Source organism: Lynx canadensis, chromosome A1 (assembly GCF_007474595.2).
Source record: "Lynx canadensis isolate LIC74 chromosome A1, mLynCan4.pri.v2, whole genome shotgun sequence".
Lineage (NCBI taxonomy): Eukaryota > Metazoa > Chordata > Mammalia > Carnivora > Felidae > Lynx > Lynx canadensis.
The window spans coordinates 166,611,140-166,683,228 of record NC_044303.2 but is presented as its reverse complement, the minus strand read 5'-3'; the positions used below and the strand labels follow the sequence as shown (position 1 = coordinate 166,683,228).

The following is a 72,089-nucleotide window of genomic DNA, read 5'->3' as shown; positions in this document are numbered from 1 at the left end:
TCTTCTACATGACGTCACATTTGGAGATTTTTCCTTTACAATAAAAATATGAAACGATTCATTTATAACTAATCAAATTGTTTTCAACTATTCATTTCTTGAACACGACAGAAATTGATATTTGAAAGAGGCAAGAATATGAATGGGGGTGAATTGTGAGGAATACTTCTTTTGTAAACTTTTGTCGCTAGAGATTTTAGGTTTTCTAGTTGTCCTGCCCTAAATTATACCATATCTTAAATAGGACTGTGTTCTGTTTCTTAACTTGTCTTGTTTCTTTATTAACTTCCACACTTAAAAAAAATGACAATATTCATTTATCCATTACCCATGTCTTATTTTAGTTTGAGTAAAAAAAGTTACATCAGCCAATTATTTTTTCCTTAAGGTATTGGGTAATTTTCTTTATGAACATGCCCTACAGCCAATAACTAAATGTTCCTATCTGTAACCTTGAGAAATATTGCAATTCAGTCATAAAAATTTTCTTTTTATATATGGGAAATATAGTTTATTCCAGAGTTATAAAGTCCTAATTTTTTGTATCCTCTTTTGACCTAAATTGTAATAGTCATATTCTATATGTATGATATTAAACTCCAGAATTTTTACTTTGCTCATGCTTAGCTGTTGTATTTTTTCTTTATAGCAAAGAGTTATTTAAGTATCACCATTGTTTTTTCTCCCAAAACTGCAACATAAATAATAGTTCCTAAGTAACTTTGTACTGACCAGTTATGGCTATCAAAGCTTATTATCAAAGCTTAATTAAAAGCAGTATCTCAAAGCTATAATGTATGTGGATGGGAATAGTTATAAATGCCTTTTACAAAAATTACTATGACAAAGTCATCTGTTTATATCAAACTGAATGGTTCATGGCATGGATGGTTATTAAAACCATCAGATCTAAAGACTAATATTTGCTGAATATAGGAAACATATCTTATTCAGATATATTGGTGCATAATCTAACAATCAAAAAAATAAGTCAAATTATGTGACAGTTAAAAAGATGAGAAAAAAATATGATCAAGTGTTCAAATGTTTGTGTTATGAAATATTAATTATATCTACTCTTTGTGAATGACAGGGCTATGTCATTAGGTATCAGTTCTACTGAAAGATATGTCATATCTTAATGCTGCTCAAGTGGCTCAGATTAATTAAAATGCACACACATGCGTGAAAATGAGTAATTCTCCTGTAACAGCAATACAATGTTGACCTAATAATGTGTGGCTGAAATTTTTGCTTCATGTAAGAAAGCAGAAAGAAAACTTCTTTAGGGATTAGTATTTAGGGAGTATTTAGGGAGCGGCATTGTCCAAAGGAAAGCCATAGGATTAAAACTGACTAATGCTTATTAATTCCATGACTTTGGGCAAGTGAGTTCATCTTTAAGAGACTCATCTTCATTTCTCTTTCCCTTATCTGTAAAATGGAAAAATAAAAATTGCCTTTTAGAACTAAACAATGTAAATCAGAAATGCAGAGCACGATAGCTGATATTTTAATATTGTTCAAAATTTGGTAACTGCTTTTACAGTTGCTGTTACTTCCAGTGTAACTGCAAGTACAGAGTTTGCTGTTGGTAGTGTTGGCTGTGACTCTTTTGCACTAAAGAATGATTTCTTTGTAAACTAACAAAATGGCTAAAGCACTTATAAGTTAAAACAGCCAAACATAGTCGGAGGTCCAGCCTTCAGCTCCTCTTTTCAAATGCATTGTAAAAAGTGACACAAAGTTCATGGGATGGTTTTTATAGTTCTTTAAAGATATCTGGATCCTGAAATAAAAGTCAAGCAAAGATCTGTGCTAAAATCAGTTTTATTCTCAGAATCCATGTAGCTTTAAGTTATGTTTCAAATTATGACTAAGAGTACAGAATATGAGTATGAAAGGAATTACTCTGCCTACTCCTCGATTTCACAAAGGAACAAGATTTAGAGTTTAAGTGACTTGAACAAAGTAGCCACTCTTCAGCACCAAAGTTAGATTTAGAACCATTTCCCTCCAACAGGTTGCTTTTCTAAAGTAGCCCAGGAACCACCTAATAATGTGACATTGTTTTTCATCCACCTTGCCAGTTGACTATACATTGGTTCAGACTATTTCTACTTCATCATTCCCTAATTAAAACATAAGACAGCTATAACTACTGCATTGAAAGAGAGAAGTCTACCAGTTTTTGAGGAGGTATTTTCGCTCAATATCCTGATAACACAGTGCCCCATACTTCCCAGAGACACGGCATTCAGATACCAATGACAAGCAAAAAGATCTCTCTCTAAATCAATGGATCTATCAGTGTTTTCTCCATTCCCAAATTTTAAGACTCTCTTGGTTTCACCCTTCCAAAATTCTCAGTTCCAGATAATACTATAATTCATGTTATTCCACCAAATGAAAACCAAGTAAAAGTGTAATTTATGTTTCTATAAGATACCATTTTTTTCCAGTTGGGGTAAGGAGTATGTTGGAGAGCACTTAAATTCTAAATTAGTTATAACCTTAACCAGTCAGTGCACGGATTGCTTATTAACAACAAATAATAACACTGAATTTTTAAAATAGTATTTTATGAATCACAGTTGCACTGTGAAAAATGTAGAACATACATAAATAAAATAATTACCTAAACTCTTAACTCCAAAACTAAACATTACTATTATTTTATGGTATGTGAATTTCTCTAACTTCTTTTAATTGGAATGTGGCTCTTTGTGGATCTTGAGATAAATTTAAATGTGAAAAATTTTGCATAGACAATAGGACTCCTGTAATTTTGATATTTAGTCACATCTTCATGTTATGATTCTCAGTTCATACACTCCCTCCTTGATTTGTTTTAGCTTTTCAAAAATTACATATAGGGATGCCTGGGTGGCTCAGTTGATTAAGCCTCCAACTTCAGTCAGCTGAAGTCATGATCTCACAGTTTGTGGTTCGAGCCCTGCATTGGGCTCTGTGCTGACAGCGCAGGGCCTGGAGCCTGTTTTGAGTTTCATTTCTCCCTCTCTCTCTCTGCCCCTCCCCTGCTTGCACTCTGTCTCTCTTTGTCTCAAAAATGAATAAGCATTAAAATATTTAAAAAAATAAAAATCACATATACATGGTGGATGGAGATATATAAGATAGGTAGGTAGTAGATAGATAGATAGATAGATTTTCTTCAAGTTCCTCTAAATTCTTCCCTTATGTCAACCTCAGAGGTAGGGTTTTCTGGTGTTCTCTTGTCTTGAGGACTTGTAAAATTTCATAGACCAATTATACTTTGTCCAGATTTTTCTATACCCCGTGCTTTGAATAAAAAAAAATCTAAAATTTTCCAAATCTTATAATCCAGATTTTAATTTTTCCTCCTTATTACTACTGGGTCAGAGATCAAGATTTTGTTTCATGCCCCACTAAATTTATTTCTAATTCTTTGATCCTATCAAAATACATAAAATTAAGAGATGTACTGAATAATTTTATTTCTAATATATATGATATTACACTTCAATAAATATCAGAATTTACTAGATTATGCTGTGGTAAGAACTACAGCATTTTGTTTCTTAAAAAACCAAGGGGTAATTCCTTGCTTAAGCTACATATCCATCATCAGTCAACTAGAAGGTCATTATTCATGTACTTATTTTCTTCACTCTGGGATCCAAGCTGACAGAGTGACCATTATTTCCTGGACAGAGGAAAAGAGAAGGAAGTGAAGCATGTGCTGACTTTTTAAGCTTCTGCCTGGAAGGGACACATATCACTTTTGTTTATGTTCAATAAGCCATATCAAGTCATGTCACCCAACTCCAAATGGATAAGAAAGATGAATTCTACCATGTGTCTGAAGAAACGAAAGCCAAAATACCTGTGAATAGCCTCACATGTAGGTAGAGAGTATGACATATATTCTGTAATCTGTTTTTCTCATGATTTAATTAAAATATTTTACCCCAGTGTAACCATTTGTAATTATTTTAACTACCCAGCAGTATTATTTTTATGAATATAAACCATAATTTGGCAGATTTCTCAGTTTTTACCTAAAGGCTCATTTACATACTTATAAATATAAACCATGCTGCTGCTTTCTTTATTTTATACATACAACTGCACAAAATTATTTCCTCAGGCTTTATAGTTCTAGAAAAATTGCTGACACAAGTACTATTGCTCAGATCACTCTTCACATAGAACCAATTCATAGTTCTACTGTCAGCATTGTTAGTTTCTTCATATCTTGTCCAAAAATGAGCATCATTTTGTGTTATCTTTTGTCACTCCAATTTGTAAGGAATGTGACTTCAGTTTTTAATAGACATTTTGTTCATTACTTACAAGGTTTTCATTAGTTTTATTTTAGTAAGTTGGATGTCCTATATGAATTCCCCCAAGTTTAAAAACTAACTTAAACCAGAAATGAAAATAATTTATATATTCTTGACATAAAGGTAGGCATATAATAGCTAAAAGTATTAAGGAATGCAGGCACAGCAAATATATTAATTTTTAAATTAAATAAAATTAATTAACAAGAGTATATTTTTGTTAAATAATAAAAAAGATTATTCTTGGGTAAAATTTACTTAAAAATTACTCTGAAAGTTTACTATTTCATCATTCCCTATAAGTCTAAGCTTATTGAAGAAACCTTCTTATTTAGGTATTACTACCTGAGGATATATTAGGATCGGGAATACTAATGCAGAACAAAATGTTACATTTGTGTTATAACTTTTTTAGAGTTTATTTATTTATTTTGAGAGATAGGGAGAGCAGAGGAAGGGCAGAGAGAGGGAGAGAGAGAATCCCAAGCAGTCTCTGTGCTGCCAGAGCAGATCCCAGCAGAGGACTTGATCTCATGGACCACTAGATTATGACCTGAGCTGAAATCCAAAGTTGGATGGCCAACTGACTAAGTCACCCAGGTGCCTCTGTGTTATTATTTTTATTTATAATTCACTTATAAAGTTTTTTTTATTTTGTGTTTTCAACACTTTTTGATATTTTTAGGTGAATCTTTTTTAAACAACTTAAGAATCAATATTTCTTTTTGCCCTCACTATGGAGACCTTCTCACTCTTAATTTTTAAGTTAAACCATTTCCATTTTTTTGGCATCACTGATATTATCCTCCCATATTATTTTGTATTTTACTCTTACTTTATAGCCTTCTATTTGAGTGAATTTGGGGGAAAATCTGTTCCTTCCCCAACCTTTTTCTTATGGGCAGTTAGGGTATTTACTGTGTATTTCCTGAACTATGTTGAACATATAGTGAACAATATTCCTTTATTGTCCAATTGTTGGAATTGTTATGCAGATAATTATTTGAAACTTTAACTGAAATCCAAACTTTTTAGATTTCTTAGTCATGGAAAGGAAAGAGAATAGAAACAAAAATCACAAAAGAGTCTATAATTCCTATATATCTACAAAAGGGACTTCATTTCATGAGATATGTTTCGAATTATTTTCCATTGCATTTGTAACTTTACCTGAAAATGTCTTATCTGAATGACAGCTGCCTTCAATCTTTGAGACACTTTGTTTTTGATTCAATAAATATTTTTTAGTTTATTGTTTTTAAAGACATTGTGAAAGGTAAAAAGACATCAAAATAATGGTAAATCTGTACAATGAATTTTCTTTTGAGATGCTTGAAAGCATGCAGTGACACCATGAAAATTTCTTGGCTTTATACTTTTTATAAAATTGGCTTTAAAAATTGTTCTATTTCCTGGACTATGTTGAAGTTTAAATAATTTGTAATTATCCTAAATGTTATAAAATAAACATTTATTGAGTCATTTTTATATGCACGTAACATACCAACAAATATTAGTTAGTTGATCAATAACATGCCTGCCCAAAACTCCTTACTCTATCATCAAAGCTAAAATTCACAGACCCTACTTGGAAGGATGTGTATATGTGCATGTATTGGGGTGCAAATTTAGAAGTATTCAGGATTGGAGTTATAATGACTGTTTTCTTAAGCACACATACATATGCTGAAGATAAAACTACCATAATCATCTACAACAATGATCTATATAAAAGACTTTAAACCACAATCATAATGCAGAGCATCATCAGAAGAAAAGCTGCATAGCCAAAGTGCATTTTGAGTAAGGAATCTACATAATTTTATTCTTTTTTTTTTCTAAAAATCTTGGAAAGATAACAGTGTTCTAATACATTTTGAGCCTTGTTGATATCACACTTGCTATTCATAAAATTTGTTGAAGAATGTTTAATTACAAAGCCCAAAAATTATGTGCCATATTTACAAAAAATATTTTAAAAAATTACTTTACATGTATAAATTCATTTTGAAATATGGTGAGCTTAACTATATGAAAATTACTGATTTACTTGCTTTTTATGATCATTATACCAAGCAGTGCTAAGTGATCATGTATCAATGTCATTTGCTATAGACTTAGCTACTTGTGTGGTAGAAACCCAGAGTTTCTTTTTTTCTGTCTCTCCATGTCTAGAAATGTTATCTATGAGAAACATGAGAAACTGCTCAAGATTTACCCAGATGTTTATACAAATTAATGATTTAAAGGAGTAAATAGATAGTAAGTGATGTTGGGTGATATTATTAAGTGGTTTCTCTTTGTTAAAAACTTATTTATAGAGTTTGCAAGAAGTCCAGATAAGGCCAATAGCCTATAGGCCAGCATAATATAAAAATTACAACTAATATAGATACAGATATGTTAGTAAAAGTAATTCAGTGATTTTTGTCACAATTAGATTCTGATATGTAAATATCTATTAAAGGAAAAAAATGAGAGGATTCATAAAATAGGTAATGAATATTATAGATACTTCCTTGTATGTAAAAACAAAAGTTGAACTTAATGTGAAAATAACTAAAGCCATTGTACTGCATTTAACTTGGTGATTTCAGTGAAGGAATATGTCATCAGGTACCCTGAAAAGGTCAGTACTCATAGTACTATTTATGAGAAAGTAAGTGTAGAAATATATTAGAGAGAGACAGTGTTTTCCTGTTTTCCCGAAATAGGAAATGAAGTGGAAACTGAATGAGTCATGAGAGTTTAAGAAAGATGTAGTAAAAATTGATCCATATCATTTCTTTATGGTTTTACAAAGTATATATGAAAGCCTTAGAAGAAATTAATATCAAGTGCATTTGAGCAAATAAAAGGAAATACTTCACACAGCATTGTGGAAATATATTGCCTTTAGAAGGTCATAGAGTCAAAAACTGTAACTGATTAATAGGACCAATGATAATATTTGTATTGGCCAACATGAGGAAGTTGGGGCCAGCTCCATGCTAGCTTCAGGGACTTTTCTCTGAACTTCATCCAAAAGCACTTCTAGCTTGGGGGCCCTGAGTGTGCTTAATTAACTCCGTCTGACCCAGTCATATAGAGTAAAGGCATCAATCTATCAGATTGGCTCACTTTCTTCCAGGGAGTTGTAGGTGAAGGTCTTCTACCTATATTTGGATTAATGAAAACAAATTGTCTCCTCTTCCAACACACACACACACACACACACACACACACACACACACACGCACACACATGCATGCACACCATAGAAGAAAACATGGTGTGGTAAACTCAGCACTTTGATGAGTTCATAATATTTCCTGTCCTGAATCTATGGACATAATGTAGTATAATAGGCAAAATATACAAGTAAGAGTCAGAAAATCTGGAGTAAAAAATGGTGTCTTCTTTTACTGACTGTGTGACTTCAGGCAAACCATAGACAACAGGCTTCTTAGGCTTATTTTTCCCCATGAAAATAAAGGAAACAATCATAATAAAACTCCTAGGGATATAAATCCTAAGTCATTAATAAAAACTTTAAATTACATTTTTGTTGAAAATCTATTCACAATTGGAGAATTCTCTGCAATATATGAGGAGAAAATAAAGCTTATTTTGGACCTTCCTGTATTTTTTTCTTTTTATGAGTTTTCACTTTTTCTAAATACTAATTCTCTTCGCCAGATGCCAGAGTCTGTACCACTTCCTGCCCGACCAGTATATATGCACATTTATTGCACATTATTTTATTTGAGCCCATTCAAGAAAACTACTACCTTAGTTAATAAAATGAAGGTAAGTAAATGAAGGTTAATGATGGGAAAATTACCTACAAAGGAGGATGTTTGACTTGGTCTCATTGTCTCTTTTCCAAGGTTCACTTTCTCCTTACATGTTTTTCACCAAGATAGCTTCAGGATTGCTTGCTCCAGCGATGAATCATTGGTAACTAAATTTTGGGAACTTGATTTTATTTATTTATTTATTTATTTATTTATTTATTTACTTACTTACTTACTTACTTACATACTTACTTTTGGTATAGACGGTTAAAACAGGCAGCAAAAAAACTGAACCCCCTCCCATAATATCAGTGGAGCAGCTGCTCAGTAAGATACATTTTCCCAACCATCCTCCCCTCCCCTTCTCCTGTGATTTCTAGGCATCCAAGTAGAGTGATGTGATAGAAAAATCCTAACACGGAAAAATCCTGGTCTCTAAATCACTATGTAAAGGAATCCTGCCTGCCAACTATAACACTTACATTGAACTGCTTTAAGAATTAGAAATAAGCTTTTATTGTGTTAAACCACTGAAATTGTGGGATTTTTTTTTAAACCTACAAATATTACTCAAGCCAATACCCAGTTATACAGACTAAATAAATTTAGACCATGCACACAGACATTTGTAAGTGCTGGGAATAACAGAAAAAGTGAGTTTGAGATAGACCTTGGTACTCTGAACTCCTGCAATTGCACTTTATTCAAGGTTGCAGACACTGCTTTTGGATCTCATTTGTTTGGTCTGCTTCCATACGTAGGATACTATCTTAGCACCTTTTATTCAGAAGCCAGACATCTTCCCTCTGAAATACAAGTGCAGGAAAGTAAAGTCCAAAGAGGAGGAGAGGAAGGGGTATTTTTTTTAAATCTACCAATGTAAAGAGGCTTACCTTATGCTTGTTTTCATCTTCTAATTATCAGCCACTTCTCAATGTGAGTGAAAGGGGTGATGACACCCCTTTGAAGAATATTCACTTTACTCACAAAGCTATGTTCTAATCCAAGGATGATGATAAAATAATTACTATCTCAACATTTTTAGAAACTACAATATTCAAACTAGAAAAATATTTATAATATATGTTATCAGGAATATAATTGCTTTACAACTCATTTTCCTATTTTCCTTCTGTCTTCTGATCAATAAGACAAAGATCAGAAAGCCACTTTTTTTTTGGTAAAAAGTCAGATAGTAAATATTTTGGACTTTGCTGAACATATAGCCTATGTTATAAATACTCAACCTTTGCACTGGAACATAAACATACCATAGACAATACATAAATGAGTGTGGCTTTGTTCTAATAAAAAACAGGCAGTGGGCTGCATTTGGTCTGCAATCATACTTTACCAATCTCTGATTTAAGAGACTAATTTATTAATTGTTCTATTTTTAGTTCCTTTTCTTTTCCAAACTGATCACAGTTTGATTTCAAATAACTCTCTTATCTGTAAGGAATGTGGTAAATTGGGCTTTGTGGATCCCAATTAAAAACTCAGCTTTTCCTCTATCAAATTCTGATTCAATTAAAAAAATTAAGGTAGGGGCGCCTGGGTGGCGCAGTCGGTTAAGCGTCCGACTTCAGCCAGGTCATGATCTCGCGCTCCGGGAGTTCGAGCCCCGCGTCAGGCTCTGGGCTGATGGCTCAGAGCCTGGAGCCTGTTTCCGATTCTGTGTCTCCCTCTCTCTCTGTCCCTCCCCCGTTCATGCTCTGTCTCTCTGTGTCCCGAAAATAAATAAACGTTGAAAAAAAAAATTAAAAAAAAAAATTAAGGTAGTAGATAGTGACTTAAACATTATTCTGTTGCCAATATATTGATATTTGAATATGTGTCTTGGATATTTCCAAATTGAATTTTTATGAACCCTAGAACTAGATCAATTTGCCTGCTCAGTTAGGGAAGGTAATGGGCCATTACAAGCTTCACTTTGGAGGAAGACCCCTGTATAACAAAATTTGGAGGAGTGGTGCAGAACAGAGTATACTTGCTTGTGTGTAAGCTCAGTCCTAATATTAAGGAAAGAGAAATGGGTGAATACAAATCTCTAGTCTTTTGTTAGTTTGTTTCCTTCTAAGTCTATTATTCTAGTTAAACCGTTTTGGTCTAGTATGTTTTTGTCCAAGGGTGAGAAGGCATGATGGGAGGGTTGGGTGGGGCAGAAGAGTTGAGCCATCACTCAGGATAGTGTGTTCCCACGAATTAAAGAAATTCATCCAGTTGAAAACAAGACACAGACATAAATACCAGCTGTACTGCACAATACAGTTGCCATAAATTACCAAAATCAAAGTTAAAGAGATTCATACGCTGAAGTCTCATGTTTAATGTCACAGGACCTAGCTTGAACCAGACATTTTGCTTCCTCAAATGCTACTTCATGTGTGTTTTTTTTTTTCCTGTATCTTGACCCAATGTACCACATATTGCAGGTGGCATCTTCATATAGTACCAAAAAAAAAAAAATGCTTTTAGACCATGTTACCTGTGTCTAGTTCCCCAAGAAAAGTTTTCTACACCTCATTACATCCCCAGCAGAATTAATTGCTTCCTTCCCTAGTGTTTCATTAAGCTCTGCTGAAAATGCCAGGAGACAACTTTTAATAAAGTATTATGATTAATTATACATATTTGTTTTTCCTTACCTAGTTGACCATGATTAACATGCTGTATTCCTACCATGTGCATCATGGTCAGTCAGGAAAAGCAAATATGTAAAATTATCCATAATACCATACATGGATGAATATTAATATATGCTTATAAATATATAATATAGGACTATAATGTTTATTATAAATATATTATTAAGTGTAATGGTGATAAGTAATTATCTTTAAGGAACAATTAAAAGTATTGAAATTTCAGTGTCATGAAAGTCTGTGTGTGACTGGGGTTTGGGTATTGCAGGAGACATTTAAGAGCTTCCCCGTATCTCTCAAATTATGTCTCCCTGATTACCACTCTATGGATAAAATATAGGTTACAAATTTTGTGTAGTTTTAAAATAGGAGGCTCAATTCAGGAAGATTGTTTAAGAGTAAACTGACAGGATTATATAGGTATGTAAAGGATGAATGGTCATGAATTTTTCTTATATGAGATATTAAACAATGTTTGATCTTTTAAAGAATTTTTAATTAATTAGATAATTCACCAAATTTCTAATTTTTGAAATACTTCTTTTAAACAATATGTAACTTAATGATCTAAGATTTTTTAAAATATTTCACATCACCTACTAATAATAGTTATTTTCTCTTTATTTCAATCTTCATATATGTTTATATATAACTGATGTTTGAACGAAAAAATGTTGCACAAAGAAAAACACAAACTAGGGTTTTGAAGAGTTTTCCATATTTTGTCACTATTGAAAAACTGTTGAGAGAATAATGGCTGTGTGATATTTACCAAGGAAAGTAAATAGTTTTTACTCCACATATAGTATGTACCAGACCCCATGCATGTAATTTCATTGAGTGACATTACAAGTCTTATTTAACAAACAAACACTGGAGGTACTAAATGTCGCAAAGAGGAGATGTGGAAGAAGTCAACTCTATTTTTTAAAAAAAAATAGACATTACAGTGGTAATGTCAATATTATGTTTAAAAACATAAAAGTGATAATTAGATATATACTAAAAAATTGTGTTCAACCAGTAGTTGTTGAGCTCTTTGTCTGTACCAGACTGGACTTTAAGAGTCTAAAACATATACAGTTTAAAATTAGAATAAAAATTCACTCTGACAAAAGTATTCTCTTAGGAATTTAAATCTGTTAGCTTTTGTTATAAACATATTTTTCTTATAAAATTTAAACAAATTTCAGCTCTATTTGTGTATTCCCATTCAGGAAGTTTTACCTGAGAATCAGTCCTGGGGAAAAAAAAATAGATCAGTTTTAAACAGAAGAGATAAGCTGAAAGATCAGATAGCTTTGTTGGATTATACTTCACAGCTTTCCTTTTTGTCTCTTACATCCCATTAATATCTTTATTTTGATTGACTATATTGGATACTTGCAGTGTTTTTCATATCTTTTAAAAAATTATTATGGGGGCGCCTGGGTGGCGCAGTCGGTTAGGCGTCCGACTTCAGCCAGGTCACGATCTCGCGGTCCGTGAGTTCGAGCCCCGCGTCAGACTCTGAGCTGATGGCTCAGAGCCTGGAGCCTGCTTCCGATTCTGTGTCTCCCTCTCTCTCTGCCCCTCCCCCGTTCATGCTCTGTCTCTCTCTGTCCCAAAAATAAATAAACGTTGAAAAAAAAAAATTATTATGATCTTGGGGCCCCTGGGTGGCTTAGTTGGTTAAGTGTCCGAAATCGGCTCAGGTCATGATCTGATGGCTTCTGAGTTCGAGCCCCATATCAGGCTCCATGCTGACTGTATAAGCTGCTTGGGATTCTAGCTGTTTGCTCTCTTTCTGCCCACCGCCCCCCCCCCCCCCCCCGGCTCATGCTTTAGCGATCCTGTTTCAAAAAAAAAATTACTATTTCCTAGTATAAAATCAGGTCTATCAAAATTTCTTGGTATGTAAACATCAAAAAACATAATTTTTGAAAATAAATACTTTTAGGATTGTGAAATCAATATGGAACAGTCTAATAAAACAGTTTCATTCATATTCTAGTTTGTGTAATTAGTAATGCAGATTTTTAGTTCTTTCCCCAAAGCAGGTCACATAATGTCTTTCTCTCATCAAATGTTATCAATACCTTCTATTTTAACCCAGTACTATTTCTGTCAGATTCATTTTAAATAAACATGTAATTTATTTATTGAGAAAATTGTGTACAACTTTTTAATACTCTATATATCTATAGCATATATATATATATATATATATATATATATATATATGTATATACACATGCTTCAGATTACTAGGGACAAATACACAATAAGCAGATCTGAAAAGACACTGAGTGTTATGTAAACTTTGTTAGGCACTTTTGAGGTTTTACTTAATTGTTACTTATTTAGAAAAATCTACAGGGTTCCTGGATGGCTCAGTTTGTTGAGTGTCCAACTTTTGATTTGGGTTCAGGTTATGATCCCAGGGTCATGGGATGGAGTCCCATATTGGTCTCTGTGCTGAGCATGGAGCCTATGTAAGATTCTATCTCCCTCTCCTTCTCTGTCTCTCTCTCTCTACCTTCCTCCCTCTCTCTCCCTCTGTCTCCCTCTGTCTCCCTCTCTGTCCCTCTCTCTCCCTCTGTCTCCCTCTTTCTATCTCTACTTCTTGCTCTCTCTCTCAAAAAAAACAAAAACAAAAAACCACAGCATCTCCTATTGTATGAGATTGAAAAACAGCATTCACAGGTAAAGAGTGGTACTGTGCGCCTAGGTTAAGGTGCAGAATGTGGGTTCTCTCTCTTTCTTTAAAAGGTGTTCTGTATGCTTTTGGCCATATAACATTCCTTTTAAACCTAATCTTATTTTGTTATTGGGCTACCTTGTTAGATAGAGCTGGATTCATTTACCTTCTTTTTATTTACTCTGTCAATCTTATCTACCAAGACATGAAGAACATCTGTGATTCTTAGAAGGCGCTTGCATACCACACCTGAGCATAAACACCTGAGCAAGAACAATTACCTGTTTCAGATTTATAAACAAAACTGTAAGTGCAATGTCAGCCCTCATTTTTAATAATAGTCATTGGAGGATAAAGAGGTAACTCTGAGGACTGTGAAAAATAGGTAATATGGCGATTATATAATCTAAATATGAGTTTTGCACATTAACTTAAATTGTACTGAGATGCTCCACTTAAAGTGTCAGTGGACATCAGGAGGTCAGAGAAAGTTTACAAAACATCTTTAAAAATATATATATATATATTTTAAATTACCCTAGGATTCTAAAGAAGTTGCAGGTACTAAGAAAGGAGGAATGAGAAGGGGTTACTATAATCCCTTCCATGTTCAGAACCCACAAAGCTCTTTAAAAATCATTAGGCTTTGTCTTTAAAAATTGTATGAACTTGTTTTCGGGGTCCTTTAAATGTTAAATTGTGATTTTAAATAGATAGTTTTGTAGATGTGATATGTTTGATAATCCTTTCTGATTAATATCAATATTCTAAAATACCAATGTGAATTCAAAAAAGCCCCAGCTTTTTCATTGAGACATATTATTGAGTAGATAAGTATGATAACATTTTAAAATTATACAACCATATGGATCAAATGAATTGTTTTTCTGAAATATTTTCTTTGAATTATCTTATTCTGGCATAAAGTACTTTTTAATCTAATATTTTTAATCAGTGTATAACTAAAAAACTCTGAAAATAGCTCTTGGGGAATTACTTTTTAAGTCTTTCTTGGTTTTTGGCCTGTGACACATTCAAACAATGATGTCTATGAATAGTGATGTCTGTGTCATTGGATCTTGTGCTAGATATTTGTGTTAGCATGGGGTCTGCCAGCCTGTAGCCTCTTCTAAATGATCTTCACCCAACTCACTCACAGGCCCTAATGGAAAAGGACCCGTGACCACCTCATTGTAACAGTGCTTCTGGAGTGGGAGTGGGCACCTGACCAAAGAACAGCCAGTCAGTATATCAGCCAGCCCATATGATCTGATCTGTCAAAATTGCCTAAGCCAATCAGACATCCTCTCTCAGAAATGTAAATTAAGAAGTTAGGTGTGGCAATTTATGGTGAAAGTTGTTGTAAGTACTTGTAGAAAACTAAAGTTTTGAAAGAATGTAAGCTACAATTATGAAGAGGCAAAAGCTGTGGGTAAACCAAAGCTATAAATTAAACACATGCCCTCACAAAGTGGAGGAAAACAAGGGATTTATAGTGCAAGGGAAAGAAGTATAGGAAGTAGTGGGGGCCTTTTCACATCAGAGTGAAAAGCCTGGAGCTCTGTTCTACTGTTACTGCCCTCCTTGAGGCTGGGATGTTTGGCTTCTTACAATACATCTGAAATTGTGTTCTTCACAAGCACATGAACTTAATTAGATAAATGACAAGGTAGAGTTTTTTTGTTGTTGTTGTTGTTTTTATTCTCAAGTTAGTTAACGTACAGTGTAGTCTTGGCTTCAGCAGTGAAACCCAGTGATTCATCACTTACATATAACACCCAGTGCTCATCCCAATAAGTGCTCTCCTTAATGCCCTTCACTCATTTAACCCATTCCCCAACCCCCGTACCCCCATCAACTCTCAGTTTTTTCTCTGTATTTAAGAATCTATTATGGTTTGCCTCCCTGTCTGATTTTATCTTATTTTTCCTACCCTTCCCCATGATCATCTCATAAATTTCTCAAATTCAATATATGAGTGAAATCATGTGATTGTCTGTCTTACTCTGACTTACTTCACTTAGCATAAAACCCTCCAGCTCCATCCACATTGTTGCTATTCCATTGTGTGTGTGTGTGTGTGTGTGTGTGTGTGTGTGTGTGTGTGTGTGTACACATAGCATCTTCTTTATCCATTCATCAGTCAGTGGGCATTTGGGCTCTTTCCATAATTCGGCTACTGTTGATAGCACTGCAGTAAACATAGGGGTGCATGTGCCCCTTTGAAACAGCACTCCTGTATGCCTTGGATAAATTCCTAGTAGTACAATGGCTGGGTCATAGGGTAATTCTATTTTTAATTTTTTGAGGAACCTCCACACTGTTTTCCAGAGTGGCTGCACCAGTTTGCTTCCCACCAACAGTGCAAAAGGGTTGCCCTTTCTCACATTCTTGGCAACATTTCTTGTTTCCTGAATTGTTAGTTTTAGCCATTTATTTGACCAGGATGAGGTAGTATCTCATTGTGGTTTTGATTTGTATTGCCCTGATGATGAGTGATGTTGAGCATCTTTTCATGTATCTGTTTGCCATCTGGATGTCTTCTTTGAAAAAGTGTCTATTCATGTCTTCTGCCCATTTCTTCACTGGGTTATTTGGTTTTGGGTGTTGAATTTGTAAGCTCTTTATAGATTTTTGATACTAACCCTTTATCCAATATGTACTTTCCAAATATCTTTTCCCATTCTGTTACTTGCTTTTAGTTTTGTTTATTATTTCCTTTGCTGTGCAGAAGCTTTTTATCTCAATGAGGTCCCAATAGTTCATTTTTGCTTTTATTTCCCTTGCCTTCAGAGTCAAGTAAGAAGTTGCTGTGGCCAAGGTCAAAGGGGTTGCTGCCTGTTTTCTCCTGTAGGATTTAAAAACAAAATTAATGTTTTTATTTATTTTTGAAGGACAGAGAGAGACAGAGCATGAGTGGGGGAGGAGCAGAAAGAGAGGGAGACACAGAATTCGAAGCAGGCTCCAGGTTCTAAGCTGTTAGCACAGAGCCCAATGCGGGGCTTGAACCCATAAACTGTAAGATCATGACCTGAGCCGAAGCCAGATGCTCAACCGGCTGAGTCACCCAGGTGCCCCAACTCTCCTGTAGGATTTTAATGGTTCCTTGTCTCATATTTAAGTCTTTCATCCATTTTGAATTTATTTTTGTGTGTGGTGTAAGAAAGTGGTCCAGTTTCATTCTTCTGCATGGTATAGATTTGTTTTGAAGTATAGGATAAACAAAACCAAACCTTTGATTATCTTTAGAAAAATGAAGTAAAATGGCAAAATTCTTTTTTAAGAATTTTATAAGTTTAAGTAAACAGAAATATTAGTATAGCAAAGACAGTAAATTTTGGGGCCAACCACAAATATTCCACTTAATAGCTGTGGGATCTTTAGTGAGTTACTTAACCCTGTTGTATCTGTTTCAACATCTACAAAATGGAGATAAAATTCATACCTATCAAAGAGAATTTTAATATGATGAATGTGTTATTACATCTAAAATTCTTAGAGGAGTACCTGAGGCATATAGATCTCAGTGACTTAATTTTATTTACTATTATGTTATCATAATCACATGCTAAAGTACATGTCATTTGTTCATTTAACCACCAACACTGTCCTCATCCTTTTGTGTCAGAAAATGATGCTCTTGAATAATAATAGCATAGACACTAATAATGAATGTTTGCTTCTATAGGAATTTATTCACATAAAATTAGTTTATATGGTTTATTTGAATGAAAACAGAGCCAAGATACAAATTCGTTGTCTTTATAGTAGAGTTGACCATGGGGATAATGTTTATAACTCTCTTTTAGAGAGGAAGTAACTATTGGCTGTAATTCAAGTCATGAACAGATACACTGAGTAAAGGAACTGCAGAGTATTAACTTACAGCCATTTCATTCAATGGAAGACATGGAGTAAAAGGGAACATTTCTACTTACTGTGAGGCTTTGAACTACTTTGGACATACTTTGCTTTCTTTAGTTAATTATAGTTAGCAAAACCACTGGAAGGAAACCATATTGGTGGTGAATGACAACTGTTGATAAACATCCTCTCTGTTTGTAGCAGAATCAGGAAGGAGGCATCCCTAACCATCTATCGGAGGTTCATCAATTGCGAGACATTTAAATAAATTGCTTGCCACAGTAGCTAATTTTAGGTTAAAACTCTGGAAAATAAATTTATCATAAAGTAAACAGATAAATTATAGCATATTCAATCTTGAGTATATTTTTAAATGGTTATAGCAATGAACATGTTCCGGGAAAGGTTTCCATTTCCGCTGTTGCTTGATTTTTACACTCCTATTGGTTAAATTAATCTTCAAATTATTGATTACCATGTAACATTGTGAATTGGTCTTCTATAGCGTGAATCTAACTAGTATGTTTGTTTTATCATTAATCTTGTTGGTCATTATATCATTTACTGTTCATTATAGCAAGAGATAAATTGCACAAATGCTTAATATTGTTAGTTCAGCTTGGCTGCTTTCTTTAGTGACACTAATTCTACAGAGCAGTTGGGCAAAATCAATGTCTTATGCACCATTTATATTAAATTATGCTTGTTATATGATTGAATCAACACTACATAGAGTTTTCTCAAGTTAATTGATCAACTCCTACAAAACAAATTAATATGATACATCAAACTTATGGAGTTGTCGTCCAGAAAGAATACAATAAACATCAGTGCTGAAAGAAAACCACTATTCCTCTTAGAATACTGAACTCCTCAACCCAAATGAAATGGCTAGCTAAAAGTATTAGCAGAGAGCATGCAAATGTAGATTTAATGGGAGATATTCCTTCTTTTCTGAAAAGAGTTCATGTTTATATGTGAAGTGGTATAAGTGCACTTGTTAAAACATTTCAGTGTTGTTTGCTCCCCCTCCAGTTACCTGACCCTACCCAGTTAACAAAAGACAAAATTTGAAAAATCACTTAGGAGTTTTTTTTTCCTTTACTAGTTCAAATGGCTATAATAGGAGCCATCTCCTTAAAGTTGATCTTAGCAAATATTCTATGAGTGGCTTTCTGTTTTGGCAAATTAACTCAATTTTAATATTGTTATAAAATACATTTCAATTTCATGAGAACACAATGTCAAATTTATCCTACTGTGTTTGAATATTACTAGGTTTTGAAATCATTAACACAAATTCATTAGAGTTCTGTGTGGATTAAAGGTGAGTGTAAGAAAATTAAAATATAAACTATTAAATCAGTTTTTTCAGATAATCTAATTCTTGTGTTTTTTTGTAAACTTGAGATTTGAGAAGTTTGAACCATGGTAAAAAGAAACACATACACACACAAAAACTGCTATATGTATATATATATACACGTGTATATATATATATACGTATATATATATATATATACACGTGTATATATATATACGTATATATATACACGTGTATATATATATACATATAGCATATATATATACGTATATATGTATATATATACGTATATATATACACGTGTATATATATATACATATAGCATATATATATACGTATATATGTATATATATACGTATATATATACACGTATATATATGTATATATATATATACACGTGTGTATATATATATATATACACACACACACACACATATATATATATGTGTGTGTGTATATTTATATATATATAAACTTTTGCCTCATATAGGCAGGTATTATATAAGTAAATGTAAGAAAGAATATGTAATTCCTCTGTGTCTATATGTGAATTAAAGAAAAAGATTAATTTTACATAAAATATTTTACTTTAACTACAATGTTAAGTTTAATCATCTGGATGCGTTTAAAATAACTAGTAAATAAGAGAAGAAGTGAAAATATCTAACATAAATAATCAGTGGCATCCAGCTAACTACCTGGTACTTCACTAAGGAAATGAGTGTAAAACTGGAAGAAAACACATGTTGGTCTACATTAACTTGGTTTTGTAAAGAGGATGGAAGGATGAATACCTTTGAATAATATTCTGTTTATCTATGTTTAAAGATATAGTGGCTTGACACTATATATTAATTTAGAAAAGTTAGAGTATGGGTCTCCCTTTCAGTTCTTTCCTCCACTCAATGGCATGCCATTTCATTTCTCTGTCAAAGTACTTCTTTAGTGTTTAGATGTAATCCTTAGGAAAGGAAGATCTTGATTGTGGTGGCATCACAATTCCAGACACCAAGTGACATTACAGAGCTATAGTGATCAAAACAACATGGTACTGACCAGAACTAGGAACATAGATCAATGGAACAGAATAGAAAGCTCCAAAATAAACCCAAACTTAAAAGATCAGTTCATCTTTGACAAAGCAGTAAAGAATATCCAATCGGAAAAAGACAGTCTCTTCAACACATGGTGTAAGGAAAACTAGTCAACTATATGCAAAAGAAAGAAACTGGACCATTTTCTTTCACCATACACAAAAATAAACTCAAAATAGATTAAAGAAATAAATGTGAGACCTGAAACCATAAAAATCCTAGAAGAGAACATAGGCAGTAATTTCTCTGACATTGGCAGTAGTAACATTTTTCTTGATATGTCTCCTGAGGCAAGGGAAATAAAAACAAGAATAAACTGTTGGGACTACATCAAAATAAAAAGTTTCTGCACAGCAAAGGAAACAATCAACAAAACTAAAAAGCAATATACTGAGTGGGAAAATATATTTGCAAATGACATATTTGATAAAGAGTATCCAAAACATATATAGAACTGATACAACTCAACACTCCCAAATCAAGTAATCCATTTAAAACATGGGCAGAAGACATAAACAGACATTTCTCCAAAGAAGACATCCAGATGACCAACAGACACATGAAAGATGCTCAGGGGCACCTGGTGGCTCAGTCGGTTAAGCATCCAACTCTTGATTTCAGCTCAGGTTATGATCTCATGGTTTGTGAGATGGAGCCCTATGTTGGGCTGCACACTGACAGCACCAAGCCTGACCTCTCTCCGTCTCTCTCTGCCCCTCTCTTTTTCTCTCTCTCTCTCAAAACAAATAAACTCAAAAAATAAAGATGCTCAACATCACTCATCATCAGGCAAATTCAAATCAAAACGACATTGAGAGATCACCTCACACATGTCAGTATGGCTAAAATCCTCAACACAAAAACAACACGTGTTGGCAAGAATGTGGATAAAAAGGTACCCTGGTGTAAAGTTGGTAAGAATGCAAACTGTTGCAGCCACTCTGGAAAATATAATGGATGTTCCTGAAAAAGTTAAAAATAGAATAAATACCCTAAGATCCAATAATTGCACTACTGGGTATTTACCCCCAAAATACAAACACACTGATTCAGAGGAATACATGTACTCTGATGTTTATTGCAGCATTACTTGCCATAGTCAAATTATGGCAGCAGCCTAAGTGTCTATCGATAGATGAATGGTTAAAGAAGGTGTGGAGATATATATAATATATAATATATATATATATATATCATATTATATATTAAAAATATATATAATATATGGAATATTATTCAGTCATAAAAAATGAAATCTTGCCATTTGCAACAATATGGATGGGGCTAGTGTAATGCTAATGAAATAAATCAGAAAAAGAAAAATACCATATGATTTCACTCATATGTGGAATTTATGAAGCAAATCAAATGAGCAAAGGAAAAAAAAAAAAGAGAGAGAGATAGAGAGAGACAAACCAAGAAACAGACTCAGCTATGTAGAAGAAACTGGTTACCAGAGAGGAGGTAGGCAGGGTAGGTGGGTGAAATAGGTGGTGGGGTTTAAAAAATACAATTATCATAATGACCTCTGAATAACGTATGGAATTGTTGGATCATTCTATTGTACACCTGAAAGTAATATAGTATGTATGTTAACAATACTGAAATTTAAAAATGTAAAAAAAAAAGTATTCATATAACAAAAACTGCAATAGGTATAAGAAAAAAAAAAAAGAATTGACCGAAATACCTCTGTAACTGTAAAATTAGTAACTGATAATTGAAGATGTAAATTAGAATGCTGCCAACACTGTAAAGACTGTAATGCTAAATAAATGGTACCTGCATACTATTTTAGTATAAAATATTGATATTCCTATTTATATGGTAATATTTTGGCTTGGAATTTCATAGACTGTTTACTCTTATTCCCCATAAAAGTTTATTGCATAAAGTTGAGATACCATAACATTTTACTTTTATAGTGTCTGTACCCAGTTGTACCTGATTCATAGACATTGTAGGGTGATAGAATAAATTAGATCACTTAGGACCCAAATATGTTTTATTCCTGTAATTTTTTGATTGTTATAAGTTAAGTAAATTTTCTATAAATGGCATTTTCTTTCTTTTAGCATAGTTTCATTCTGAAGCAAGGATTAATTACATGATAGATATCCAGTCTTTGTGTGTGTCTTTACAAAATTAAAATGAGAAAAAAACATGGTCTTTTTTTTTAATGTTTATTATTTTTGAGAGAGAGAGAGAGAGAGGGAGAGAGAGAGTGGCGGAGAGGCAGAGAGAGGGAGACCTAGAATCCAAAGCAGGCTCCAGGCTCTGAGCTGTCAGCACAGATCCTGATGTGGGGCCCAAACCCTTGAACCATGAAATCATGACCTGAGCCAAAGTCATATGCTTAACTGACTAAGCCACCCAGGAGCCCCTTGAATGGCCTTTTTTTTTTTTTCTTAAATTTTTGTCTGGATATTTTATAACACATAGACACAATGATAAGAGATAGCATTTTGTGTATACTGGCATGTGGATTTATTGTAGATTAGTAATTTAGGGTTTTGTTTTAGGATATAAGTTGCAAAATCTGAAAAAATATGGGCTTGAACATTTAATGTATTTTTTTTTTTCCTTGTGCAAAATTTGGTAAAGCATAGCTGGAACTGGTGAGGACTCCATAATACCATCAGGAATCTAGGATCCTTTGAAATTTTAATCACTTATTTCTTACTTGTGAAAAATTGACTCGTAGTTCCAAGAATGTTTCCCACGTCTTGCCATTAAGTCAGTTTTCCTGACTAGAAGAGCAGAGAATAAACATTACACACCATGGTTTCAACCATGCTCCATTCCTTCACTGATTCATTTTAAGGAGATTTCACCAAAGATACAGTCAACAACTTCCCTTTATATCCTATTAACTAGAATTGTGTAATATGAGTACTACAATCTTCAAGGGAAATTGTAAAATGCAGGCTTATTCTCCTTGATGAGATTAGGATGATTTTCGTAGGTGAGAAGGAAAAAAATGGATATTGGTTACGGAAATTTCAGTCTTTGCCTTGGTCTGTGCTACAAATTTACAGAATAACTTTATTATTAATATTACTATATTTGAATCATTTTCAGAGCCTACTCTGTCCAGAAGCTAGGTAACATCTGAGAGATGGCCTCTGCATAGAAGTGTTTTATTTGAGTAAAATCAATATGAATATTAAGGTTAGGCAGCGGATTTTGATTCCTTATTTCCTCTCTTACCCAGATGTGTGAACTTAGGCAAATACCCTGATTGGAATTGCGTCAGTAACTGTATACTGTTGTTGAGTGAGTTAAATAATCTATATAATGAATATGGCATATATTGGTAGTCAATAATTGTTATTTTCCTCCTCTCACCTATCTGATATTCTTTTTCTGAATAGGTCATTAAAATCTTTCCTTCTGTAAATCAATAAAATTTTCAAAAATTCCATGAATGTCAAATCCTTACTACTTCAATGCCGTTATCATTATCATAACAATTTTCATCATTATTAATAAATTAAATTTGAATATAGGGCTCAGAACTGTAAGCATTTCAGTTTGCTCATTTAGGAAGACATTTTAACTGGCAGAATCTTTTGAACTCAAAATTAATTTGCAAGATATTTTATTGCATATTTTTCTTTTCCCTGCGACTACTGCAGTCTTCTTGGTTCCATATTATAGGTAGCTCCTCTTTGTCATTACTGGGTTTGTTTGTTCTTGACATTACTGTTTGGTCCTTTTTGAAATTTACATATCAGATCTCAACCAATACAGCTATTATTGTTAATATGTAGATCTTACGGTAACTTACTTAGGAAGAATATTACTTAAAAAAGTATAAAGAACTAGACATATATGCCTAGTGACTCTTAATTTTAAGCTGCTCATACATTTCTGACTTTTTGATATATTATGTGTTTAAGTTTTCAAATATTTAATACTTTAAAAATAATTTTCTATCATTATATTTAAAATTTAGAGGAACGATTAGAGTTTTTCCAGCTTCTTAACAAAATAACATTAAAATATGAAAGTGTGTTCCATTTTAAACTGAAAAGTAAGACAAATAAATAAAAAGTGGGTGTATCTTTTCATCTCAAAACAAACTAGAAAGGTTTTATAATTTATAATAAATAATGGATATGAATGCATTTTTCCAGTAGAAAAACATTTTATTAAAATTAAATGTAAAAACATCAAAGTATCACTCAGAAAATCAATTATTATAAAATTAAGAGATTATTCAATAAACATAAAAATATTGAACACACAAGACATAAATGCTTGGCTATGTCTTGAATATATCATTTGATGCTCAACCAAGTAGGACAAAGGAGAAAGTATTCTGAAATAATCATGAAATATATATGTTTGTATTTCGGGCTTTTCCCACCCAAGTCTCCCAAGACTCTATGAAGTAATTGTTTCAGCCTCACTTAACTCAAGTCTGCTTCTCTGTGATCCTTCATAAACCCTCTGGTTTAGATGGCTTCATCAGCATACCATGCAAATCTTCATCTTAGAGATTTTTTTTTTTTTTGAGCCCTTCTTACTTTCCCAGCCCAATTTCAAGAACTACCTTAAATACTGTCCTTTAGTGGAAGCCTCCCTGAATGCCTCAGTCTTTGGGTATAACTTCCTCAATCTTCATAGACTTTGCTACCTTATAATATTTATCATCTGGTGTCTGTCCCTTCTCTGCAACTAAATAATAAACTCCTTACAGGCAGAAGTAATTTTGAATCCTCAAAGAATGGCACATGATTTATGCATACTTATTATTCCTGATGACATAAAGAGCAGTTTCAGCAAAAAACAAAACTATGAGCTAACTCTACAAGGGATAAGCAAAACTTCAGAGGATAGATAATATTTAAATGGCTGATGAAAAATAAAAGGAAGAAAAAATCCTGATGTTTGAATCAACATTGCTTCAAAGATGATTCATATAAGGAGGACAGAACATAAATACATTAACTCTAGCCATTCATGAAAACAAAGACTCCTTCAGATTCTTTGAACTCATAACAAATGAAATCAGACTTAGAATCCAAAAGAAGGACCAGGCTCCATATCTGCGTAGTTTAGTTTACTTGAAAGATGCTCTGTGAGATTGTATTTGCTGTAGGCAGATAAGATGATTCCTTTTCACATGGAAGACCAGCATGCTGGAACATTGTTTTGTCACAACATATAAAACAGGAAACTTATTGGCTATGTAAATTCACACTGGTATGTTTTTACCCCAGATGGATTGAATTAGCTGAAAGTAATAAGCAAAACTGCTACATCATCAGAAGCTTTCCGATCTTTTTTATTTAACCATAGCGAGGTGTCCAGCATCTCGGCAAGTGTAGCTGGAATGTTTGTCATATTAAAAAAAAAAGAAAAGAAAGAATGGGGCGCCTGGGTGGCGCATTCGGTTAAGCGTCCGACTTCAGCCAGGTCACAATCTCGCGGTCCGTGAGTTTGAGCCCCGTTTCAGGCTCTGTGCTGACAGCTCAGAGCCTGGAGCCTGTTTCCGATTCTGTGTCTCCCTCTCTCTCTGCCCCTCCCCCATTCGTGCTCTGTCTCTCTCTGTCCCAAAAATAAATAAAAAACGTTGAAAAAAAATTAAAAAAAAAAGAAAGAAAAAAGAAAAGAAAAAGAAAAAAAGGTAATCATTTAATAAAAATGTCCACTCAAATAATTGAAACAGAAAACTATGTATAGAATTCCTGTGTCAAACTCCCTTTATTCTTTTTTCCCTAATATTCAAAAGGGAAATAATAGGTGACAATGGTGTGTTTTTCCTTTAAAAGTTGGAACTTTACTAATTGATAAGCATTTTTGTTCACAAAAATTTGTAAGTTTTTTGAGGTTATTTGTAAGACCATTGGGAGATATTCATGGACTGAGAGCCATATGCAATTGCTTAAGGCTTCTTTGAGAAACCATAAATTCCTCTCTGTTGATGTAATATTTATGACCATAATTTGGTGAAGCAAGGAGAAAATCCAGCCTTTATCTTTCTGGTTTTGCTTCTTTAATTTTGATTTTGAACAATTGATTCAGGCAGTGCCAGGCAACAAGTAAGGTAAGATAGTTTCTTTTTGACTCCCATGATATTCATAGAATTTAGTTTAAGTTATCATAAATACAGATGATTTTCTTTTCATTGGTTTAATATTTTCTTCCCAACATATATCACATCTTATCGTTTAAATGCTTATTTTCTTATGGTGAAATCACATCTGTTATGCTTTTTACCGAAACCTTCTCTTGCCTCTGTAACAGATTAAATAATCTGGAGTATGAAAAATAAGTCTGCTAAAAGAAATCATAGATTTTGTTTTCTTTATCTTAGAGTAAAATGCTACAGGAGGACAGAAGGAAAAACAAGAAAAAGTTGCTTATGTGTTCTCTAAAATCAGAATATTTCCATTAATTATTACCTAGAATACATATGAACCCCAAAACAAATTTCTTATCATAGTAATAGTTATTCTTTGTTATTTTTTAATCTTTTATTTTACTTTTGAGAGAGAGAGAACGAGAGCAAGTGGGGGAGGAACAGAGAGAGAGGGAGACACAGAATCCAAAGTAGGCTCCCGGATCTGAGCTGTCATCACAGAGCCGGACATGGGGCTCGAACTCATGAACTTCAAGATCATGATCTGAGCCGAAGTCGGACACTTAACCAACTGAGTCACCCAGGTGCCCCAATTCTTGTTATTTTTGTACTTGGCAAATAGTGATCAAAATACAAAATATGTCTGTTTGCAATTTAAAAATTTTTTTAACGTTTATTCATTTTTGAGAGACAGAGACAGAGCATGAGCAGGGAAGGGACAGAGAGAGAGGGGGACACAGAATCAGAGGCAGGCTCCAGGCTCTGAGCTGTCAGCACAGAGCCCAATGCGGGGCTCGAACCCAAGAACTGTGAGATCATGACCTGAACTGAAGTTCCGACGCTCAACTGACTGAGTCACCCAGGTGCCCCTATTTGCAATATTTAAAAAACTTTCCATAATGTTTTTTTTTCATAAGCTACTTAATATTTTAACAGCATACATACTAATAATGAGCATACAGTCAAGTATGAGTATCAACACAGTCATTAAATGGACTAAGTAGTAAACAATCATATTTTGATGCCCACTTTTTCAAAGCTACTTTCCATTCTTTGTTTATTTCCCTTAACTATTTTATCACATTAGCAGCCATCAGACTTAAGTTCTTTGACTTTATTCTTCTTTCTTTCTATGTAGAGTGGGAAACAAGGGAAGCTAAGTCTGAATCACTGAAATTTTATCACATTGGTCTGCATCTTATTTTCTGATGTGGTCACACAGAAGAAAACCAGTCTTTGTACAAAAGTGCTTCAAGCTTTTAAATACCTGTGAATATTCCTTTTGATTTTGAATGTTTAAAGTATTAATTCAAATCTCTGGGGGTATGACTTCCTCTTTAATCCTCACCTAGATTTTGTAGACCTTTACAATATAAAACTTACATATTTTATTCATTCTAAAACAATATATTCTATTTTTTATTTCAAAACATATGACCTTTAATTTTTTGGTTTTGCATTTTCTGTTGGAAACCAAAATTGCTGAAAAGGCACTTAAAATCTGTATTTTACATAAATAATACATTTATATTGTTGTTTATTTCATCTGTGTTCTTAAATGTTTTTAACATGTGTCAGAGATTTTTATTGAATTTATTTTAACAATTACACTTCTAATTTCCAAAGTCTATTTCTTCTTTAAATAGACTTTTCTTCTAGCATCCTTTCCATCTTCTCAAAATTACACTGAGGTTATGTATCACAGTGTTTTTAAAGTTCTCTTCTTAAAGGTCTCTTGTTTCATCAACCATCAGGGCTTTTTTCTTATTTGCAATCTTTCTCCTTCATTAATATGTGTTTCCCTAAAGTGTGGTGATTCTTGTTGGACCATTAAGAATATGGGATCTTGCCAGAGTAGTTAAGAATGAAGAATTATATTGATTTTTCTAGGTGGCTTGTGTGGATTTCCTCAGCTGTTTTTTTTTCAAATTGGTGTGTTTCCCATTAGGATTCCCTCAGGAATGGGAAGCCAACTAGTTGTTCTTATGGAGTGGGGAAAGACTGAACATGTGGACTGTTACATTGCTAACAGAAAGGAAGTCAAGTCACACAACAATTTCAGAAATTAAGTTGATATGGAAAAAGATTTACATTATGGTGTTTATTTTGTAGAAGTGAGGCTCTGAAGATAACCTAGAAATCCATCACTGGAAATAGTTTATAAAACATGGTTAATGAATGCTGCGGGTTGCCCTAAAGCAGTAGAAGTATAACCGATAAATATTAAGATAGAAATTTAAGATAGAGGGCACCTGGTGGCTCAATCAGTTAAATGACTCTTGGTTTCAACTCAGGTCAGGTTCTCATGGTTGTGAGATCGAGCCCTGTGTCGGGTTCTGTGCTGAGTATGGAGCCTGCTTGGGATTCTCTCTCTCCCTCTCTCTCTGCCCCTTCCCCATTCACACATGCTCTCTCTCCCTCCCCCCTCTCAAAATAAATAAACTTTAAAAATCTTAAAAAAAAGAAATTTAAGTTAGACCTCAAACCTTCTAATTTTAATAAAGACTGAATGAGAGGTGGTGAATGAATGCAGTCAGTATGTCCTTTTGGACCATAAATCACTCAAACCTTTATTCTATCCTGTTTTTTTTGTGCATGGTTCAGATTGCTTGCTAAGTAATCCAAATTATATAATCCTGAAACCCACACTTCACATTTCATTTTCCTGATTTTCTGCCAGATAAAGCTGACAAAATATTGCCTCATCTGAGCATGTGTATGTATGTAGGCAACAGGAATAAGCCATAGGTTTTGAAATGTTTCACAGAGAAGCACCCTCTCTTAGGCGTGGAAGTAATCTCCCAAAATGAACACTGGTTGCCTAAGTATACTTTATATGGCCATTTAGTTTAATTTCTCACACCTTTAGGGACACTAGATGGTGATTGTTAGTAAAAGCTTATCATTCAGCTAGTTGTCATGCACTACTTATATTAACCCAGACGCTCCTTTACAGAACAGTAGCTTATCCATTCTCCACCATCTTTCAGAAGAGAGTTTTAGTGACTTCTAACATTTCTGTAAAACAAATATTTACTAGTGAGTAGTTTAAGTGGCTGGAGTAAAAAGACATGAGAAACACAATTTACCACTCCTTCTTTTCCTGTATTGTCAACTTAGAATAAAGCACAATTAGATTTCTGCTATTTATTTAATTATTATTCCAGAATCAGTGGCTTTACAAGTACCCAAGAGAATCATTTATTTTGGATACGTATTATTTTTATATTTCCCTTAAATGACAATCATCTATCTTGCTTTCTCTCCTTCTATGTTGTATTTTAGCAGATTGGAAGATGATATACATCACTTAGAAAAATGTACTTCTAGAAGTTTCCTTATGCATCAGTGATTTTAAAATTGGCAAGGGCTGCTGGGGGCCCCTGGCCATTTCTTATTTGTACTCTCTCACACACTTGTGGAAAAAGAAACCTATAACCTTAAATAAAATAAACACTAGGTTCAACTTTTATGTGTTTTCCCCTCTTCTCAGATTATCAGAGACATGTTTTTATTAACAAAACTAACAACAAAAAATTCAAAATACTCTATGGAATTGGTGCCACTTCCTCATTTTCTCCTGTTAATTAATTTATTAAAGAAACATTTCCATGTGATAAAGTGTATGCTCATGCATACCATTTGTTAGTCTGAGCTTGAGTAACTGCTTCTCAATACTTGCTTTCCCTCTTCTCAATTTAGGTAGCAAAAGTCCTCATCAAAGTGTGCCTGGGGTTAAGATACAGTAATTTCACTTTGAATGATACCTTTTGTTCTAGCAGCTGAGCTCCATTTACTCCTTTGCCTGCCAAAGACAGCATTTTTGTACCCTATCCATGACATACTTTTCTCTTTTTTCTTCTTCACTAACCTTTTTTCTTTTGTATGGGCTAAATTGACCCCACATTCTAAGCTTAATGAGTATGTACAGGTTGGCAGGCAAGAAAGAGTCATTTATCTAGAGGGCTGAGCCAGCTGCAAGGAACAGAGCTTTTGTTTCATCTTGAGGAAATAAAACAAAAATACTAATATTATACTAATCTTCATGTTCACATGGGGAAACATTTTAGGAATCTTTGGAAAATATGGAATAGATTAGGGACACCACTGAAACTACCAGCACACTGCAGTGGTTGACACCTAGTATGAAGTAGGATCCAAAAGAAATGAAGGCAGCTTTTTGGAATCTGTATCAAATAGAATCTATTAAAGAAATCGGCCATTATGTAAAGATTTAGTTTGGATATATTCTTCTTCAGGAGCTGTGCTTTAAAAATTAAATTTGAAAAGATCCTATAAGAATAGCTATATAATGGTTAAAAATAAGTATTAGAACTAAGGAAATCTTATTGGAACAGTCTGTTTAACTACCATAGCGACTTTTGTTTCTTTCAAAATGATGTTTTATGATAAGTTTTTCTCCCCCCCCCCTTTTTTTTTTTTTTTTGAGAGAGAGTGTACATGTGCGAATGGAGTACGGGCAGAGAGAAAGGGAGAGAAAGAATCTTAAGCAGGCTCCACACCCAGCATGGAGCGCAACATAGGACTTGATCTCGCAACTGTGAGATGATGACCTAAGCTGAAATGAAGAGTCGAATGATGAACTGACTGAGCCACCCAGGTGCCCCTGATAAGTTTTCCTGATTATAATTTAAGAGGAAATCTTTCTATTTTAGATATAAAATAAAGACAAATCAACAGAGATTTAAACCTAAGGGAATGAAAGTAATTAGTGTGACTAATTTAGGAAAAATACATTATCAGAAATAGAAACCAACTTACACAAATTATAGTTGACTCTTTCATTATTTTCCATCTATTTCATATAAAAATGATGTAAGGCTCTTACCTATACCAAGGAAGTAGCTAGTTAGCCATATATACTAAACTTCTTCAAACTAAACATGTTATTTATAACACCAATTCAAATATAGTTACCCCAAACCTCTTTCCTACCCATAATATTTACATCGTGTTCAAATGACTACCTAACCATTTATTGAAATATGGAAAAAAATGTTCATTTTTAAGGACTTGTGAGAACCTGGAAAATTATATTTGAACATGTTTTCCATCCTATTCTTGACTTTTGTGCTTTAAGTGTAAGTTAAACTGAACATATAGGAAAGTTTTAAAGACCAATTGGTAAATCTAAGTATTCCTCTGCACCACTATTGTCCTCCATGATGCTTTCCTAAATTTGTGGTTAGCTCTCAGTTCTGTTTCCTATGGTGTTTTGGTTCAGAGAAATCAGATTGAATTCATCTCACTCATGTCTCTAAGCATTTAAAACCCACACTTTAATTGGTATCCTCATGGAGTGGCATTTAATATACACATAGTATGACCCAAATGATTGTAATACATACACTATGATTACTTTTGTCAGTGACTAAGACATTAGTCATCAGTACAATACATTGATTTATTGCATATGTCAATATTAAAAGCAATTATTTTTATCATCTTAAAATTGTATTTAAGCTAGATATGAGAAATATAGCATTTCCTCCTCTGCTTAGTTCCAGTTTGGCTAAGCATTCATGGCACTTTTTCAGAATCCTCCTTTAACATAATGTTCCCTGCAGCCAATATTAATTGTCCAAACGTGTGTTGAAATAAAAATCACTTAACATTACTGCTATAAATATGGTGATCATTGGGATTCAAGGAAATGGATATATTTTGTTTAATGTAATATTAAAAAGTCTAAGCTATTATCCATGACTATGTTTTCCAGCTTCCTCTGCATCCCCACTCTTCCACAGAGCAGTTGCTCCCACAGTAAACTCATTAAAACTCTGCCACTGCCTTTGGTGCAATAGAAACATAACTGGATAGGTAATAAAGAAAATTAGCTTTTTAGAACAAATTCTGCTTTCTAGGCCTCAGCTTCTTCATAGGTAATCTATACTTAACACTTAATAGTCAATGAGTTCCTGTTTAGTCCTACAGTGTGACAATTCACTGAAAGGTAATGGTTTTGGGAGGCATTAATAATTAGGCTTCAAAGTTTCTTACTTCTGAGGTCTTAATACTCTGCTATACTTTTTATGGTTTTATAGTATACTTTTTATGGTTTTATAGTATGGTTTTTATAGTATAGTATAAAAGCAATTGTGTAGTTATTTAAAACCTCTTATTTATCACGATGAAGCCACTGCTAATATGATGATCAGTTTGTGGTTGAATAGAGTTACTTTTATTCCTACACAACTCTCATGAAGGAAATTATGCTGTGGGTAAAAAATGTAAAACTACACTTTTATTAAAGTATTTTTAATAATTCTTTAGAATATATATTCATGTCAAAATGACTCTATCTATACTTAGGCCAAATATGGCAGTGCATTAAAATCATAAAACTGATAAATTCAAGGCCCGAACACCTCTTTTTCATTTTTGTTTCTTCCTTTTTGTCTAAGAAAATAAGCTTTGTTTTTGAATTCTAAAGGTAGAAGGAAGTGGGAAGGACTGTCATTTCATTTTGACTAAATATTTCCTGTTATTTCAAGTTCTTCATGGGAAAATATATATGATATGCTATCAAAGAAAAAGTAAAGCGTAAAAATCACACCTGTATAAACAAATGCATAGAAAAAAGTCAAAAAGAAAATAAATCAAATGTAACAGTAGCTTTTGGTGGAATTAATATAGATGATACGTTTTTTTTTCTTTTTTCTGTAAATCTTTAATTTGTCTCAACTAATATTTTAATGATTTTTCCCAATAAATACAAATTATTAAAATGTTATAAATAATGTACTAACTGTAGTAATAGATAAATTTAAGTGAGCTCTATTATAAAGTTTAACGGTTACTAAATGAAAGAAAAATGAGCAAGGGAAAAGTTTCTGGGTTCCTTGTGTTCACACAACAAGTGCCCTTCTGTCTTGGCACCAGCATATACAGGATTCTAGTTAATTAACCTTCTCCATCACACCATGTATGTAGCACTTTCTTTAATGCCAGATTCAGATGGTTTATATCTATACTGTTTTCTATGATTCTTTCTGCCCATCCCTTCCCTAACCCTTATCAGGGGTATTACTCTCTTCCTCTGCACCTCTGCTGCACTCACTCATTTCTCTTATAATTGGTAGCACTTCTGCCTTGTGGCATATTTTTCGTTTGCTTATCTTCTTACTTCAAAAGCTTTAAAGATTCTTCCAGTTATTGGCCAAGTTTGATTTTTTTTTCATATCTCTGATTTGTTTAATGCTAATTGGTATCTTACTTGTTATTTTTTTAATTTTATTTTTACTTTTACTATTTTTTTAAATATTTCATGTTTTAATTTAAATTATAGTTCATTAACATATAGTATAATATTGGTTTCAGGAGTAGAATTCAGTGAGTCAACACTTACGTGTAACACCCAGTGCTTATCACAAGTGCCTTCCTTAATACCCATCACCCATTTAGCCCATCCTCCTGCCCACCTCCCTCCAGCAACCCTCAGTTTGTTCTCTATAGTTAAGAGTCTCTTATGGTTTGGCCCCCCTCTCTCTTTAGTTTTTTCCTTTCCCCAATGTTCATCTGTTCTGTTTTATAAATTCCACAGATGAGTGAAAATATATGCTATTTGTCTTTCTTTGACTGACTTATTTTGCTTAGCATAATACATTCTAGCACCATCATGTCATTGCACATGGCAAGATTTCATTCTTTTTTGATAGCTGAATAATATTACAGTGTTGTGTGTGTGTGTGTGTGTGTGTGTGTGCGCGCGCGCGCGTATGTACCCACATCTTCTTTATCCATTTATCAGTTGATGGACATTTGAGTTTTTTCATAATTTAGCTATTGTTGATAATGCTGCATTGAACATTGAGGTGCACATGCCCCTTAGAATCAGTATTTTTGTATCCTTTGGATAAATACCTAATAATGCAATTGCTGAGTTGTAAGGTAGTTCTATTCTTAACATCTGGAGGAACCTCCATACTGTTTTCCATAGTGGCTGCACCAGTTTGCATTTCCACAGTGTAAGAGGGTTTCCCTTTCTCCACGTCCTCGACAACATCTGTGTTATTCATTTTAGCCATTCTGACAGGTGTGAAGTGGTATCTCATTGTGGTTTTGATTTGCATTTCCCTGATAGTGAGTGATATTGAGCCTCTTACATGTGTCTGTTAGCCATTTGTATGTCTTCTTTGGAAAAAATATCTATTCCCGTCTTCTGTCCATTTCTTAATTGGATTTTTTGTTTCTTGGATGTTTGATAAGTTCTTTATAGGTTTGGATACTAACCCTTTATCACATATGTCATTTGCAAATATCTTCTCCTATTTCCTAGGCTATTTTGTTTTCTTGATTGTTTCCTTTGCTGTGCAGAAACTTTTTACCTTGATGAAGTCCTAATAGTTCATTTTTGCTTTTGGATATATTACCAAATTTTGGATGATTCTCACTTTATATGAAGGTTCACCTATTCTTCCTCACAATATTAGAGAATGAAGAAACCAGAAAAATTGTAAATTTAAGGTTTTTTTAAACTAAATTCACCTTTTTCTTCATAAGTAATGGAAATTCTAACCACACCCCTTATCTTTTACTGTGTTAGCCATTTTTTTTTGAATGACATATGTGTTAGTCATCCTGCTTACGTTGCATAGTTCTTTTACTAAAAGGTCTAGATAGTCATTTTAAATGTTGATAAAGTAACAGCAATATAAATGCTAATGAATCTTTCCTTCAAAAAATACCAATAAATATTAGGAATGAATGAAAAAGTTGGGCACAATACAAAGGGGACTTACCTGGTTGGTAACTCTTCATTTATGCAAGCTATGAAAGTAAGGAGATGTTATTACCATGGTCTGTTTTGCTCAGATCAGTGATGAAACATCTGCAGGGAATATTAAAATTCTCATGACACAATCACACAACATGTTTAATTTTAGAAAAGGCAGCATTTTCAAACACTTTTACAGCTTCCTTAGAAACTGTAGCATCGAAATCAAATACCACTTAGTCAAATATATCTCAGTTATTCAAATATGTGATGCCATATTTTATAACTAATGATGCTCAATGATGAGAGCATTAGGAAAACCTACAAGGTCATAAAAAAGTCATTATTTCTTGATCTTGGATTGTATTTTTTTAATATCCTGATTAGAATACTTTAGTGTTTGGGAGCAATATATAGTACTAAAATCAGTGCGTTAATACTAGTTCTTTAAACTTTATGATAATATAAACATTATTTCTTAAACTAATATTTTAAAATTCCATATTTTACTATTTATCTTTATTTTCAGTTGAAATTTCCATAAACTGACACTAAAATGTTTACACTATTTTTTTTTCCTTTTTTTAAGCAACTTATATCTGTAACATTATTTGAATTTCAGCTTCTTTGCACTTAAAAAAAATGTTTATCCCAATCCTTAATTTCATCAGTATTTTTTCAAATATTTACTCAGTAAAACATGGTTTTTACAATCAGTGTAATCTTATGAACATATTTTTTAAGGATAAAATGTGTAGTAGCAATGAAAAGTTACAAAATATAAGAGAATGTCAAGGCCTCAAAACAATATTATAGAAAAACTATTATTCCTAGTTAGACTTTCTAATTGTCTATATTTTTTAGGAAAATGAATTTAGTTAGTTTTCTTTACAATTTACTTATGTAAATTCACCAATCCAGGGTTTAGACACACAACAACCACATTAATCATGATACAGAACAGAACTATGCCAAAACGTACCCTGTGCCTCTTTACAGTCAATCACCTTCCCCAACTACTAGCTTCTGGAAAACAGTGTTATACTCTATAATTTTGACGTACCTAGAATTTCATATAAACAGAATCAAAAACTATGTATTATTGAAGCTCATTTCCTTCCCGTGGCATAACGATTTGGGGATTCTTTTAGCTTGCTACCTGTGTTTGTAGTATTTTTTATGCAAAGCAGTTTTCTATGTTATGGACTTACCATATTTGTTTTTATTATTCTCCTATGATGGGCATTTGGGTTGTTTCCAAATGAGTTATTAGCAGTAAAGCTGCTATGAATTTTTGAATACAAGTATTTTTATGGACAAATATTTTAATTTACCTTGGGTAAAGGAATTGGATTGCTGAATTTAAGGGAGTGGTGTATTAAAATTTATAAGAAACTGCCAAAATGTCTTTTTCATGTATTATTTTTCATTTCCACTATCAATTGAGACATTTAGTATTGCCAGTTTTTTTGAATTTTACACTGCTATTGTGTAATTTACCATGATTGAATTTTTATTTCCTAATGACTGGTGACATTGACCATCTGTATATGTGCATATTTTTCATTGTACCTATTTTTCTAGAGTTATCTTTCAGTCATTTGTCCATGTTTTTCATCAGGGTGATTGTCATCTTATTATTAGACTGTAAAAACTCTTTATATATTCTGTACCCATGTTATTTATCAGATTTATGTTTGGCAAATACTTTTTCCTAATCAGTGGCTTGATTTTTAGTTTCTTAAAGTATAATATAAATTGTAAAATTATTGTCAGTTAAAAATTCAATTTATCATTTAATTTTTTTATAGTTCATGCTACTTTTTCTCATGTAGGAGATCTATTGTTAGGGGTGCCTGGGTGGCTCAGTTCGTTAAGCATCTGATGCTGGATTTTGGCTCAGGTCATGCTCTCACTGTTCCTGAATTTGAGCCCCACATCAGGCTCCATTCATTAATAGTGTGGAGCCTGCTTGGGATTCTCTCTCTCTTCCTCTCTCTCTGCCCCTCCCTCACTAGCTCTCTCAAAATAAATAAATAAACTTTAAAGAAGAAAAAGGGTTACTTGGGTGGCTTAGTCGGTTAAGCGTCCAACTTCGGCTCAGGTCATGATCTCGGGGTTTATGGGTTTGAGTCCCACGTTGGGCCCTGTGCTGACAGCTCAGAGCCTGGAGCCTGCCTAATATTCTGTGTCCCTCTCTCTCTTTCTGCCCTTCCCCCACTCATGCACGTGCTCTCTCTCTCTCTCTCTCTCTCTCTCTCTCTCAAAAACAAATAAATATTAAAAAAAATTAAATCTGTTTTTAAACCAAGATATATAAGATTGTTTCATTTTTTTTTCCTTCTAAAAGCTTTATAGATTTGGCTGTAACACCTAACTCTAGGATCTTACATTTAGAATTAGTTTTTGTACATAGTGTGTGGTGAGGTCAGTTTTTTGCTGAAATTGTTACATACATAAATTTGCATTTGGATATTCAGTTGTTACAGTGTCATTTGTTGAAAAGGTCATTCTTTCCCAAAATGTATTATTTAGATTGGCGTCTTTTTAAAAACCAGCTGTCTATATATCAGTCTTTCCAGAATCTGTTATGTTTCAATAATATTTTTACCTATCCTATTGCAATACCATACTTTCTTGATCACTATAGCTTTAAAGTAATTCTCATTTATTTGTTTATATTTATTTATTGAGAAGGAGAGGGGGAGAGAGAATGGGAGAGCATGAGTGGGGGAGGGACAGAGAGAGAAGAGTAGAGAAAGAATCCCAAACAGGCTCTGCACTGTCAGCACAGAGCCCAATGCTGGGCTCAAACTCACAAACCTCAAGACCATGACCTGAGCTGAAATCAAGAGTCGGACACTTAACTGCCTGAGCCACCTAGGCACCTGTAAAGTAATTCTTAAAATCAACATTTTAGTTGATTCCACCCTTAGCTATTGTGAATAATGCTATTATGAACATGGATGTAAAAAGATCTATTAAGTCAAGTGCTTTCAATTCTTTGGGCTATATATGTAAAAGTAGAATTGGTGGGCTACATTGTATTTAAATTTTAATTAATAGGTTCATAGTGTTGAATCATTTCACATTTTTACCAACAATGCCCAAAGGTTCCAGTGTCTCTACATCCTCTACATCCAACACTTATTTTTTTGTTGGTGTTGTTTTTCTTATAGTAGTCATCCTGATGGGTGTAAAGTGATATCTCATTATAGCTTTAATGTACTTCCCTAATGATTAGAGATGAGCATCCTCTCATGAATTTATTGGTTATGTGAATATCTTCTTTAGAGAAATGTCTATTCAAGTCCTTTGTGCATTTTCAAATAGAGTTGTTTGTTTTTGTTGTTGTGCTATGGGAATTCTTTATATATTTTGGATGTTAACTTCTTATCACATAAATGATTTTCAAATATTTGCTTCCATTGTTTAGGTTGTCTTTTTACTTTGTTGATTGTTTGGATGCACCTAAGTTTTAAATTTTGAGTCAAAATTTTAATTTTAATAGATTAAAATTTAATCTGTTTTTCCTTTGCTGCCTGTACTTTTGGTGTCATAGTTAGGAAATCATTGCCAAATATGATGTCATGAAAATTTCCCCCTATGTTTTCTTATAAGAAGGTTATAGTTTTAGCTCTAACATATTATTATTTGATCAATTTTGAGTTAATTTTATATGTGGTATATAACATTAAGGAACTCATTCTTTTGCATGTGAATATCGTTTCCTTGATAGTATTTGTTGAAAACACTGTCCTTGAATGATCTTAGTATCAAGATCTTATTGAAATTCATTTAACTACATACGTGTTTATTTCTGGGCTCTTAGTTTAATCTATTGGTCTATATGTCTGTCTATGCCTGTACTACACTGTGGTTTATATAGTAGCCTTATCGTAAATTTTGAAATCAGGAAGTGTGAAACCTTTATCTTTGTTCTTTTGTAAGATTGCTTTGGCTATCTGAGGTGGCTTAAGATTCCATTTGAATTTTAGAATACCTTTTTCTACTTCTGCAAAAGAATACCATTGGGAGTTTGATAGGCATTGAATTGAATCTGTATGTTGCTTTGGATAGTATTTACATCTTGATAATATTATGTCTTCCAAACCATGATCATGAGCTGTTCTTCCGTTTCTTCATGGCTTCTTTAAATTTTTTCAACATTTTGTAGATTTTACTGTAAAAAATCATTTACAGCCATAATTACATTTATTCTTCACTATTTTTTGATGATATTGTATGTAAATGGAATTGTCCTGATTTACTTAGATTGTTCAGGGTGTTGATGCAAAGTAATGCAACTGATTTTTGCATGTTGATTTTGTATCCTGCAACTTTGTTGAAGTTGTTTATTTTAACAAGTTTTGTTTCACTTTGCTGTGTTTTGTTTCCAGTGTGGAATCTTTAGGCTTTCCTATATATAAGATAATGTCATCTGCAAACAGAGTTAATTTTATTTCTTCCTTTCCAATTTGAATACCTCTTTTTTCTTTTTCTTGCCTAATTTCTCTGGTTATGATTCCAATATTATGTTGAATAGAAGTAGTGAAGGTGGACATCCCTGTTTTGTTCCCAGTCTTAGAGGAAAAGATTTCAGTTCTTCACCATTAAGTATGGTGTCAGCTGTGTGGACACTTGATTTTTAACCTTAACAAATCATTTCCTTTCTCTTGGTTTTTAAATGATTTGGAATTATTTATTTTTGACTTGTATATCCCTTTCAAATTATTTTTATTATTCTTTAATATTTATTTCTTTCAGGAGTATAAAATATATGTCAATATGTACTATTATTATACAGGAAAAGGAATTTTGAGATTTTTAAATTATGTTAAAAAACATATAACTATACCCTGCTCTGTAACTGACAATATTATTCACTAAAGCCTGGTAAACGTCTAAAATCCAGTGGCATATAGTGGATGAATTTGTTCTTGAAGAGATATTTTGAAACTGTCATCATAGTGTTAAATCCCTAAACATATTTTCATCAAATCATAACCTTCAGTTTAGTTATATTTCTGTTCTCTTTGTTTTGCTTACTGAAAAATAATAATAATAAAAATAATGTATTAACTTGAGGATGTCTTTAACATCACAGCAAGTGATTAAAAGCACAGAGTTATTGGCCATCATGTCTTCAAAGTCTGTATGTCCACATAAATTACATTCTTTTTCTGTCTTTTAGTAAATGGTTACTTTTATCCCTTCATTTTCCTTATTTGGACTATGGATTGATATATTTTAGTTTAATGTAAGTATTAGAATGTGTCATGTTCTAAATTTTGAAATGAGACATTAAAAATATACTACATAGAAACTCAGTTCTTAAAGATTTGAACTAAACTTACAAGTTTTAAATCTAATGCTATTTTAATTTGGCTCAGAAGAAAAGCAAACCTGTAAGCTGCCAAAGATTTACATATTTAATTTAATTGCTTTATATTACAGTGATAAAACCAGTTTCTGAAGGCATAATGGGGAGGCCCAAGGAAAAGATTAAAATTTAATGGAAAATTAAGCCATGAATTGGTAGCCACGATTGATATAAACCCAGAGACTTAAGCTTATGTATTCGGGACTCTCAAGACAGAAAAGCATAGTGATGGAGCATCCAATTAGGTAGTTTTGGAGTTCAGTCATTGTTGTATCCTTAAGTTTTAAATGCGAGTAATGATGAACTCTTGGGTGTCTTCTTTTAGTGTGACTTAAACTTGTACCTTTATTGCCATATTTTAAAATGTTGATTTTGGAGCAGTCTCCAAAAATATTCAGGGATAGTGATCTCATCTGATAGCCCTTATTTGATATTCCCTAGGGGAGATTTAGATAAATGCAAACCTGTATCATATCTTAAAAATGAACATTTGGGGGCGCCTGGGTGGCTCAGTCGGCTAAGCGTCCGACTTCAGCTCAGGTCACGATCTCGCGGCCAGTGAGTTCGAGCCCCGCATCGGGCTCTGTGCTGACAGCTCAGAGCCTGGAGCCTGTTTCGGATTCTGTGTCTCCGTCTCTCTCTGACCCACCCCGTTCATGCTCTATCTCTCTCTGTCTCAAAAATAAATAAACGTTAAAAAAATTTTTTAAAAAAATGAACATTTGCTAGTATACAGAAATAATTGTAAAATTAGTGTTTCTAGTTTTCTGGACTTTATTGAGGATTAGATAAAAAATTAAAAATAGATAAAATATAGGCTTCTACTATAGTAAAAGAATAGATAGTAAGAACTATAGTTTAATGATAAACCCTCTTAAGTATTGGAATGAACAAGATTTCCTGAAATAACGTGTGTTTAGTTAGAGCAGAAGTTCTGGGGAATAGCTTCTGTAATCATTTTCTATTCCTGAGGGCATATATTTTGCTTTTAGCTTTTCTTTTTTTTTAATGAACAAGGAACACTTTACATATCATGTTTCTGAAGGCAATGTAGAATTAGAAATTTACTATATGGCATATTTTAGAATTCCTTGATTAATTTTAATGACATTGTATCTACATGTTAGTGGTCTGGGAGAATACCAAAAACCATTACAGTCAAGAAGGTGGTGTTAGATCCTGTGTATGAGTTAAAATTGTTTTAATTAAAAAATGTTTATTTAGAATAGAAAACAAACCTCAATTACAACTTCATGTGTTTGTGTAAACCTTTATTTTTTTAACCAAAATGAGTAGTATGTTTGTGAAAAGTTAAAATTGACATTAACAGAAAACCAATATATTTTTCTCATGCAATTGATGCCAACAAGTAAATTAGGATTACTTTAAAATTGAAAGTTTACTTTAAAATTGAAATTCAGGGGGCACCTGGGTGGCTCAGTCATTTGAGTACACATTGAGCGTTAGACTCCTGACTTCCTCTTAGGTCATGATCCCAGGGTCATGGGATCGAGACACATGACAGACTCACTCCACGCTGACCATGGAGGCTGCTTAAGATTCTCTCTCTCTTTGCCTCTCTCCCTTTCTTCCTCTCTCTCTGTCTCAAATAAAATAAAATAAAATTGAATTTGAAATTCAGTTAATTAAGAGTCTATTTTTCCCTTAGAAATAAGCAAAGCAGTATTTCCTGGTACTTCTCAATGTGTAAATTTATTACATTTTCCTGGTACTTACCTTATGAATGTAAATTTATTACATTTTCCTATCTTTCTTTCTTCCTTTCTCCCAGCTTTTCTTCTTTCCTCCCTTCCTCACGTTCTTTCTTCCACCCTTCTTCCCTCTCTTCCACTCTTCCTCCTTTTCTTTCTTTCTTCTTCCTTCCGTCCATTTTTTATTTTTTACGTTAGAAAAAGATAACAGTTACATATTGAATTAGGTTATGGAAAACTATATTATCATATATAAGTCAGACATTTCTCTATAATGCTTCCAATTTTATACTCAAACTTCAAAGTATAAAATAAAATATTTCTATATAGTAATACTGTATATTATATTAATGTGATAAATATCAAATATGTAATTAATTTGATAGAACTAAGATTTATTTATTTATGGAAACTTTTGACTGAATTTCCTTTGTAATATAGACCTTGAGTTTTTTATATTACCAAAAACTCTATGATGTAGTTAAATCATCTTGTGATTTAGAGGTTAAAAAACAGTAAGACAAAAGACTGAAAAGCCATGTGACAGATAAAAGTACTGAAACTTGAATCCATATTTGATTACTATTTTCCATTATACCTATAGGCATCAACATGGTACACTGCTATGTTTTCTGAAGTATGTCTCAGATGTGGGAGATAGTTTTTATATAGTTGCCTTATCTGGAGTTATCTAAAAATATGACCCAAAACAAAGGTCTAAGTTACAGTGTTGTTTGGGGGTGAGGGGAGGTGCAAATTCAAGATGGAGAAGAGAAAGAGTACTAAGACAAGAAGGAATGTCAGCTAATGCAGTCATATTATCACAGTACTGGCTACCACTTTAAGGAAGCTGGGAGGAGATAGTCTTTAGTCTTTAGTCTTTACATCTTTAGTAAGATGGTACATTTACAATCTGTGGGCACACATCAAGGATAGCCATGCCATAGAGTAGTCCATGGAAAAAAGATAGGAAAGAGAATTCATCTTCTGGGCTCCTTTTGCCTCCCAGATCCCATTGATTAATGTTTGCTTCATGGGGAATTAATCCCCCTGAAGTAATATTACAAGTGGAATCACTTGACCCATTTTAGAGAGTTCTAAGAAAAGGAAGATTTCATGCCCTGTTGTTATTGTTTCATACGATTCCAGAAGAAATGATAGAAGCCAGAGACTCTGGTTCTATGACTGTTCGGTCTGGCTGTGCGATAGGCATAGTGACTGTTTAGCCTCAGACAATGAAACCTAAGGCATGGATGAGTAAATCAGAGGAGGCACACGGGTTGTGGTTCCATACACTGTAAGTGCAGGAGTCATTTTAGCCTCATGTCTTTTGCACCTGGAAGATTTTGTGCAAGCTTCCTACACTTGTGTCCTGGCTTGTTACCTCCCAAGATCCATTACTAAAGCTTTGTGTTCTCCCCTAAAAGTAAAAACCCCAACTACTCTACTTCCTCTAAAGCTTTGGATCCCATTCCTTCTTTGGAAGTGAACTTTTGAGCAACCCATGCTCCTGCCGTTAGAGCTTCTCACTTCTTACCATTCCCTCAGCATTCCCTCCTTCACACTTTTAGACTGATGCCCAATCTTCAGCTCCTTATAGTTTTCTCAGTTTTCCCATTCCTTGCCCTTCTCCTCAGATTGAGTTGATCTCTCCACTCATTTTTAACTCTGCCAGAACCTCATTGGCTTTCGCAAATCATTCCTTAAACAAGCCCCTACCCATGTCTCACAAGGCAACCAGTCTTCTCTCCTAGGACCACACGGTTCTTCCCACAGCCCTGCTCCTGATTCTTGTGTCAAGCTTTGTAATACCAGCCCTACAGGCATGTAGGGCTCCCCCTTTCCACTAATCTGTTGGTTTTAGTCCATCTTTTCAATTCCCTACTGCATTGCTTTTTACTTCTGTCTAGTTCTCCTTCTTCTACATTTGTTTATGGAGTGATTGAGGAAAATTTCTTTTCAAAATTTTCCAAATCTTACTACCTGGACTCTTAATCTCTAAAATAAATGAAAAGACAACCTTTTGACTCTCATGTGGTATATGTTGCATCTCTCTGATGAATATGAAATAGAGGAAGCTAGAGAAGGGAGGACTTGGCTGTTCTCTCTTTACTTCATGATTGTGCTCTCTTCTCTCTTACATTACATGAGCTGCAGGTATAGTTCTGGAGTCCAGGAGTCAGATGGGAGGATTTTCCACAGAGTTAGTTCATTGAGAGTTATGGATAAGACATCTATCCATGGATTGACAGTGCTTTCCAGGAAAGGCTATCGTGACTCTGTATCTAACAATTGTAGACACAGGAGAACTTTAAGAAGCTCAGTACCATGGTGAAATCTCTGTACGTTTAATACGTAACAAATAAATAATTTAGGGTAGCATTGGTAAAGTGGAAATACAGAGCTTTGAATGAGACAAACAAGGTTCAGATGGAAATTGTGTGAAAGGTTCAAATAGAACGAGCAGTGGGGCATAAATTGATTTGGTTATTTAATTTCACTGAAATTTGGTTTCCTCATATTCCAAAAAGGATAAATATAACACTTGGGGGATAGTGAGGATATTAGAAGAGATGGCATAATATTAAGCACCTAAAAAACAGGCATTCATTACATATTAGCTCCTTTCTTCCCATCCTTCTTTCTACCTAAACACACACTGCAAAAAAATGTGTGTAATGTGTAGGTATCATGCAGAAAATACTAACTTTGTCAGTGCAAGACAAGTTTTGAGAGTATTTAATTGTGAGGTTTAGTAGAAAAGCTTAAAGGCAAACTTCTTAGCTTGTGTGTGTGTGTGTGTGTGTGTGTGTGTGTGTGTGTGTATAAACAAATCACCTCTGAGGAGAATATATTGTGAGAAAGGGGCATTATGGAAGCTTCTGAAAAAGAGTGGATGGATGCCTCAGAAGACTGTCTGAAAGCAGACATCTTCAGGCTCTCCAGGAAGCAGAGCCCTATATTATGATTCATAATGGCTATTTGGACAAATACAGGAACTTCGGCTAAATATTTGAGTGGTACACTTAGGGAGTTTGTACCAGGACTGCTGCCCACACCCACAGCACCTAATTTTGCATTAGAATAGGGACTCTTTCCTCAATGATGCAGTCAAGCACAATGGCTAATGACTTGGTGAGTGAAAGTAGGTCTCTGTCCTCTGGGACCCAACCCTTCTACCAAATACAGAGTTGCCTAGCACCCCTACCTCCCCCCTCCCCCGGAAACATCCCCAGGCTCATATTTTCCAGAGAATTAGAAGTGCCACTTTCAGCAGCCATGTGGACTTCAACAATGATTCCACAAGACTGACCATTATAGATTGGAGACTCCGAACCTTTTTCCTAATTATTGATAATTGCATAACTACCTCTTCTCCCAGATCCTTGAGGACATTCCCAAGTACTAAAACAAAATGTTGTATCAACACAGTGGAGCAGTTGCCTGGATTCAGATTTATTTTCATTTAAAGAAAATGATGTATTACAAAATTTTTTGCACATCTGAGTTTCTAGGGTTTGATTCATAAGGTTTCTAGGTGAGTTTTAACATTTTGTATACTTAATTTGCCTCTTATATTCTATCACATGTATATATTGAAAGAGTTTTGAAAGAATTGATACGAGTATATGTTACATGATTACTTTTCATATTGTTGAACCCATGAATTCTTACACAAAGAAGGAAAAAACATTTTATGAAAGAGGATATCCTATATAGAAATGAATTCATTAATACAGAGTTCATAATGTAAACTTTTATGAAATGTTCAGATGACTTGACGGTTGTCCTTGGTTTCAAAATCCAGTTTTTAATTTATAATTCCATAATGGCTTCACAAAATTAAAATATTTAATTTGGTTCACTTGAGTGATAATTAGCCATATAAAACAAAGTCTGTAAATAGTATTAAATATATATAATAACCTCAATCTCTGAACTATCAAATTGTAAAGCCCCCTTTTGTACACAGACTTTCCATTACACACCACCAGATTTTTTTCTCAAATCTCTAAAAATAAGTAGAACGTGAAATATAAGACAAAAATATTCAAAACTTTCAGTTATCTGCATATAATCTTACATTCTTAGGAAAGAAAGACTTAAGACTCTCTTAATAAAAGGAATGTAATTATCCTCCTTAGCAAAACGATTTGCTACTTATTCTATTTAAATATAGCTTATTCAAAATGGGAACTAGAAACATATTATAAAATAGATTTGTAATATGGTAAATCTGTGTGTGATTCCTGGGTTAGTTGCTTGCCACTGTTTGATCCCAGGCAATTTACTTAACATGTCTAATTATCAGTTACGTCTTCAGTAATAGGAGGACATTTTCTACATCATATTCTGGTATATGCACAAAACAATATGTTGGTCATAATACACCTAACATAGGAGGCAAAATGGCACTTAGAATTCATTATTTTCTTGGTATTATACCAAAAAATATCGATTTATAGCCAACTAATTGATAAAAGATAAAAAATTTAGTCTTTTTATTTTTATTTATTTATTTTAATCTTAATTTATTTTTTAGAGAAAGACAGAGTGTGAGCAGGGGAGGAGCCGAGGGAGAGGGGGGGTACAGAATCTGAAGCTGGGTCCAGGCTCTGAGCTGTCAGCACAGAGCCTGACGCGGGGCTCGAACTCACAGACCGCGAGATCATGACCTGAGCCGAAGTCGGACACTTAACCACCTGAGCCACCCAGGCGCCCCTAAAATTCAGTCTTTTAAGAAAAATTTTATTTATTTTTGAGAGAGAGAGAGAGAGAGAGAGAGAGAGAACGAGCACACACATAAGTGGGGGAGGGGCAGAGAAAGAGAGGGATTGAGGATCCGAAGCAGGCTCTGCACTGACAACAGCGAGCCAATGTGGGACCCAAACTCATGAACCATGAGGTCATGTCCTGAGTCAAGGTCAGATGCTCAACCAAATGAGCCACCCAGGCACACCCAAAATTAGTCTTACCTATTTATGAAGTTGAAATTAGATGTCAAACACAATTTGTAAATCCATTTCAATTTCATGTTGCTTCTGCAAATGGCAGGAGTTTTTACTCCTTTTTATTCTGACACCACCAATCCACCAGCTTTAGAAATCTTAGGGGTTATGTGCATTGCAGTTGTTAGTGTTCTTCATGGTAACCACAAGGAAAGACCCTGATGAGAATGGAACACATCCAAAGATAAGCAGCCTAACCATAGCAGAGAAAGAAATAGTGCTGATGCCTTAGCTTTACCACCTACAATAAATGTATTTGAAAGCAGAAAAAAAAATGTATTCAATACAGTTGTACGAATCAACCAACTTTCTTTTTTTGCTGAGAAAAATTACAAATTCCGATTCTCTAATCAGTTATGCTAAGATTATAAGATGTACTAAGTAAATACATTTATTTTCTTGTACATTTATTTTCTTTACACGCACCCAATTTTCTTCTTTGATTTGAAATTTTTTACATGTCATTAGAAAAATGATAATATCATCTAAAGTATGGCAGTTAATATTTTGTAGGAGGGGAGGTGTTACATGGTATTGACTCAAGATCTACAACATAATTTTATATTTGTAATTCCTTCATTGACAATATACTGGGCTATGGAGAAAAATATTACAGATGAAACTTTAAAAGAATTTTGAAGATTTTATTTATTAGTTTTCTTTTTTTTAATTCAAGTATAGTTGTTGGCACACAATGTTACATTAGTTTCGGGTGTACAACATAGTGATTTGACAACTCTGTAAGTTACACTATGCTCACCACAAGTATAGCTACCATCTGTCACCCTACAATGTTATTATAATATTATCGACTATACTCCCATGCTGTACCTTTTATGGGTAAAGGAGAGTTGGATATACACACTTCCAGTGATGGAATGAAAAAATCAGGAGGATAAAAGGTACAGCATAGAGTTTTGAATATATTTAAATAATTTTATCAAAACTAATTTCAACAGCAATTACTGCATAGTAATTAATATTTACACATTTTTTTGAATTTTTTCTTTTTTTAAAGTTTATTTATTTTTGCAGAGAGAGAGAGAGCGCGAGTGAGCATGAGTGGGGGAGGGGAAGAGAGAGAGGGAGACACAGAATCTGAAATAGCTCCAGGCTCTGAGCTGTCAGCACAGAACCCGACATGGGGCTTGAACTCACGAACTGTGAGATCATGACCTGAGCCGAAGTCGGATGCTCAACCAACTGAGCCACCCAGGGGCCCCAAGTATTTATACATTTTTATGTTTTTTGTCTCTTCAAAAGAGCTTAATATTTGTGTTTACCCTTAGCAACTGGTCTATTCTTAATGTATTCCTAAAATATAATTTAATTGAAATTATTAAAAATAATGTAGAGCATTTGTCAGTGTTTGAATTTTTTAATTTTTTTCTGTATTACCTTGAATGAATAAAAAATGAAACAAAATATGGCATATATGTACAGCAACTTTGTCATTAAGCTAAATAAGACAAAACTAGCTTTTCCCTGTTTAGGTTACTATTGAAACTACAGCAGACCAAATATTTCACAGTGATGTTTTTCACTTAGCTCATTTACACAGGCATATTAGGCCTAATTAGTATTTTTTGGTCATAAGTTATTCTTAATAACCTGAGGACTATTGCATTAGTGTTACAATTTATAGGTCTATAAGAAAAGCAAGTTCGAGAAGGGACAATCTCCTAATTTGCATGTGCTAATTAGATAGATATTAATTCTAATTTTAAAATCAGTAATTTAATATTTTTGGTAAACTAGGACAAGATAGTAATTCTAATTAGTTATACCAAATTGTTACTAAATGGAACAGATTTAATAGTCCCTTTGAATCCGTTAAGAAAAGTTTGGTTGCAATAAATATCTCTGTGTATTGTTTTGACCTCTGCTTCAACTACACAATCCCAATTTGTTTTAAATGTTTTCCCAGGTATAGGACTCTATGATTAATATCTCTTGCTGTGTTATCTCTGCTGCTAATGAAAAACATTGGGTGTTCCTTCACTTCACAGAATGCAAACGCAGATGAAAAAATTTCACAGGTGAACTCCTTATGAACACTTCTAATTGCTTAGGAACAGTGTTTGAAAATCTCGAGTAATTTGCCATTATTATAATGAATAGCATAAACTGTAATTTTTCATAGTAATTAACTTGTGTCAGCACCATTATTTTTCATTAATTATAAATGAGAAAGAATGAAAGAACACCCGCAGGAACAGATGTGCGAAATTGTCTCTTAGGTTCTGTTTTAGATTTTGTTTTATGTTTTTCCTTTTTTTTTCCCCTACTCAATATACTGTTTTGGGTATACTATGGAGCATGAGGAAAATGCACATGGTGATACCTGCTTGGGGCAGAAAGGGACAAAAGGCATTTAATTAGATTGTTGCCTATGAAGTCCATCCAGTGTTTTAATAAAAGTTGTTACTGATGTGTCAGATAAAACTCCTGAAACAAACAAACAAAACTACTACTTTATTTTTAGTAAATACAGCTAAGATAATTTGAGAAAATGTATTTTGACTATCTTTCTTTAGTGACTACTATAAAAGCCACTCTCCAGTTTTGCCAGATTTTAAGCCTATGGTGTATTAATTGAAGTCAAATTTAAAAAAGCAAAGGAGGAAAGGAAAGGAAGGGAGGGAGGGAGGAGAAAGGAAAGAAGGAGGAAGAGAGGGTGCACTTTATGGTGATATTTGTGTGGTTGGTTGTATTTGTGTGTGTGTGTGTGTGTGTGTGTGCGTGCGCGTGCACATGTGATTTTACATACAGGTTTCATGTGGTTTCTAGAGGCCAGAATTCAAGTATATGTTGGGAATTTTTGTATCAAATCTGTTTTTAACCTCTTATGTAATAATTAATTTAAAATTATTGTATTCTAAATTTGCTGTAACCTCATAGTACATTAGGGTGGTAACCTGACTAGCAGAAATCTAGAGATATCATCTTCCTCTTGGCTTTTTATAAGTTTTGATCAGAATCATTCTTTTCTCACAATCATTCTTATCACATGATGTCAAAAAAAGGGTGAATTGTCAGTTTTGTCAAAGGTGAGTTCTTCTGGAAATCGCTTTTTATTTTATCATAATCTTTCTCAGCATTGATACACTTATTTTTCCCTAGCTTATTGAATTCCTCTAGATCCTTACTATAACTCAGATACTTTCCTACCCACCAAACCCAATTAAAATTTTCCTGCCTTATATCATGGTTTTGATTTACATCTATATATTTATGCTTTTAAAAAGTCTGTTTATATATACCTATTATTTGGATTTATTTAAGCGATTTTACCTCTGTTGGAAAGAATTACTTATGGTCAGTGTCACTGTACCACAAGTAACAATCGAACACCAAGGTGTCATTTGTACCTTGTTCTTTGAAACAACTTAATTTTCTATAGAATGGTATTGTTACCAATTTGCTTTAAGCTTGTGACAGAAAACAGACTAGGGTATTTTTTAAATTGTGACATTTCTATAAATATATTGGTCTTTGCTACTCAGCATGCCAATATGAAGTGGTGAATATATGCTACTTTTTTGGTAAGTAAATAAAAATGTATCTTCCTTCTGACAGCATGGTAATGGGAGTTAGAAGCATATAAACACATACACAGACACATGTATATACATATGGGTTTTTTAGCTATAATTTCTATAGCCACAATTTCTTTTTTGTTAAATTCTGATCAAATGTTTATCTTAACTGAGAGAAAATCCCTGTAAACGTTATTTTACAATAAATATGTTTACTTCCATTTGAGCATATCCCTCTGTTGTGCTTCTTATCTCATGCTACTCAGTGTCTTTACTAGCCTCCTTGCTGTGCCCTGGCCCAGGATATTTGCTCTTGTCATTCTCTTTACCCGGATTGTTCCTTCCACGAATATCTGCAGCACTTACTATCTCATATTCTTCAAATCTTTGCTGAGATGACACATCTTGGGTGATCTCCTATTTAACCTTGTAAACATTTTATTATTGCAACTTTCCCCCCTCTACTATGTAATTTTTTTTTCCTCCATAACATTTAATGCTTTTCAGTGCAATACAATATATAATATGTTGTCCGTGTCTCTTAACTAAAAGGTCTCTTTCTTGAATATAAAGGGCTTTTGTGTTGCTTATTTTGTTCCCTAAAATATTCTAAACACCTAGAGTACACCTAGCATTTAGTAGGCTTTCAACAAATATATGTTGAATAAATTTATCCAAAAACATCTTATTGAGTCACTCATTGTGCCTCTTGATGCCATTGATTACACCTTTGCCTTCAACCTCACATTATCTTTCAGTTTTCAGAAGATATAGAGAAATGCTAAATATGTAATTTTTCATGATGTATTTTTTATGCAGCTAGCTTAAATGAAAAGACATATAACTGAAAAGTTCGTACATTGGGTGCCTTGAAAAATATTTTGTTAACTTGTATGTGAACATGCTTCGTATTATTTTGGAACACATTTCAAGATGATACTGTAACCACTTTTTTACAACCCGGGATTTTGTTCTGACAGAGGCGAAGAATGGAACCAATAAACAAGGTTAAGAGCAGCACAGGCACCACATTTATTAGGGCAAAAATGAAACAAAAGAAAAAAAAAACTCCCACTACCCGGGAGGGGCTCCTTAAGGAGGAGGTCACTAAGGTGTCTGAGAAGGAGGCTTATATGGATTACAGTGGTGGGACCTTTTGAGGGGGCGTTACTGTGCAGCTGCTGAATCAGGATATGGTTCAGGGTAGTTTGTTCCGGGGAGTGGGTATTTTAGAAGGCCTAGTACTTTCTGCTCCATTGTTGTTAACAAGAGGTCATTTATGCCTGTCTACCGAAGGTCAGTCTGTCTCCTGTCTCAATACCAGCAATAATAAAGTGCAATTCAGTTTTCAAATTACAAATTTAGTTTAAACATCTTTCTTTTATGAGAAATAATATGATAACTTCTTCAGATCCTCAGACATGTGAATCAGTTCGGAACCAGTGTGCGATCATCTCACAGAGCCTGAGGTGTTCACAGTCCTAAAGTCTAGAGTTATTTAAATAAGTGATCATAAGCGTAATTTAGTGATGGAATGAAGGTTAAGTTTCACTGTACATGCTTCCGGCTTCTTTATAGATCCTTCTTAAAGGAATCAGGAAAACTATTCATTGAAGAACTCAGACTGTGAAATAACTCAGGTCTAACTAAAGAAGGGGAAAAGCTGTTTTTGGCTTAGGGCTGTCATTCAGACATCTCGTTATCCATATCTGTAGTTTGTATGTTTTTATTGTTATCTGGTCTTTCTTTTGTTTTTTGGTTATACAAATTACTTAAGATGTCCATGCATTTCTTATTGGTTTTATTTCTGGTAATTTCGTAATTAACTACTAAGAGAGCTCCAGGAATCAGACCGTTCCCAATGATCCTGTTTCCCCATGCCTGCCCCTCACCTCCATTTCCTGTTATATACTTTGTCTTGTAATTAACCAGTACCTCCTGTGCTCAGCCTCAGTGGGCATTTCTTCCCCCTGCTGATGTAAGGAAACCACATTCAATTCTTGTCCTCTCCTGGCCTTCCAAGCCTCAAGCAAATTACCAATTTGGCATAGTTTATTTAGATTTTGCCACTTCCCTGACTATAGTGGATCTCAGGGAAAGAAAGAGAGGAAAGTGCTGTAGGAGTACCTGTCAGGAGACTTGAAGAGGAATGGATAGGTGGAAAACTCATAATGACCTAATTCAGCCCCTTGTCTCCCAAAATCTTTGCATTCTATTCTTTTAGACCAAGAGATCTCTCCTATTGGATGGCACTTAACTAGGATTACCTACAGTCCTGTTCTTTTTTGTATTATCCAACCTTCAAATCTATTAGAACTTAAGGCAGCTGCCTGAATGTCTGCAGAGTGCTCCAGTGTCAATACAGTCAGTTTGGATCAAGCTTTTGGTTGATTATACATTCTTGGGCGCTTTCAAAAGTCTGTTTCTTCAAATATTCTCCAGGCTTTTGAAATGCTAGGTAGCCAACTTTGACCTTTTTTTTTCTGGTATACTCTTTCTGTTCCCTAAACTTTCTGCATTTCCCCCAACCTTCCACCATCAGTAATGGCTGAACTTAAATTTTGCCTCCTACCTAAGAACAAAGAGTAAAGATTCAGGGTGGGGGGTGAACTTTCTTTTATGAAAAAAGAGTGGCTTCTGCAAGAAGAGAAATGCAATGGGTAGTGTTTCAAGTAAGTTTAGTTATTCTTATGCCATAGTCCTCCAAAGTTCCTAATGTTATTATTACAATTATTAGAGTCCAGTAATTTTCCCGGTAGAGATAGGATGAAGTTGTATATCAAATATGTAGGCCACTTTGGCAACAAGCTATATCTATGTCTGTGTCTGTGTCTATATCTGAATGTTTATATTCCCAATTCTATCAGCACCACCATAAAATAATTTATTTCAGTATGGTTATGTCTTGGGGCAATGTCTAGGTTATGTCTCAGGGATTTGAATTTGTCACCTTAACTTATCCAGGGTTTGGTGCACTAAATTATCCAACCTAATGGATGGTGTCAGTGTTATCAGCCCCAAATGACAGCGTTTGTGTTAAATTGGTGGAGGAACAAGTATCTAGTCGCTGTGAGTTTTACTATCAATTTGCTTACATGATTTCATGACTTATTTTACCATTATATACCTATGACGAAAGACTTCCCATTCCATGTCTTTTATTGTCTCTTTCTAATTTTTTAAAAATGTTTTTATTTATTTTTGAGACAGAGAGAGACAGAGCATGAGCAGGGAAGGGGCAGAGAGAGAGGGAGACACAGAATCTGAAGCAGGCTCAGGTTCAGCTCAGAGCCAGATGTGGGCTCAAACTCACGGACTGTGAGATCATGACCTGAGCTGAAGTTGGATGCTTAACCGACTGAGCCACCCAGGTACCCCTTTTTATTGTTTCTTAATAACCAATTCTGAATACTGCACTTTTATTAAGTAAATCTTGTCAAAACCCAGTCTGGTACCAACTTTGATGCTGATTAGGATTCTTTGATTGTGATCAATAAAATCTGACTCACAATTTACCAAATAATTTAAAAATTAAAAAAAAAAACTATCATGTTATGTATGGACAGTATACTGGGTAGTGCCCAGAACCAAGAAAATGAGAAAAAAAAATTTGATTCAGACATAAAATAAACCACAGTAACTCTGGGTATCTTAGAAATAGAGACTTTTTGGCAGTGTTTAATGTGCCATCTTCTGACTGACACAGCTTCAAAATTGTTGGGATACTGCATTTCCAAACAAGATTCCAACTGCGTAGATGAGAGCAAGGTTATAATACTACTAAATTTGCTGTTAATTGATTTGGCAGGAATTAACCAAATAAGATAATATGGGCCCCAAAACACTGGAAGCATTTTATACATCTTATCTCATTTAATATTCAAAATAACCTTAAGAGGCAAGTATCACTAATATCTTTATGTGACAGAAGAGTAAATTGGCCCAGGTCACAGAACTAGGAAGTAGTGAACAAAGATTCACACAAAAAGGGTCTCATTTGGCTTTGGGTTCCACCAGTCTTCTGTGTGACAAATTCACAGACCAGAACTGTACTTATGATTTTACAACTTTTATTTTTCTGCAGTAAAATAATTTTTCTCATTATTTAGGTTGAATCTTTCTTTTACAAAATTATAGATCTTTTCTTGTACCTACAAGAGTGTCAATTCTGCAAGCACAACACTTTGAAAATTATGATAATTAAAGCAACAGATCCAAATTATAGGAACTCATTCAAAGCAAAGAAGTAAGTCTTTTACTTATCCGTTTCAAAGTTAGTGGTTTTATTGTGGGTCCTTTGATTATGATTTTCTAGTTTTTCACATTGAGTCTTGAAGGTGTTTCTTAAATGCTTAATTTTTGCCATTTATTAAAAAATTTTGTGACCTAAATTGTAAGAAACATATGAATTCCCCAAAGATATTTAGTTGGAAATAAAATTTCTCACATTGTAGGACAAGTCTTTCACATGGATCTGCTGAAAAAATTGTGTATTAAACAAATCCTTTGTATTTATTTATTTATGCTCTGACAAAGAGTAGGAAAAGTCTCCACAATTATACAATTTCTGCTAATTTTTTTTCATTATATATTTTGGCACTGTGCTTCTTACTATGTTTTTATATTCTTCGACATGTCTTGTGTGCTATTCAGATAACACTTATTAGTCACTCACAGACATTTTTCACAAAAAAATCTTACTTTTCAGTTGCTATTTCTGTTCAATCCAGTTTCTTTATTTTGGATTTTCCTGATAAAACTTTCTAAAATTGGAATTTAATTTTTCATTGTGTGTGTGTGTGTCTGTTTGTGTATGTATAAAATACTGAACTTGAAAGTGTAAAGCCTTGGAATATAATACAGAATTTCAAATCATTTGGTCATACTAGACGAGTTGATATGGATGCTCATACTTAATTGATTTCCTGCTTTGTATTTCTGAACCTTGATTTCTATGGGTTTATTTTACTTTATTTTAATACAGATTTCATTTGCTTTTATTAATTTATTTTTGTAGTATTAATTATTGGGAAGTATACATCCTTTAAAAATTCTTATCATTCTAAAAATCATTTTTAAATTAATTATAAAAGTCAATAATAAAATATTTTACCATGTACCACCAACATACATCATTCCTATAAAGTGTGAAGATTAATTTATATCCTTCTATATTCTTCTATATTATTCTGATTTGTGTAATATGCATTTAAGATTCTTCCATTTCTTTTCAGGGCTTAATAGTTCATTTCTTTTTAGCACTTGATAATATTCCATTGTCAGATATACCATAGTTTATCCATTCACCTACTGAGGGCATCTTCATTGTTTCTAACTTTTGACAGTTGTGAATAAAACTGCTATAAATATCTGTGTACAAGTTTTGTGTGAACATAAATTTTCAACCCCTTTGGGTAAATACCAGGGAGGGTGGTCACTGAATCTTATGGTGAGAAGTGTTTAGTTTTGTAAGAAACCACCAAACTGTCTACCAAAGTGACTGTGCCATTTTGCATTCCCACCAGCACGAATGAGAGTTCTATTGTTCTACATTCTTGCCAGCATTTGGTGTCCACAGTGTTTTGTATATTGACCATTCTAATAGATGTGGTCTAATAGACCATTCTAATAGACCATTTTGTTTTAATTCGCATTTTACTGAGGACATATGATGTGAAACATCTTTTCATATGTTTATTTGCCATCTGTATATCTTCTTTGGTGACATATCTTCCAATATACTTGTCTTATTTTTGGATCAAGTGTTGTCTTTTTTTCTTCACCTTTTATGTGCAGAGTAAATATAATTTATTTTTAGAAGTAATGAGTCATTAACATATACTTACTTCAAGAAGTAATTAAAAGTAAATTGATAGGAGTTGACTGTAAGGCTCAGAGATTCCTTTTTTTGAGACATAATTGACATATAATTTTGCATGTGCTTAAGGTGTAAAATCTGTTGATTTGATACCATTATATATTGTGATATGATTACCACTATAGTATTAGCTAAAACCTCTATTGGGTCACATAGTACCATTTCTTTATTGCAATGAGAACATTTAAGATCTAGTCTCAGGGAGACATCATCAAGATGGTGACATAGTTTATTCCTGACTTTACTGTCTCACGCATGAACAACTAACAACTATTTAAAAACAAAGCACCACTGAGAAAATGCTAGGGCATGAAGCTGAGGCTGAAGCAATCCCCCATACCACAAAGACAAAGACAGACTGCATTAGGTGAATAAGAGAAGTAGCTACATATTGACTGCATTGCCGCTCCCACTGCCAGCAGGGTACCACAGGAGAGGTCTTCCTCCAGTGAGAAATGAAAACCTAGGGGGGGACAGTCAGCCCACCCAGCATTGTGGGTCACTTTGTGGGAGTCCCTATTATGATTTCACACCATGGGGATCTCACACCATAGGACTCAACCACTCAGAATCTGATTATGACAGAAAAGGGAAGAGGTGCTAGCCACAACCTGGATCTTGACAGACCAAACTCACACCTGCAGTGGCCAAGTAGTAACCTCAAACAGAGGTTTTGCTTATCTATAGAACCAAGTCAGAGGCTCATAACAACCAAAGAACTTGGTGAATTACAGATCCTCAAACAAGGAGCTTTGTTGGCCCTAGAGCTCAGTTTGCCCACACGCAGGCAAGGAGCTAAATAACAGTCCTGCCCACTGTGGAGAGTGTCTTCCAGCCCCATCTGACCAGAAGGACTGGCAGCAAATCCTGGAAACAGTGTGACCCAGCAATGCTTGAGCTAAAAGTTGGGAGACCAGTGTTGAATCACCCCCAGAACAAAGCCAGTACGGAGTGTGGAGTATTCTCCTGATTTTCACAATCAGGGCAATTAATTCATAGCCAAGACTGAGGGTAGCTTCCAGCCTGTCCCAGTTAGAGACCCTGTTTGGGAAATTGAGAGTAGTCTGAAGCACCCCTCCCACCAAGGCAAGTTTGCTGAGATATAGCCCCACCTGCATTGGAGAGTGTCTTCAAGCCCCCGTGTGATCAGGAAGGCTGGCAACAACTTCTGGAAGCTGTGCTGCCCAGTGGTGCTTGAACCGAGAGGAAGGCAGAGCATAGTTTGAGGCACAAAGACAGTGGTCCTGGTGGTCAGGGGACTTGGGGTGCAGATAGCTTGAATGAATACAGCAAAGAGCTTTGCTGGCTTTAGAACTGCTTCTTGCTCTGTACTTGGGCACGAATCTAATTTGTAGCCCTAATCATCACTGAATACAGCTTTCAGCCTGTCTGAGCAGAGAACCTAACCAGAGTACATGGGAAGCTGCATAGCCCATTTAGTAGCCCTGTGTACACTGGCACTTAAACGGAGGGTATAGCTCATCAGCAGAGCCAAACTGGGGGCATCAGCTGACCAGGGAATTCACTGCTCACTCTGGACTGATTTGGATCCTCAAAAACTGGGCTGTACAGGTTACTGTACCTGTACAGCTACCCTGCCAGGGCAGGTAAGCTAATTCATATCCCCCATGTCCAACTGAATATAATGCTGAGTCCTCACCATCTAGTAAGTCTGACTAGAGAATCCACGCAACCAGGAGCCCATCCTATAGGCTTCATTGGGGTAAGAACCAAGCCAGAAGGCTTATCCAAATGTTCTCAGCCGGTGGCACAACTCCCATCCCTATCCTCAGAGGTTGAACAGTTATCCCACACAAAGTTGATAATAGCAGGCCACACCTGCCCAAAGAGATCAGCAGTGGACCCCACCTGGAAACCCCAACTGAGCTGACTGGTGAAAAACTGTCTCTGCCAAACCAAACCTGTAAAGTCTAGAAGAGAAGCCTAAATGACTCAAAGGCACAGATATCAACACAAAGAATCAAAGATTACAGTTTGATATCAGGTAAATATGATCCTGCCAAAGGAATCAAATAAATCTCTAATAACTGAACCTAAGGCAATGAAAATCTATGAACTGTCAAAGAATTCAGAATAACCCCCTTAAGGAAGTCTAGTTAACTTCAAGAAAATACAGACAATTAAACAAAATTAGGAAAACAGTGCAAGAACAAAGCAAACAGTTTGACAAAGAATAACCACCACCACCAATGATAACAACAACAGAAATCCTAGAGTTGAAAAATTCTAGAGTTGGAGAATTCAATAGAAACTTTCAAAAGTCTATTGGACCATGAAGAAGAAAAAAATCAGTGACCTAGAGGATAGAACATAGAAAATTACCCAGTCAGAGGAGCAAAAAGAAAAGAAAAAAGAAAAAACAAAGAATGAAAAAGACTAAACAAAACCTGTAAGAATTGTGGTACACAATGAAAAGGAATAATATTACATTACTGTGGGAATTCCAGACAGAAAAGAAAAAGAGAAATGGGTAGAAGTATATTTAAAGTAAATGATGGCTGAAAACTTCTGAAACCTGGGAAGAAATGGATATCCATATCCTTAAGGCTGAAAGGACCCAAATTGGTTGAGTATGAATAGGGCTATCCTGAGATATATTATAATTAAATTATCAAGATTTAAAGACAAAGAAAGAATGACTTTTAAGAGCATCAAAAGAAAAGGTATATCCAAGAGAAATTCCCTAATACTTTTGGCAGATTTTGAGACAAATTTTTCAGGCCAGGAGAGAATGGGATCACATATTCAAAGTGTTGGCTCTATTTGCAGATGAAATGATTTATATACAGAATAAGACAGATAACTGTTAGATCTAATCAATAAATTCAGTAAAATTGCAGTATACAAAATTAACATACAAACATCAGTAACATTTCTATACAATAACAGAACAGTTTCTGAGAAAGTAATTGATCACATTTATAATTAAAATAAAATACTAGAAATAAATTTAACTACAAGATGAAGAACCATTACTCTGAAAATTATAAGGCTCTGGTGAAAGAAATTGAAGAAGATACAAATAAACAACGGTACACTGTGCTCATGGATTGGAAGAATTAATATGATTAAAATGTCAGTAATACATGAAGCTCTCTATAGATTTAGTGCAATGCCTAACAAGATCCCAATGGAATTTTTTTACAGAAGTAGAAAAATAATCCTAAAATATATATGAAACCACAAAACACCCCCCAAAACCAAGGAAATTTTAAAAAAGAACTAAACTAGAGGCATCACAATTCCTGATTTCAAGCTATATTATAAAGCTATAGTCATCAAAAAAGTATGGTATTGGCATAAAAACAGACAATCCAATGGAACAGAACTGAGAGACCAGAAATAAACCGAAGCATATATGGTCAAGTACTATTTGACAAGCGAGCCAAGAATACTTCATGGAGAAAAGACAGTCTCTACAATAAGTGGTGCTGGCATAATTGGATAGTCACATATTTTTAAAAAATAAAACTGGACTCAGACCTTACAACACTTACAAAAATTAATGCAAAAGGGACTACAGACTTGAATGTAAGTCCATAAACCATGAAAAACCTAGAAGAAATCATGGGAATAAAGCTCCTTGATCTAGGTATTACTAATGATTATTTGGATTTTCCACCTAAAGCACATGCAGTAAACCGAAAATAAGCTAGTGCGGGATCACATCAAATGAAATGGCTTCAGCACGAGAAAAGAAGCAATCAACAAAGTGAAAAGACAACCTACATAATAGGAAAAAATTGCCAACAATATACCTCATAAGTGGTTAATACCCAAAATATATAAAGAACACGTACAACTCAATCAGAAAAACAAAACAAAAAACCCAATTTAAAAAACCAGCAAAGGACCTAAATAGACATTTCTTCAAAGAAGATATACAAAATGTCAACAGGTACATGAACAGAAGCTCAAAATCACTAACTATTAGGGGAATGCAAATTGAACCCAGCAAGAAATATCACTTCATGCCTCTTAGAATGGACATGATCAAAAAGACAAGAGATAATAAATGCTGCCATGGATGAATAGAAAGGAGAACCTTTGTCCCACCAACAGAGTGGGACTGTAGATTTATGCAGTCACTATGGAAAACAGTATGGAGGACCGTGAAAAAAATAAAAATAGAACTACCGTATGATCTAGGAATTTCATTTCTAGGAAGATATCTGAGGAAAATGAAAACCCTAACTTGATATCTGCACTCCGTGTTCATATCAGTGTTATTTACAATAGCCAAGACATGGAAACAACCTAAGTGTCCATCATTGGATGAATGGATTAATAACTTTGTGGTTTATATACACAATGCAATGTTATTGAGCCATAAAAAATGAGGAAATCTTACCATTTGCAACAACATGGATAGACCTTTAAGGAATTATGCTAAGTGAAATAGGTCACACAGAGAAGAGAAATACCATATGACTTCATTTATATTGAAAGATAAAAACAAAAACAAAAACACCGCAGCAAAACAGATCAGACTTGCGGTTACCAGTGGGGATGGGGTAATTGGAGGGAGGTGGTCAGAAAGTGTAAACTCCCAGTTATGTGATAAATAAGTCCTAGGGATATAATTAATACACAACATTAGTATAGCTAACACTGCTATACAATATACAAGAAAAATTTTAAGAGTAAATCTTAAGAGTTCTCATGCCAAAATGAATTTTTTTTTCTTTATGTCTCTTTTTTTATTGTATCTGTAGAAGGTGGATGCTATTGAATCTATCACGGTAATCATTTTACAATGTAAGTAAATCAAGTGCTCATGCTCTATGCCTTATACTTACACGGTGATGTATGTCAATTATTTTTCAGTAAAACTTGGGGGAAGGGGTTAGTCTCTTAAAAACTTTGAAGTATATAATACAGTTATTATTGACTGTAATAATAATTCTGTGCCTTAGAGCTCCAGAAATTATTCGTCTTTTAGTTATAAGTTTGTATCCTTTAATAGCATCTTCCCAATTCCTCCAGCTTCAGCCTTTGGTAACTACCATTCTACTCTCAGTTTCTAGGAGTTTAGCTTTTTTAGATGCCACATACTAGTGATAAGATACAGATTTGTCTTTCTTTCTCTGTCCTAACTTAGTGTAATGTCTTCAAGTACTATCCATATTTCACAAGTGGCAGAATTTCCTTCTTTCTCATGACTGAATAATATTGTATCTAAAACACGTCTTTATTCATTCATCCACTGGCAGCACATGTTGTTAATGCTGCAATAAACATGAGAGTGCAGATATCTTTCTCATGTCCTGTTTTCATTTTCTTTGAATATATACCTGGAAGTGGGATTGCTGGATCATATGGTACCAGTAGTTTTTAATTAATTAATTAATTACCTTTTTTTTGGTAATTTTTGAGGGAACTCCATACTGTTCTTCATAATAATGAGCCAATATACATTCCCACTAGCAATAAACAAGGATTACTTTATCTCCATATCCTCAACAATGCTTGTTAACTCGAAGCATCAATCTAAGGAACCTAAGTCCCCTTGCTTTTAGCCAGTCCCTTTGGCACCCCTACATCCAGAGAACACTAACTCCCTCCTTTGTCATTGGGAAAAATCTAACCTTTTAAAGGAACAAAAGATTTCCTCTGATGACATCCTCGTCCCGATGCAACAACCTATTAAGAATGCCCTTATGGTGTTTATAGACACCTCAGGGAAAACTCACAAGGCTTCTTGTCTTTGGAAAACTGGGAACATATATTATACACTGGACTGGCTCTAGCCAACATTCATAACTGCAAGCCATATTATTAGCTATAGAAACATTTTCCCAGCCCTTAAACATTGTCTCCGAAATGTCAAGGAGCAAAGACTACCCACTTTAGATTTCCCTACCAGTGTTCCAGGTAAAAATTAACCATGGGGAACAAATCGTCTTAGGTTGGACCCAAACGTAAGTTTGTTGGTTTGAAATAGACCTGTTTATCAAAGGTCAAATAAGCTCATGTTATGATTTAAAGAAATTGTTAGCTTTGTCTCATAGTTTTCATGGGTAATTGTTAAGATATCTTCCAAAGACTTTAGTAGCCTAAAAAGTTTTACTTGCGTGATAAATTGGGATTGAATTTATTGGGCATCTAGGCCTTTTCTAAATAGGATGGGATGCTAAAGCATTGCTTACTAAACAAGGCTTATCTGTTTTTGGCTTCTCATTTCAGAGAAACTAAGGATACTAGGGTCTGATGGTAAACATGCTTTGTGCTTTATAAGTTTCTGAGGTTTTTTAAAACAAATTTCCCAATATTTAAATTGTAAATGAAGTCTTTTTGACCAATTAGGCTTCTTTGGTATGTTAAGTTACTCTGGAAGAACTGTCAAACAAATAACAAGCCTTAGGTTACATTTGAGTAAATGGTATAACTATTCCTGAGATTATATGCAATTTCTAGTTTTAATATTTTTTGGTATAAGGTCATCACTTGATATTCTGATCATTGAAGTGTTTTGTGCCACAGAAATAACTGAATTTCCTTGTCAATTGCATTAAATCTTTTAATCATGTCCATTTTTGAATCTTTTTGTCATAGTTTTGTGACTCTTGTTGGAAGACTTCTTCACCAGTATAACTTCCAGTAGATAGATGATTCTTTCAACTCAAGGAGTCTCCATTTCCCCTGAACTCTGTCTTTCCCTTTTGTAACTCCTCTATACCTACCCCAGCTGAGCAGTATTGACCCATAGGTAAGAACATTTCTATGCCCCTATTCAGCAGGAAGAAATTACAGAAGAGAAGAACATCCACCCTCAGCAACCTTAAAGACTTTAAGGGTCAGAATTGTTCAGGGGGGGATGATGTGGGAAACAAAGTCAAGGCAAGGGAATGGCAGATAAAATTAAATTTCCGTGTAATCCAGAATGCCAAGCAATTGTCGAAAAAGCACATAATAAACCTTAAAATATGTTCAAAAAAACAAAAAATGGGGAATTACCCATGACTGTCTACATTACAACCTCAACTTCTCCCCAGTTGTGCTATGATCACTCTTACATTTTCAAATCTTGACCCTCAAGGACTAACTGCAGCTGAGCTACATTCTTCTTAATTAGATAAACCCTCTTATCCTATGGTGCTGGTTCAAACTTCTCACCTGGGGTCGAGGATATGCTTGTGTTCTTTCAGATTCCAGACCTCTGAGGATTCCCTCTCAGTTGGTGAAGCCATGACATGTCATGGTAGAGACCCCCAGAATATCTTCCAGTCAACCAGGACTTCCAGAGAATGACTCTGAATGAGTGAACACTGCTCCCATTTTTCAAGATGGAAGGAGCTCCATCATTGATTCCTCATCCTGAAGCCGCTCCACAAACCCAAGTCCCTGCCCCTAATATAACATGGGGAATCCTTAAACGCCTATCTAACCAGTCTGACATCCTCTTACAACACAATGGTATTGCATATGCCCCTGATCTTCATCTCATGGCCATGATCTCTATCACTGGTATTCATTAACCAGGCAAAGGTTAATGATTAATAGGCTTTTTAATCATGGGGATCCTAGTCACGAATCACCCTCCAAACCACCCAACAGCAAAAAAAAAAAAAAATGGATCAGAAGCTTGTCATGATGGTCCTCGCATGTAAACTTAAGAAGGCGAAGAAAAACAAAAAAGGGGGAACTGTGGGGAAATAGGTTCTACTTACATAAATGGGTTAGAAAAAAGCTTAGGGTGGAAAGCCACCACCATGGGGTGAACACACCTGAGGTTAGCTAGCAAGACATTGTAATGCGATCACGAGTAACTTGTTATATCATCTGGAGGAAATTACTTTCCATATGATGCCAATATGTTATCACAAACTCCACTTGCTTCCCAGATGCTTTGCTTCTTGAACACACAAGTTAATGATTATGATCTGATAGTTTTCTTCACGTTCATCACAGGTATAAGATCTTGTTTTCTTCACACTCTCCTTATGGGTATTATCTTGTGAGCTCAGTAAATACGAACCTCCTGTTCAGGTCCCTTGTGTCCTCCTGAACATTAGCCTCTCTTGTATTCAGTTCTGCATCTGCTCTCTTGTTGGACAAGAGAGAACTCCAGACTCATGGTCAGTGACAATTGAACATCTTTTTTTTTTTAATTTTTTTTTTTTAACATTTATTTATTTTTGGGACAGAGAGAGACAGAGCATGAACGGGGTAGGGTCAGAGAGAGGGAGACACAGAATCGGAAACAGGCTCCAGGCTCTGAGCCATCAGCCCAGAGCCTGACGCGGGGCTCGAACTCCCAGACCGCGAGATGGTGACCTGGCTGAAGTCGGACGCTTAACCGACTGAGCCACCCAGGCGCCCCCAATTGAACATCTTTTAATATACCTTTTGGCCTTTTTGATGTCCTATTTGAAAAAAAAAAGTCTGTTCCTGTTCAGTTCCTCTGCCCATTTTTTAAATCAGACTGTTAGCTGTTGAGTTGAATGAGTTCTTTAATATTTTGGGTATTACCCCCCTATCCAATATATTTGCAAAAATTTTCACCTGTTTGTTACATTGCCTTTTCATTTCTTGAGGTTTTCTTTTGCTGTGCATAAGTTTTTAGTTTGATTTAGTCTCGTTCACTTGTGCTTTTGTTGCTTATGCTTTTTGTGTCATATCTGAAAAATCATTACTAAAGTTCGTGTCTTCGAACATCTTCCCCATGTTTTTTTGCTTTTTTGTTTTTTGTTTTTTTCTAGAAGTTTTATGCTATCAGGAATTATGTTTAAGTTTTTAATCCATTTCAGGTTAATTTTAGTGAATGGTGTAAGATAGGCATCCAATTTCATTTTTCTGTGTGTGGTTATCCATTTTTTTCAGGTTTTTTATTGTTGTTGAAGAGTCTCCTTTTCATATTGAATATTGTTGACTCCCTTTTCAGATATGAGTTGACCATATATACCAGAGTTTATTTCTGGGCTTTCTCTTCTAATTCCATTGGTCTTGGTGTGCATTTTTTTAAAAAGAATTAATGTTTACTTCTTTTTGAGAATGAGAGAGAGAGAGAGAGAGAGAGAGTGGGAGGGAGGGAGGGAGGGAGAGGCAGAGAGGCAGAGAAAGAGGGAGATACAGATTCTAAAGCAGACTCCAGGCTCTGAGCTGTCAGGACAGAGCCCACTGCAGGGCTTGAACTTATAAACTGTGAGATCATGACCTGAGTCAAAGTTGGACACTTAACTGACTGAGCCACCTAAGCGCCCCTCTTGATGTACATTTTAAGCTGGTACCATACTGTTTTAATTACTATAGCTTTGTAACATAGTTTAAAATCAGGCAGCGTGATGTCTCCAGCTTTGTTTTTTAGTAGGATTTTTTGGATATTCAGGGTCTTATGAGGTTCCATACAAATTTTAGGATTTCTTTTCTATTTCTGTGAAAAATGCTATTGAAAGTTTGTTAGAGATTACATTGAACCTATAGATAGCTTTGGATAGAACATTTTAATATACTTTGGAACATTGATATTTTAGTGTACTTTGGGACATAATAGCTTTGGAATATTTTAATAATATTAATTATTCTACTAATGACCATAGTATATCTTTCCCACTTCTTTCTGTTGTCTTCAATTTCTGTCATTAAATTCTGGTAGTTTTTGGTGTAAAGATTTTTCACATTCCTTGGTTAAATGTATTCCTATTTTTTTTGTTTTGTTTTGTTTTTGATGCTATGGTGAGTGAATAGTTTATTTCTTTTTCTGAGAAGTCATTGTTAATGTATAGAAATTCTGCATATTCATTTGATACCCTGCAGTTTTACTGAATTCATTGATAACTTCTAACAGTTTTTGGTTGAGTCTTTATGATTTTATATATTCAGTTCACCAACTTATGATGGTTAGACTTACAATTTCTTTCAACTTTATAGTGGTCTGGAAGCAATACACATTCAGTAGAAACCATTGTTCACATTTTGAATTTTCATCTTTTTCGAAGCTAGCAATATGCAGTACAGTACTCTCTCATGATGCTCTGCAGTGACAGTGAGATGCAACTCCCAGTCAGCCTTTGCAATCTGGAAGGTAAACAACCAGCGCACTTACAACTGTTATATGCCTATACAACTATTCTCTTTTTCATTTTCAGTGCAATATTCAATGAATTACCTGAAATATTTAACACTTTGCTATATAAAATAGGCTTTACCTTAGATATGTTGTCATCCATAGACTAATATAAGTTTTCTGAGCACATTTAAGGTCAGCTAGGCTAGTCTACATTATTTAGTAGGTTAGATGTATTAAATGTCTTTTTGACTTAACATTTTCAACTTACAATCAGTTCCTCAGTATGTAACCCCGTAATAAGTCAAGAAATATCTGTATAAAATCATATAATCTGCAAATAACAACAATTTTACTTCCTCTTTCAAATCTGAGTATCTTTTATTTATAAATTTATCTTGTCTTATTGAACTAGCTAGTGCTTCCAATGCTATGTTGATTAAGGTGCTAACAATGGGCACTCTATTGTATTATTTCTGACCTTAGAAAAATAGCTTTCAATCTTTCATCATTGAGTATAATGTTAGCTTTGAGTTTGTGGCATATAGCTTTTATTGTGTTGAGATATACTTCTTTTATACACAATTTGGTGAAGATTTTTATCATGAAAGCATGTTGTATTTTGTCAAATGTTTTCTTTGCATTTATTAGGATGACCATATGATTTTTTCTTTTATTCTCTTAATGTAGAGTATCACATTAATGTGTGTTCAATGATTCTAACATCTCAGAAATGAACCCCATTTGGTCATGGTGTATGATCCTTTCATTGAATTGTTTGCTAATATTTTGTTGAGAATCTTTGCATCTATATCCATCAAGGGTATTGATTTATATATAGTTTTATTTTCTCGTAATGTAGTGTTACCTGACTTTGTTATCAAGGTAATTATGGCCACATAAGATATATTTGGAAGTGTTACCCCCTCCTCAATTTTTTGGAACAGTTTGTGAGGGGTTGGACTTAGTTATTTTTTAAATGTCTGATGGGATTCACCAGTGAAACCACCTTCTGGGTTTTTGTGTGTTCAGAGATTTTTGATTACTGATTCAGTCTCTACTCATTATTGAACTGTTCAGATTTTCTATTCCTTCATGATTAAGTCCTTGTAGTTGTGTGTTTCTAGGATATATCTTCTAGGTTATTTAATTTTTGGCATATAATTGCTAACAGTAGTCTCTTATGATCCTATGTATTTCTGTGGCACCAGCTATAATGCCCCCTATTTCATTTCTTTTTTTATTCATTTGAGTCTTCTCTCTTTTATTCTTGGTCTAGCTAAAGGTTTGTCATTATTTTCTTTTTATCTTTTCAAATCACCAGTTCTTAGTTTCATTGATCTTTGCTATTGTTTTTCTCATCTGTATTTTGTTTTTACTTCTGCTCTGATCTTTATTATTTCTTTTCTTCTATTAATTTCTGGCTTAGTTTGTCCCTTTTTTGTAGCTCATGGAGGTGAAAAGTGAGGTTCTTTGAGTTCTGTCTTGTTTCTTAATGCAGGCATTTATTGTTATAAACTTCCCTCTTAGAACTACTTTTGCATTGTTTCATAATGTTTTGATATTGTGTTCATTTCAAGATATTTCTTGATATTCTTCTAATATCTTCTTTGACCCATTGGTTGTTCAGAAGCATGTTTTTGAATGTACACATATTTGTGAACTTTGCAGTTTTCTCTTTCTTATTGATTTCTAGTTTTATACCATAATGATTAGAAAAGATACATGGGAATTTGAATCTTCCTAGATCTTCTAAATCTTCTTAAATCTTAGAACTTCGTAAAACTTGTAAGATTTGTTTTGTGGCATATCATATGATCTGTGTTGGAGAATGTTTTGTTTGCATTTGAGAATAATGTGTATTCTGCTTATGTTGAATGGAACATTCTATAAATTTCTATTATGTCCATTTAGCCTTGTGTTTGATTCAAGGTCAGTGTTTCTGTGCTGATTTTCTATCTGAATGATCTATCCATTGAGGAAAATGGGTTATTGAAGTTTTCTACTACATTTATATTATCTATTTATCCCTCTTCAGATCTGTTAATATTTGCTTAATATATATAGGTATCTCAATGTTAGGTGTATATATTTTTGATTTTCATCATCTCTTTTTGATTAACTGACTCCTTTATCATTATATAATAATCTTTTTTGTCTCTCATTTTCATTTTTGGCATAAAGTCTACTTTGTCTGGTATAATTATCAGTATTCACATTTTCTTCTGTTTCCTTTTTTTTAAAACAATTTTTTAACGTTTATTTATTTTTGAGAGAGAGTGAGCATGTGAGTGGGGGAGGGGCAGAGAGAGAGGGAGAGAGAGAAACGCAAGCAGACTGTGTGCTATCAACACAGAGCCAAACATAGGGCAAGATCTTGACTTGAGCTGAAACCAAGGGTTGGTTGTTCAATTGACTAAGCCATCTATGCATCTCATCATTTGCTTTTGTTTTCTATTTGCATGGAATATCTTTTTCATCTGTGAGATATTAGAAAAAAATATATTGGTCTTTGCCACATGTTCTTGACACAGAGCTCCTGAAATCCTTCCAATTTACTGGGTAATTAGAATATCTTTTGTTCTAATAAGATGATTCTGGATAGACTCCTAGATGGCTCTTGTTTGGGGTTTAGTCACCAGAAAGACTAACCTTGGAGTTTTTGGTCCCCACTCACCCCCATTCTCTTGAGAAGATAGAAGAACTGAAAATTAAGCTAATGATCAATCTTGCCTATGTGATAAAGGCCCCATAAAAATCCTAATAGTATAAGGTTCAGAAAGGTTCTGGATTGGTTAACACATCTATGTACTGGGAGAATGAAGCACCCCAACTCCATGGGGACAGAAGCTCTTGCATTTGAGACCCTCCCAGACTTTATCCTATGTATTTCTTTGGCTATTCATCTGTATCCTTCAGCATATCCTTCAATAAGATGATAGATGTCAATAAGTGTTTTCCTGAGTTCTGTGAGTTGTTCTACCAAGTTAAAGTAATCCAAAAGGGAAGAAAGTCATGGGAAACTCTATTATATAGCCAAGTCAGACGGAAGTTGTAGGTAGCCTGGGGACCTCCTGTTTGTGACTGGCATCTGAAGTGGGGGACAGTCTCATGGAACTGAGCCTTCCTATGAGACCTGATGGTATCTTCAGGTAGGTAATGTCAGAATTCACTTAATTGTAGGATGTCCAGCTGCTATTGCAGAGAATTGCTTTGTGTGGGAAAATTTCCACACATCTGATGTCAGAGGTATTGTTAGTATAGTAGTGTTCTGTATAAAAGTAGACACATAGGAGGAAGAGAACTGTAGGTCATCCAATACACCAGCCCTTCATTTTGAGTCCATGTGTGTTGTTAAAGCTGAAGCGAGTCTCTTGCAGACAGCATACAGTTGCTTTTTTTTAATCCTTTCAGGTATTCTGCATCTTTTTATTGGTGAAGTCAGCCCATTTACGTTAAGAGAAATTATTGGTACATAAGACATACTAATAACATCTTATTAATTACTTTCTGGCTGCTTTGTATTTATATTGATGTTGTTTTCCTTCTGTTTCTACCTACCTTTGTGAATTGGTGATTTTCTGTAGTAATATGATGGTTCATCTTTCTTTATCTTTGTGAATCTACCCTAGGTTTTTGCTTTGTGTTAATGTGAGGCTTACAAAAATCATCTTACAAATACAATAATCCATTTTAAGCATATAGCAACTTCATTGCAAAACCCCTACCCTTTTATTCCTTTCTTCATGTTTTTAATGTTACAATTTATCTCTTTTATATTGTGTATTCAGTAACAAAGTATAGTGGCTATAGTTATTTTCATACTATTTTTCTTAGACTGTTATACTACATATAGTTAAGTGTTTCACACACTTATATTGCAGAATTGGTTTTTAAAATATGACTGTATATTTACCTTTATCAGGTATAAAGGTATATTTACCTTTATATCCTTGTTACTAATTAGCATCTTTCCATTTTTTCTGAAAAGCTTTGAGCATTTCTTGCAAGGCAGGTGTAGTGGTCATTAACTCTCCCCCCTTTTCTCTCTCTCTCTCTCTCTCTCTCTCTCTCTCTCTGTCTCTTTTCAGTCTAGAAAAGTCTTTATTCTGCATCCTATCTGAATGATAACATTGTTGGATAGAGTATTCTTGATTGGCTTTTTTTATTCTTTTGACACTTTAAATTTATTATTATATGTCTCCTGGCCTGTGAGGTTTCTGCTGCAAAATTTACTGATAGACCAATGAGACTTCTTTTATAGGTCACATTCCTTTTATTCTCTAGCTTGTTATTTTGATTCTATCTTTGACTTTGGTTTTTGAACATTTCATTATAATGTGTCTTGAAAAAAGAGTATTTTTTGTTGTTTATTTTTTTAATGTTTATTTATTTATTTTGAGAGAGTGAGAGAGCATGTGTGCACTCATGTGTCAATGGTGGAGAGTCAGAGATAGAGGGAAAGAGAGAATCCCAAGTAGGCTCCATGGTATCAACACAGAGCCTGCTGTAGGGCTCCATCCCAAGAACCATGAGATTATGACCTGAGACAAAATCAAGAATTGGATGTTTAACTGACTGAGCCACCCAGGTGCCCCTTGTTGTTTTGAAATGAGATAATAAGGTAATCTATACACTGTGTGAACTTGGGTGTCCAAATCTTTCCCCAGGTTTGGGATGTTATCAGCTATTATTTCTTTACATAAGCTTTCTAACCTCTTGTCCCTGTATTCTGGAATTCCAGTTAATCTGGTATATGTACCTTTGATCATGTCCCATAGATTAGGTAGGTTTTTTTGTTTGTTTGTTCATTTTGCTTATTCTTCATTATTTTTTCTTTGTTTTCCCACAACTAGGTTGTTCAGAATTCCTATCTTCTGACTCACTGATTCTGTCTTCTTTTTAGTCTGTTCTCATATTGATGCTCTCTTGTTGCATTTATGTATGTATGTATGTATGTGTATTTGTTTGTTTATTTATTTATTTATTATTTATATTTCATTCATTGCATTCTTCATCTCCAGAATTTCTATTTGGCTATTTTGTATGATTTTTGTATTTTTGATGAATTTCTTATTTTGTTGATGAAGTGTTCTTCAGATTTCATTGAATTATCTTTCTGTCTTTTCTGTAGCTTGTTAAGATTCTTCAAAACAGCTATTTTGAATTCTTTCTTAGCTAGTTTGAAAAGTCATGTCTTTGAGTTTGGGTACTAGAGGATTATTGTTATCTTTTACTGATTACCTATTACCTTCATTCTCCATTTTTCTCTTATTTTTTATGTTGCAATTTTCACATTTCAAAATTACTCCTATCTTTATTAATTATAAATAATTAATTTGTCCTCCAGTGTTAGACTTTTTTTCATTGATCTTATATCTAGGATTTTTTCCAACTTTGTATCAATATACCTGCTCCCCACTTCCTTCTCCCTTTTGTGGCTAAATTCTTAAGTCTGTATATTTCCCCTTGTTTTGGCAACTCAGTAGGCTGGCTGCTGGAAAACTCTTTTATTTTCCAGAAAGTGGCACAGTAGTTCAAGTTCGTATTTTCTCCTTTACTTACAGACACTGCTTTGATTTTCTGAGCACATTTGATATGCAGGGAGCACTTTCCTGATGCTGTATCATAAGCATTCACAAGGAGCCAACTGCAGAGTGATCAGAGAAGTGTAGGTTTAGCACTAAGGTGTTGGGGGTACCCATGGGTGGGGGTGGGAGTTCTTGGGTGAGGTTCTCCCAGCAGCATTGGGCAGGCTTCTTGTGATAGTCCTTAACAGTCAGCAGGAACTGCATCCCAGTGTTGCCTTTTGATATTCTTTTATGCCTCTTCCCTGATCCCCTCACTGCTCCCAGCCTTGGACATCCCGCTTCAGTATTCTGGGTGCTGCTGGAAAGCAGTGGGTTTCTCAGAATCCTACATAGTTGGAATATCAGGGTACTAACGCACTACTCTACTTTTCGTCTGTCAGAGAGGTCATTGCTAGCTGGTTCAGCTCTGTA

The 72,089-nt window shown here is 34.2% G+C and overlaps 1 long non-coding RNA gene across 1 annotated transcript; it reads left to right on the top strand.

The window, feature by feature from the left end:
• Positions 1-20,779: 20,779 nt before the first annotated feature.
• Positions 20,780-41,364, top strand: LOC115506434. Its single transcript, XR_003966391.1, has 3 exons — positions 20,780-20,863; positions 26,016-26,020; positions 41,344-41,364. It is a non-coding gene; the product is annotated as an uncharacterized LOC115506434 (long non-coding RNA).
• The last annotated feature ends 30,725 nt before the right edge of the window (positions 41,365-72,089 follow it).